Genomic DNA, 61,213 nt, shown 5'->3' with positions numbered 1-61,213 from the left:
TTTTCACAAACTGAAAAAAAGCAAGCCAAAAACCAAGTCCCAAATCTGGAAATAGTTTATGTGTATCATAATTTTAAGAGGATCAGGAGTCCTATTAAATTCAGTGAAACAGATCATGTTTCCAGCAATATATTGTGTGATAATCAGGAAAAGACAACTGGAGGTCAGCAGAATTTACCTGGAACAGTTTACTCTGTTAGCAGGTTTTATCTTGCATGAATAAGAAAATTTTTAGAACTCTTAAGAGAAATAAATTACTGTGCTCCCTTCACCAGTAGCTTGCAGTTTGTACTGACTGAAATTCTGATTTATTCTTTTGAGCAAGAGTGAAAATATAGGAAATGATTCCTCAGAGTTTTGAAGGAGCTTTCTCTGAGTTTTGAAACACAAGTGGCAGAGCTTACAAAGAAATAAATCCAGTGTCTGCTACCCTCACTCAGCTGTTGTTATTTACGATTTAAATACTCTGGAAGAGAACTGTCATCTTTACAAAGTTGTAACAGAATTGGGAAACTGGGGCAGGATGAAATTGGACAACCAAAATGTAAATACCTGCCACCAGCCTTTAGGGAATTGCCAAGAGATTCTATTTACCTTGGAATGCCTATGAGACATAATTTTAATAGGATTGCAACAGATACGTTTGAAAGAGAGGGTGAAAAAATATTAGATCAAGGATAGTGAAAAAAATATATTTTTTAAAAATTTATTATCCAAGAGGCTGGAATCATCTGTGCCACTGAACTACATTTAAAAGAAATTAAATTAAGACAAAGGGTCATTTTCCTCTGGTGGTGTTTCCAAAGCTTTACACTGGATTCCCCAATCCAACTGCCTTTTTATTATCTCTGAAGAATAAAGATTAACAGACCTACAAAAAGATTATGATGCTTCTGATAAGAACTGCTTACAATCAATCCTTTGTCTGTCTAAAATTCCAAGCACATGCTTGTGTGTTAAATTAGGTATTTGGCTTAAAACGGATATAACTGTTTCTATTTACATGGTGATTGCCAACTATTTACTTGTTCTAACAGGTATTAGTGTTAATACACTGAATTATACGTTTTAGTATTATGAGATATAAATTATATTATGCGTGTTAACTCTGTTAAATATTCTCAATGTTTAACGGGTGTAATTTGAAGTGGTAAATAGTACTGCAGTATTTGGATTTGAATTTGTTTCCCACTGAATGCTCAATTTGACTTAACCTAGAAGTAAACAGATTGCATTTGGTTCTACCTGAGGCTAACCAGTGTTCGTGTCTTGAATTAGTTAAACATAAAGGTCTTTAATATTCAAGATTAAGGGAGCTTTTGGGGATATTCTTGCTCTCTACAACTCCTGACAGGTGGGGTCGAGATCAGCTTCAGGATGAGAGTCTGAAGATGCACCAGGGGAGGTAAATCGGACATTAGAAGAATTTCTTCCAGGAAGGATGATTAGCCATTGGAATGGGCTGTCCAGGGAAGCCGTGCAGTCCTGACCACTGGAGGTGTTAAAGACCGGCTGGGCACTCAGCGCCACGGCCGGGCTGGCACGGTGTGTTCGGCCATGGGCTGGACCCGATGATGCCAGCGGTCTTTTCCATCCGGATCGACTCTGGGATGCTGCGGCGGCCTGGCCGCCGTGAGGGAGAGGGAGCACCACAGTCCCTCAGCGCTCCGGTACCGAGCCCGCCGAGGAGGCGCCGGAGCAGCCGCGGGCCCGCCGGAGCCATTTCCCGCAGGCAGCGCGTCCCCAGCGCCCGCCTCAGGCGGCCAAAATGGCGGCGGCGGCTGAGGGGCGGGAAAAAGGGGCGGGCAGAGAACGGAGCGCTCCGCCATCCTCCTCCTTCTCCTTCTCCAGCGCCGGCTCGGCCCCGTGCCCTGCCGGCCCCTGCCCCGCTCCGAGCCCGGGCCACAGGTAGGTGCAATCCCCGCCGAGGCTCCTTGCCGCGGGTTTGCCCCCCGGCCCTTCCCCTCCGGAGACTGCAGAGGTGGTTTTGGTAGTCGCTTGGTGATGGGTGTTTTTATTTAGAAGAGGTGAGGGGAGGTTCGTGGGTGGGTGGGAAGCGTGCAGGCCCAGGTGGGAGCCCCTCTGATCAGGAGCAGAGGTGCCTCGGAGGAGGCGGCCGGCGACCCTTCCCAAAAGCGATGCCAGGATGCTCATCCCCTAACTGGATGGGGTGCGTTGTCCTAAAACGCTGTGACCCTGGTCTAGCTGGGGAATGAAGTCAACACTGCTGAGCAAGGGCTCCCAGCCTGTTCCTGGCTGGAAGCTGGCCTGCAGCACCGTGGGGTCTTTAGCCATGGATGTTCGTCCAGGAAATCTTTAACCAGCTGTGCGGGCACACAGCTGGGCAGGGGTGCATCTGGATTTGGTGGGACAGGGGATGCCACAGCCTCCCATTCACCTCCCACCTGTTCCTCCAGCTTGGCTAGCAAGTGGTTTGTAACCCTTCCTTATCCTCTCTGAAAGCACCTGTAAGATCACCGAGGTAAGGATTTTTAAGCCCTATGTGTTTCAGCTGCTTAGGTGGCAGACAGCTGTACACATACTCTTGTTATCTGCTATAAATAAAAGCAAACCGAATTCAGCTGATCCTACATCAGGCCATATGAAGGTTGGTGTTCATTTAGACGAAAATTCGTGTCCTCCTGACTGAATTTTTGGCAAGGTTTGCTTTGTTTCCCTTTGTAACAAACGAGGTTACTGCAGGGAAAACTTGTGAAGTGACTTGATGGTGTTAGAGCCCATTTTCCATCCTTGCTTTGATAGTATCCAAGTGGCACAGATCCCCCCGGTGATGACAGACTGTTGTGCTAGGGGTTGTTTGGGTATCCAAGCAAGTTGTCAAAGTGGGGCCAGACCTGTATGTCAGGAATGTGTATTGGAAGCCAGGTCCTGTAAACACTCACAAATGTGTGGAGCCTTGTTGCTAGGGCTTTGCACTGCAATAAGACATGGATGAGTCCCTCTTTGAAGTCCTGATGTGCTACCTGACTAGTTGGAAGCCAGGAGAACAGCAGAGGGAAGAGTTTCTGTAGTTAGTGAACTTCAGCAAATAAATTCACCTCTTTTTATGGCTCATTTTGGCGCAGAGCCAAGTGGAACTATATTGTTTATGTACATAGATTCTTGTGTCTCACACAAAGATGCCTATTGTTTACACAGAAACTGTAAGAGGAATGTTTTGTTAACATTTGGTTAGCAATATAAACTGACAAACACAAATGCAGATTAGAACTTGAAACAAAAATAGCGCTTCTCAGAGCAGAAAAACACAGCTGCCCAAAAATTGTTTTTCAAGGAAAACTCTGCACCTATTGGTTCTATGTTTTCTTTTTAAACTCAGGCTTCTGTCATTTCCATGCCTATAAATCTTCTACCGCATGTAACTATCCCAGCAACTTTAGTTCCACGCCCATGTACGCTCTAAACAGTGCTTATTTTTCTAAAGAAGATTGGCTGAATTGTGATATTTTATAATTACATTTGAAATTTGTTTTTAGTTGGGTGTGTCACAGTTACATTTTCAAATTCCTGAGCTGTCTGGGATGAATTCCCCTCTCCATTGTCAACATGTGTCTTTTCCATTAGTTCCAGTGGAACTGACTGCTGCCTTCTCCTTATTTTTAAGAAATATTTAGTGGCTTGAAATAGTATGACCAAAAAACCTGTGTTTTCAATATTTTATTAAAAGAAAAAAAAATCCACAGCTTACATAAAGAGTAGTTACAGAGCCTGTGGGTTTCTCCTTTCCATGGAGGAGTGTATTGACTTAGTGAATGCAGAATGCAAATTTTCAGTCACAATAATGCATAAAATCTCATTTGCACTGTTTCCAACTTCATTCCATAGTGACCAGCATCTATCAACACTCCAGTGACTGATACCTGTTTAAATAAATGGGGTGAATTGTTCTCAGAAGGGCTCAGAAATGTTTGGTATTGTAGAAAAAAGGGGATCACAGTAGTTTGAGGACTCTGTGGCAGCCAAATGTTTAATTTTTAATGTCTCACCAGGGATGGCAATGGGTATTCATCAGATTGTATGGGTCCAGTGGAAGAAAGGCAGAATTTCAGTCCTTCCACATCTCCTAATGCACACCATCTCTTTTTTAGGATTATTATTAATGACATTGGCACTGCTTTTTTGTGCTGTTTTTTTCACCCTATTACTTAGCTTGAGTATTTCTGCTTGTCACTCATAGATTCTTGCTTTCATGATTAGTTTTATATATTTGAAAATCATAGTTACCACCTTGTATTCATTGTTTCTACACTGCCTGATCCTCTAAATGAGTATTCAAACCTATTTCTATTTGATGGGTGATTGTAAATGTCTACAGGTATCTTTTTTTCCTTTCTTTCAGCTTTTTCCATTGGCACAAAGAAGAATATATGCTGATTCTGCTACAACTCACAAGTATTGTGTTTGTTTGTTTGTTTGTTTGTTTTATGTTTTAGGAAGCAGAAAGTGGACTCTTTATTTTACGTTATAGTGAGATCCTGTCCTGTGGCTGGGCTGTGTAGGGAGGACAGTAACAGTGCTGATGTGGAAAACAATTTGTAATACTTCTACTTACATTCTTTATCATATTTATGTAGAAAAAGCTTTATTCCATAAAGCTTTGATTTTTCACAGGGCCCTCTGTGTACTTGTGTCCCTGCACTTGTGTGGCTGTTCACTGAAATCACAGACACAAGATACAGAGATCCTTAACGGGATTTGGTACTGGAGGTCTGAGGCAAGGTGAGATTGGAATCAGGTTGGGTGGGAAGAATGTCAGTTTTAGGAAGATATTCTGATGGGGAGATGGTTTTATCATCTCCCAAGAATAGGTTATATATTTTTATTTGCAGCCTTCATATGAAAGAGTGTGTTCACATTTTAAAATAGATGTTTGCTTAATAGTTGTATTCTGGGAAATTCTAAACAGCAACATGTCAAAATTCCACTGTACTTGGTAAATAAAAAGACGACACAGGAATTCCCTGGGTTCTGAGTTCCAGAATCAGTAATGTGTCCGTGTATTCCTTTCTGCTCTCTCACAGGAAAGATGATCCCCAGCCAGCATTCCTGAGCCACGAGGATGGGGCCAGATGTACCCCTGCTCAATGACTACAAACAGGAGTTCTTCTTGAAGCGCTTCCCTCAGACTGTGCTGGGAGGTCCCCGGTTCAAATTAGGCTACTGTGCCCCTCCTTACATCTATGTGAACCAGATCATCCTTTTCCTGACACCATGGCTTTGGGGAGGAGTGGGAACACTCCTGTACCAGTTGGGAGTGATGAAGGACTTCTGCACTGCTGCGCTGTCAGGAGGACTCATGTTTGTTACTGCACTTGCTCTTCAAATGACAAACCTCTATGCAAAGCAGAAAACAGTGACAGTGGAAAGAATGCAAATTCAGAATACCCTGACAGATGAAGATGAGTTTGAATTTTCCAGCTGTGTAGGTTCAGAGACAGTAAAATTTATTATTCCTGGCAAGAAGTACATAATCAACACCGTATTCCATTCCCTTCTGGCAGGGGTGTTGTGTGGGCTGGGAACTTGGTATTTGCTGCCAAACAGAATAACCTTGTTATATAGCAACATTGGAGGAACTGTTGTGATCTTTGTGCTTGGATGGGTGACCATATGCATAGGAGAGTATTCATTAATCGTAAACACAGCCACCGAAACAGCCACTTTCCAAGCACTGGATACTTATGAAATCACTGCTCTGATGAGACCTTTCTACATTTTTGTCTTCATTGCAGTGGATCTTGCACACAGGTAAACGTAATAACGCATTTAGCCACTTTAAGTGATGGTTACTCTGTGTATTTTTGATGGGAAAGGTTAAATTATTCATTCAAGGAAAATTTATCTTGAGATTCTAATCAACTATAGTAACTTCAAAGAAAGAAGATTGATGCATATATGCTAAAAACTGAGGTTCTATGCTGTGTATGAAAAGGTTCTTAAATTTTTATAGCATTCCATGTAAACTAGGAAGAGCAGTTTGTAAGTAAGAGATAGGTAAAACTTCTACCACGTCATTTTTCATATTTTTGTATTGAAGCATTTGCATCTATATCCTTTAAAGGATGTGTTTTGAAAACACATGTTCCTGACCTGGAATCATATATCTAAACACTGCAAGCTTCAGGATTACTGGATTTGTGTCCAGATTTCATCCTGGAATACTTTCTAATTTAAGCTCTGTAAAGTGATAGCAGAGGCTTTTATACAACAGGCAAGAACAAACAAACCAACCAACCAAACCCCACCTCTGAATTTGGTTTTAATGACTAGATATGCAAATGGGAATATTGCTGTGGCTCTGTTATACAGATTTTGAACTTGGATTTTTAAATGTTTTTGCAATACAAAAGAGCTGTGTCAGTCTACAAATTTGAAGAGTCACATTTTTGTTTTTCAGAAGAGTGTCTTAGCTGGGATATTTGTAGTATCAGGCTCCTAAAACAAGATGCTTTTAGATTTGCTCTCTGCATCCTTTTCTCCCTATCAGGTGATATTTATAGCACTTTGTCACATGTACATATTTATGGTTGGGGTGCTTCAGATACATGAAAAAAACAATGTTTGAATTTTGCACTGTGAGATGTCTTTGTTAATGATTTACCCTAACTGCCACTTCAGGTGAGGTATAAGAATTAGGCATATGATCTTGGACTCCAAATTCAGAACTATTCTATTTCCTAGGAGAAGGTTAAGACATTGTCAAAATTCCTGATAAAATTCCTCTGAGGCTTGCTTACTTTTTAATAAGTAGAGGGAAACCAAGTATCTTGGCAGTCTACCACCTTTAACTGGTGAACTACATATGGGTTAGAATTTATGCTAAATTTCTCATACTGATCTTTGTGTTTCTGCAGGAAGATATTGACACTTTTATGTAGAAATAAACTCTCTCTAGGAATACACAATCTTATCTGTAGGTGTACAGGCAACATGCCAGTTCTTCCAGTGTTAAAGCTTAGAGCTTGGGCCTTGAAATTGCATAAAAATTTGCTTTTGTGTTTCTGAAAAAAATACTTTACAATTTTTTTGTTTAACACTTGAGGCCTTGGAGCCTGTGGACCTTTCTTTTTTGCACAAGTGGGTTTTCAGTGTGTTATCACAACAGTAACAAAAATAATCAGGATAATTGCATCACTGTATTCTTCTGAAGGCTTCAAATCTTTTAAATTAAAATTTTGTCTGTGCTCTGGTGTTCAAATTAATGTGTTATTGTCCCAAGCATAAATATATGTGCTTAATTTTCCTTTTAACAGATACTCATTAGGTTTTATAGCGTGAACGTGTAATGTTTTTACTTTGGGATTTGCTGTAGTAATTAAACAGGAAGTCATCCTGTTTAATTTTTCCCTTCACAGAAGTCAAATCCATTTCTTCTTTTATCCAGGTTTGCTGTCAACGCGCCCATTCTAGAACAGACAAACCAGATTTTGCACATCCTGTTTCTTTTTCTGCCATTCTTATGGGCAATGGGAATTCTGCCCCCGCTTGATGCACTTTTTCTCTGGGGAATGGAACAACTGTTGGAGTTTGGACTAGGAGGTTCACCTATGTCAAGTAACACAAAGTAAATGTTTATACAACTGTAAAATATATCAGTATTGTTTATAACCTTTTTCTTTTCAAGCAAATCTTCTTTATTTTCTCCTTCACAGGTTGTTAGTAATGTTTCTCATTTCTGCTGGAACAGCAATAGCATCGTATTTCATTCCCAGCCCCCTCGGTGTGATTCTCTTCATGACTGGATTTGGGTTCATACTGAGTCTTAACCTAAGCGAGATTGCGTTTGCCTTCAAACACACCATGATCAGCCATTTAGCCTCCAACAAATCCAAAAATACGCACAGAGGTCTTAGAATACAATTGGGGTGGCGGGAATTTATTTTCTATGTGACTGTGTTGACATTTGCTCTCACAGAAGTGAGCCTGCTCCATCAATTTGCAGGCTCCTCATCGCTTTCCCAAGCCAGTCCCCAGGCCATAGCAAGTTATATTCTGATCCTATTATTTGCAATTATGTGGATTCTTAGAGAGATTCAGAGAGTGTACTTGTTTGGAGTCTTCCGAAACCCCTTTTACCCAAAGGATGTCAGGACTGTGGCTGTGTTCATGGAGAAGCAAAGAAGGCTAATGAAAGTTGGTGTTGTCAGGAGGATTTTACTAACACTAGGTAGGAATACACCACTGTCTGTTGTTTGTTAGATTATGCTTGTAGGGAGATTGAAACTCTAGAATTGCTGTATGTGCAAGATTCTGTGAATGAACCAAGGGAGACCAAGTGGCTGGAAGTACTTGATGTCTTATTAAATTGTGCCTTGAGGTCAAAGTTACTGGTCCAGCATATTTGAAAGTGATTAAATTTGAAAGTGATCTTATTTATTTTTTTTATAGGGGTGATCCTAAAAAAATGAGCCTTTTAAAAGTCCAGCTGAAAAAGCAGGGCCTTTTAAAGGATTTTAGTTACAACTGCAGTACCCACTTTTGAAAAGATGTGCTTGGAAACAAAATGAGTCAAAAGTCTTCAAGCTGACTAAATATTTGGTTCTTAGAGCTTGCTAGTAAAGGGAAGAGCCTCCTTTCTGGTAGGTTAGAGACAAATGCATCTATTTTGAGGAAATAAAAATATAAATTATTTAAATTAATCAATTATTTAAATTATTTATTTAAATTATTACATTTCATAAAGAAGCATTTGTTTGGGAAGGTAGATTGATGACTGCTATTCCATGTTTAGTTTTACTTATTTGAGTATTCTCTTGGAGAAACAAATAAAGGACAAAAGAACTAATAGCAAGTAAGAACTAAGCATTTATGTAAATGTCTGTTGTCCTGGGCCATTAATGCAAATAAATTGTTCAATATCGTGGGAGTGTAATAGAAAGGAGTTTGTGATGATGAAGGGAAGGTTTCTCTTTTTATGCTAGGATTTCCATCTTGCAGTAAGACTGCTTACCTCTGTTGACTTTTGTTGTTTTTAGAAGGAAATCAATGATTCTTCTATTTCAATTGCAGTGTCTCCGTTTGCTATGATAGCATTCCTGTCACTTGACCATTCGCTACAAAACCTGCACTCTGTGTCTGTTTCCATTGGATTCACAAGGATATTTAGGATGGTAATTTGAATTTAAATACGTTAGCCTTAGAAATGCTCTTCTACGTGATTTGAGAACCTAGGTGACCTGGAAGAAATATTCCAGGTCATGAAAGCAGAAATAAATAGTTATATTTTTTTAATGTATTCTAACATATCTCTATTTTAGGTCTGGCAGAATACAGAAAATGCCTTACTAGACATGGTGGTTGTGTCAGCAGCGCAAATGTTGGTATTTAATCCAGACCTCTGGTGGAACAGGAGCCTTGACACAGGAATCAAACTCTTGCTGGTAATGGTCATAATGTAAAATTAAGCAGATAGTTGTCACCTGAAGTCTGTTTCCTTGCCCTCTCCTACTGGAGAATTAGAGAGCCTAGGGCTAGGCAGATAGAAGCTAAAATGCTAAAATATATTCTACCACCAATAGTTACTGTCTTCAAATTACTGTAGCTGTGCTGTGCTACAGGCTACAAACCTCGTGCTTCCTGCCCGTGTGCCAGGTTGGTCTCCTGCGGGATCGGCTGTTCCAGTTCCTCTCCAAGCTGCACTTCGCCATCGCCATCCTCCTGACGTCGTGGACAGAGAAGAAGCAGCGCCGCAGATCCAGCGCCACCCTGATCACGCTCAATGTCGCCTTCTTCCCCGTCCTGCTGGCTCTGGTGGCCATCTCGGCGCTGCTTTCCTCACCCCTGCTGCCGCTCTTCACCCTGCCTGTGTTCCTGGTGGGCTTCCCCCGGCCGCTGCGGAGCTGGCCGGGCCCCGTGGGCGGCAGCGCCTGCGTGTGCTCCGACACCGTGTACTACCAGCAGCTGGTGCCCAGCCTGGCCGCAGCGCTGCAGTCCGCGCTGGCGGCCGGCGGCCTGGGTATGTATGGACAGCGCTCTAAAATATTGCAGCCAAATACTTCAGGAAACATGGTTTTGCTGGAGAACAGGAGAATCTGTGCTTGAAAACCACGTTTCACAGTGTGGGTTTAATCTGATACTCAGATTGCTCGGGGAAAAAGGGGTTGCTTTTGTCCTTGTACAACCAGTGATAGGACAAAGGGGAACAGCCACAAGTTGCACCAGGGTAGGTTCAGGTTGGATATTGGGAAATAGTTTTTCATGGAACGGAGGGTTAAGCATTGGAATGGGTTCCCCAGGGAAGTGGTGGAGTCATCATCCCTGGGAACATTCAAGGAACAAGAAGTTGTAGCAGTTTGTGATATGGTTTCACGGACATGGTGATATTGTCAAAAACTGGGCTTGATGATCTAGTAGATCTTTTCCAGCTGATGATTCTGGGATGTCTACTTGTTACAATCCTGTAAAAAAGTAACTGTTTTGTTACCTTTAAGGTGATAGTAAATGGTGATGAAACAGTATCAATACTAATCTTTCTATACTGAACAAAAAGAATGGAATGCATTGATCCCACCTAAGTGGAGACAGTAAATTGGGTTCTTTCAGACATAAAGAAGGACATGTGTCAGACTGCTCTCTGTAGGTCTGTCTCTGCATCAATCCCATTACTCAGCATCCAGAAGGTGACTTTGCTAATTAGGCTGTGTTAATTGGTTATGGTGAATATTGACTGGATGTTTGTGAAATACATGACGTAGCCTAAGTAACAGTAAACAGCTGAGAACAAACCTATTGATAAGATTTAATGTCATATCTTGTGCAGGGAGTCGGGGTAGGATTGTAGCAGCACTTGTGGGTTGACAGCCTGTGAAAGGCATCATGATGGGGTTATCACAGAATTACAGAGACAGAGGTGAAGAAATGCCCAGTCTTTTTCCCAGCTGGAGACAGAGTAACTGTTTTAAAATTGCAAGGTCATTTTCTTGAGAAACAGCCTTTGTGTAACCCAAATAATCAAAAGATTGTAGCCCTTAGACAAGAGGCAAATATTTACATAAGCCTCTTAGAAAATGGCTTATGGCTGGAAAAAGTGGCCTAATATTTGAAGGCAGTGGAAGTTAACCTTAATCATGCTCTTCTGAAAAATATATCCAGGTGCTTTACTAGGAAACATGTGCTGCGCTTTCATCACTGGTTAGAGAGGTACTAAATAAAACTAGTGTAATTTCTCTCTCCTTGCCTCCTTTGGGCTCGATTCTCTGTGGATATAACTTTTCCCTAGTCTCTCAGCCTCCTTTGGGCTGAATTCCTCTGGGATCCTCCCTCGTGGGAAGTCCCATTTATCTCAGTCCTTATTATTAGAAGAAAACTCCCGAGCTCGTTAGAATCTTGTTTCTCGTGTTTATTAACAGGTGATCACAAAACTTGACAGATCTCTCCAGGCTGGTTACAAGGTTAATCTTTGCCATCTGGCACATTTCTTTCTTCTGATGGTACAAACAAGGCCTTGTGGCTCACTTCGTGTCTGATGCACAAAATGGCCCCGAACTACACAGTTCTTTTATCTTTATACCTATTTTTACCCAATTAACAATAGACACGTATATTATTTTTCTTAATGACCCAATGACCCATCACCTCTGTGATGCACTGCGGCATTCTCTATCCAATCACTTACTATTACCCAAAAACCTCTAGGAGAAGAACATGAAGAAGAAAGAAGAAGGGACAAGGGACAACACCCTAAATCCTCCATCTTGTCTCCTATTCTCTAAACTAACTTTTTCACCCAGTGATTTAAAAAACTTTCTAATCTACACACTTACATTTTTAGCTTTTTTCATCTAACTTTAACATTTGTTTTCATGTATCACCATGAAAACATGCTCATGAATTTCATATTATATGAAATTCAGTGTTTTTCTAGATCTTATAACTAAGTATCAGAAACAAGGGTACACACTCTGTATTCCAGACTCCAACAACTAGGAAGTCTTTTTTCTCTAAAGAGGAATACTTCAGTTTGTCTACTGCATTAGTCCACCTATATTTTATACATACCATAGATACATTTATTATTAGAACAGATATCTGTCATATATATGTTATTTATCTCTCATATCTATCTATTTTATATATATACATATTTCAATAGGGTTTTTTTCCCCATTCCCATCATGATTGCAGTGGCATGTATGCCTCAGAATAAATAATTTAAAACACTAGTCTTGAGGGGCAAAAAGTCTCTTCTTTAATGGGAAAATCTGTGAACGAACGTCTTGAAGCAAGAAAAACTGTGGTGTTCTCAGATGAATTCAAAAGGAAGTGGTACCAGTTTATGTGTCACTAATTTAAACCCATAGTTTTTTCTGTGTAAAGGAGTTTTAGTAGCTTTAACAGCTAGCAAGAAAGGAATTAAAATCTTTGTAAAATGTTAGCAAGAAAATGCACTTCATTAGCTCAGTGGGATAGAAAAGGTTACTTAAATTTTAACTACAGCTTAATGGTTGGTTTCACTGATTTCATCTTACAACATTTTAAAACTAAAATTCTCTGCAAGTGAGTGGTCACCAGACATGAATGACAGCAGAAGCAGGTCATAAGCTGCCAGCAAATGTCGTGCTTAAGAATAGAACCGTTGTGTTAGGAGGATTGACATTAGATTATATTTCAAATACAGTATAACCACCAGTTCTTTGGAAATTTGGCATTGCTCTTTTTATGACATAGGTAAAAAAGAGAAAAAGTGGGTTGGTTTTTTGGTGGTTTTTTTGAGTACTTATTTGCTGCTGCTCGGGATCTGATTTTCAAATTACAGTTCAGTTATATTTTTATTTCTCTGATAACAAATAAAAACCCCACAGCAAATTGGGCCGTTGGGAAACTCCTGTGCTGTATCATGATTCTTGAATGTATTCTCAGTAAAAAGGATTTTAGGTCTCCAGAGAACATCAGTGGGAACTGTGTGGTTGGAAATGCAGCCAGAAATGATCTTTAATCATGAAAGTCCTCTCTGCAAAGGGAATTGAAGGTGGAGTTGTTCACACCTGGTCTGGTGTGAATAATGTAGTCCTGCACTTGTGTGAGTTTTCCCAGCTTTCCACAGCTTTTTCAAAGCTGCAATTTCAGCCAGTTTCTTCAAGATTCCAAGGTGCTAGTTAGCCAGTGTTAACTGATTGTGATGTTGATGCAGAAATATTTTGTGTTTGCTGTTGAATCCTTTCATCAGCATGTAAAAAAAAGGTAATAGGTAGTTTTTGTAATTTTTTTTGGTTTTTGTGCCTAGGTCTCTCTCTGCCTGGGTCACATTACTTGTGCCGCTTTCAGGACAGGCTGATGTGGATATTGGTGCTGGAAAAAGGCTTCACATACTGTGGTGTTAACATTAAGGTAATTGCATGCTGAGCATTGAGATGTTGGTGTTTGGAAATCATGGAAACATTTTGCTGTGTAACATTTCAGCAGTATAACTGATTTACATTTAATTTTCTAAGATGCATGTTATACTAATTAGTCTACTCATTTACATGAGTAGCAGATGTGAAATTTTTTATCATTTAGCTTGTGACACACTATCTTTGGTAAGCTAGCTAATAAGATCTGCATCAGGGAAAGATTTATTTAAGACATTGATCAGTACCTAATATTGGAGTGAGTGCTTTGTTATTGCTGTTATCTCTAGATAGATTTGTAGATTCAGTTGTGGAAGTACTGACAATCATCTTGTTCAGAATAGTTCTGTTACAAGTAAACAACTTGCTAGCATTTAAAGTTACATCCTGGTGAAGACTAACAGGAAGCTGTTTTCATGTGTGCTTTAGGGACTAGAGCTGCAGGAAACATCCTGCCATGCTGCTGAAGCTCATAGAGTGGATGAAATTTTTGAAATGGCCTTTGAACATCAGGAGCACACAAGGATTCTGTCTCCCAATCCCAATTTTGGACACATCCTGACTCCCTGTACTGTTGTTCCTGTGCGGCTGTATTCTGATGCCAGGAATGTGTTATCTGGAATAATTGATTCCCATGAGAATCTAAAGCACCTGAAAGATGATTTTGTTAAAGTGCTTGTGTGGATGCTTGTCCAGTATTGTTATAAAAAATCAAAGACATGGGAAAGCCCAGGCAGTGCCAGCAAGAACAAACAAGGATCATTTCCAGAAAATCAGCATAGCAGTGCAGTGAAAGGACCCAGAGCTCTGAGGGAAGAAGACAGCTTTAGCGTTGATACAGCAGAGGACTGGACTGATGATAGTGACATTTTTGATTTTGAACCCAGTAGCAGAACAAGAGACAGAAAAGACCTTGGGCAGTTGGAACTGACACCAAAAGTGCACCTGTCTATTCCAGGGTCTGTAGAAACACAGAGCCAAGATTTCCTACAAGAAATGTCGCCAGAAGATAAATTAAACAGGGCTGTGGTGTTTGGGCTTCCTGCTGTGGACAGAGGGAAACAGCCAGAAGTTTTACCTCGTGTAGAATTTAGTTGCTCTTACTCAGAGCTGCTGAGCATCCCTGAAGACTGGAGAACAGCACCAGTGCCTTCTTCCAAAGTCAGTGAAATGAGGCAGAGGTTTCCAGAGGAATGGTACCACTTTGTTTTGAGCCAACTGGACTTTTTTCATCTGAAAGAGAAGCCTTCCAGTTTACTCACAGACCTTATGAAAGATAAAGCTTTGAAAGACCTGTACATCCACGGGGTGCTGTCGTGTTGCTTTGGTCTGTTTGGCCTGGATAACGCCGTGCCTGCCCCTCGCCACGTGTTCAGGGCGTACACTGGTGGCATTCCCTGGTCTGCTGGCTTGGACTGGCTAACAGGCAAACCAGAGCTCTTCCAGCTGGCATTAAAAGCATTCAGGTAAAAGAAAATAATTCCTGAGATTAGAAAAATTATATAGTGAAGTGTCACTTCAGTAATGTTTGGTAAACTGATATAGTTTAAATTTATTTGTAGGTTTTTCCTACAAAGATACTGCCTGTGAGTCCAGGCAGTGAAGCCTGTGGTAGGGAGTTTTCTTCTTTCTTCTCTTCTCCACAGCAGCTGCCTCCAATCTGCTGTGTTAAGTGGGGAAAAACAACCTATTTTCATTGTCCCCAGATCTCAACACATGTGCTGGATTTAGATATTTGGCACTATCCGTTATCAGGCAGTGGGGAAGTGTTGGAGGTGAATGAGAGATGTTTAAGCTGATGTGGTTTACATGTGGGTGAGCTAAAAGCGTAGCCAGACTGACTGGCAGTGACTCAGCTGACAGAGTTGGTGAGCCTCTCCACCCTCTGTGGCCTGAAGAGCCTTTCTCCCTCCTGTCTGTGCTGCACAACTGACTCTGTGATGTTCTGCATCTTTCAGGTACACTTTTAAACTTATGCTGGACAAAGCCAGCCTGGGCCCAGTAGAGAACTTTGAAGAGCTGGTGAGTTACCTGGAGGAATACGAAAGCGATTGGTACATTGGGCTGGTGTCAGACCTGGAGTGGCAGCAAGCAGTTCTGCAGGAAAAGCCATACCTGTTCTCACTGGGGCATGACCCAAGCATGGTAAGGAGAAAAATTACTAGGTCAAAGTTTGGTTTTCTTTTTCACTGTTCTTTTTTACCCCTTGTAATTGTGTTCTTAAACATGAAGGCTCTGCAAGCTTGTTTTTTATTGAAGAGGAACTGGCACCACTACTATTGAAACTCCACTGCACTCTTCTTCAGATGCAGCAATATTTCCTGCTTATATTCCAGTGGAAGCATTGAACTGAGGGGACTGGTTTATACTTCGCTGTGTTTCAAGTTTTCATAGAGTGTAGCTCAAAGCTTCACTCAGTGCTTTGGAACTGAAATGCTCTTGTCTATTCTCAGAGAATGTACTGGACAACTCCATCTGTTTGTTGTTGTAGGGAATTTACACGGGCCGAGTCCTCACTCTGCAGGAGTTGTTAGTCCAGGTGGGAAAGCTCAACGCTGAAGCTGTGAGAGGTCAGTGGGCCAACCTGTCCTGGGAGCTGCTCTATGCCACCAACGATGACGAGGAGCGCTACAGCATCCAGGCACACCCGGCCCTGCTGCGCAACCTGACCGTGCAGGCGGCCGACCCTCCCCTGGGCTACCCCGTGTACTCCTCGCAGCTCCTGCAGCTGCCTCTCTTCTAGGCTGCCCTTTTTTCAATTATGGCTGTTACTGGTTTGTATTTTCCCTCTGCACGTTGGGAATCAAATGTCCATGCTCCCTCCTGCGCTACAGATCTGGTGTTGCTCTCAGGGTGGCGGTGCCAGGCCAGCACACGTCCTCGGCACAGAGATGGTGCTGGCCAGAACCTTCAGCAGGAAGGAAGTTGGGGGCTGGTTTCTGGCTGCCAGAACACGAAACACCATTGCCTGTGTGGCTGATGAGCCACATGCTGAAATTCTCCAGTTTAGAGAAGAGCAACATAATTCTGATCATTATCATCATTCTCATCACTAACATAATTCTGATCATTAGCTATTTTTGGTGCATTCTGATTTATTTTTACTTTTTTATTTTTTGTTTTTTCCTTGGACAGGTGACTTGCACTGCCAGTCAGGTTACAGCTCCTTGTAATATTGTCAGCCTCTGAGTTGACAACTGAAGTGTACATAGAACTATTTATATAATTTTTTTTTATTCTGGCCTTATTTTATTGGACTGAGTTCAGTTCTAGCATTTGTTATATGACTTTCACTGATCTTCTTTATGTGTAAGTTATCAGCCTTGCTTTAACTAAAGTAAATTGTAAGGGACAATTTTTACTGAAGTACCTGTTTTGGTAAAAAGAATTTATATAAACCAGTGTGCACTCTGACACATTGATAGCTGGGGTGATATTACTGATGAAAGAAGTAAATGTATATAATGAGGGGACAGAGAAAATTTTAAGAACAAATTGTACAATTTCATCTCCTTCTTCCAGTATCCATATATATGATATATATTATGTATATCTATATGTTGTTACTTGCAACCTCTGTCCACCTCCCTAACCAGTCTTCCACAAATGCAGTGAGAGTTTGATGATGGAGGGGTGGTGAAAATCCAGCTGTTTGTGCCAGTAGTAATTTGGTTTTTTTATCCTCACTACAGGCTGGAACAGACTCAGGCAGCCAGTTTGTAATGTTACAGGTCACCTTAAAAACAGGTCCAGTTTCCAGTGGCTCATTTATCCTGTTCACTACCACCAGTCTTAGCACAAAACTGCATTTTCTCAGCAGGTCAGTGGTTACACTGCAGGCAAATGCTGAGCAGGGAGTAAGTAATTGTATTTCCTAATCCTACAGAACCAGTTTAAATCAGAACTACTCCCTAACTGAAGCAGTACTGGTTTGGAACACCCAGCCTTGTCTGATTCCAAGCACATTTATTACTTCTTACCTTTAAGACCTTTTGTCTCAGATGAAATTTGCCACAGAACTAAATACTTGGCTGCTGGCTGTTCCTTTTGATAGTGGTCAGAAATTGTTCTTAAAAACTATGCAAGTGGTTTAGTGGATTTCCAGACAGGTTGGTGCCATGCTGCACCTGGAAATACAGAGCCAAGGAAGAGATGTGGAAGGGACTTACAGAGAGCACCTATTTCAGCTCCCTCTCACGAGGAACTGACCTGGCAAATGTTTACTCTGATTTAAAACTTCCAATGTGAGGAGTGTCATGAACTCCTCAAGCAGTTCACTCCACTTCTTTTCTACTCTTGCAGCAGCTGAAAAGTTGAACTTATTTCCTAAATCTAATTAACCCTCCCTTGCCTCATTGTAAATCTTTTACTTCTTGTCTTCCGTATGGTCTCAGAAAATTTAATTATCTTTTTTGTAGCAGTCCTTACTCAAAGATGGCTGTAATTTCTGCCCTCGTCCTTTGTCTTTTTTAAACTAAATAAACCAGTTGAGAAAAAATTGAAGAGAGCTGTGATCCTTTTTCCTTCCATTCTCTGGGTTCTCTCCATCTGGTCCCCAGCCTTGAGGAGAGCTGCTGATAACTGGGCCCAGTGTTCCAGCAGAGATCCTGATTGGCACCAGATGGAGCAGCACAATTAGCGCCGGGCACAGTTCCTGCTGGAGCACAGGAATGTGGAGCTGGGCTCTGCTGCCCTGCCAGATCCTGTCCCCTGCTGTCACAGGCAGCATGTCCCACACCCCACTCACTGCTCACAGAGCCCCTTGGCACAGCCCAGGGTGGTCACAGCCCTGAGACCCTGAGTCACAGTGACCTCACTTTAGCCTGTCTGCATTCTGCTTTTGGCAGAAACAGGAGTTAAAGCTTCTTGTTCTGTCCCACAAATCTGTGCAGCTGAGTGCCCCTGTTCAGCTGTTGGGTTTCTTTGTGTGCTCTTAAGCCACAGTCTGTTTGGGTTGGAACACTTCTTTGATTTATCTGAAATTCAGGAATTGGAGCACCTTCAACCCTGGCCTTGTCTGTGTTCACCCACTGCTATTGGGATTACTGGTGGCATTCTGGAACTGCACTCAGCAATGGGACTGAGCTTGGGAGCCACTGTTAGCACATGTCACCCCTGAACTGCTGTTTTCTAATCAGGTGTGTGTAGAGCTTTATTTAATTCTTCCCAACACCTCCTTGCTTTAGATTGTGACCTTGATCACACACAGGGAAGTGCAAGGGCAGGAGAGCTGCAAAAGGGGCCAGAGGGTAAATGCTGTTGTGTCAGAAATGAAGGGATTTAGCCCTGAACACACATTTTGCTCAAGGAACACATCCCAAGCACAGACCAGACACCCTTGCCCTCTATACCACACCCTCCTACGTGTGGGGGTCTTTTTAATGAACATGAATTAGGAATGAAAGTGAAGGAAACAGGATTCAGGGGTCTATAATTTTAGGCTGTTAATCAGGTATTTGCCTGTGTCAGAGCAGCAGCCCAGCCTCTCATGTCTCAGTTCTTGTAACCTTCAAAATTCAGCCTGTGGGAGTTTGGCATGAAACAGGTGTGTTTAGAAAGAGATTTTTATTTAGTCAAGTGTGTCATCAGCTCAATAGATCTGTCAAGCTACAGGATGACAAAGACATAACAAAACCAAAAAAAAGCTGTTTGTAGTCACGCAATATGAAAAGTTTCTCAGCCTTAGCACAAGTACAGCAGGATTTTGTGCACGCTCCTCCTTACTTCTTCTTCCTTGAATAAGAGGCATCAGCATCCTGGAGGGAGAGGACATTAAATCAGTATTTCCCCACCCAGCTTTCTGCTGTGTTAAAAACAACACTGTGAGTGAAAGACCTGCTTTGAAACAGCTTGTGACCATGGGCAGTTACAGTGTGAAAGCACAGAGTTTTAAGCTACATCTTCCACCCTTACATTTGTATTTCCTATTCTTGCAGTACTTCAAGATGAGAGGGGTTTTTTGTACCAAAAGAATAAATAGCATCTCTCAGGGAGCACTGCAGGAACGGAGCACTGCCCTGCACATCAGGGCACTGAGCGAGGAGCAGTGCAATCCCAACATTCCCACAGCAGGAGAGAACGGCAGCAGAGTGAAACAAGCAAGCAGGGCAGAGAGGGGCACGCTGCACACTCACAATTCCGCTCTTGAAGTTCTGTATCCTCCTCTTGCCCATCCTGTTCATGAGCCACCAGGCCCAGGTGGGTGCGTACTGCCACAGGTAGCACACGGCCAGGTAGGGGTGGTCGCTGATCCAGGCCTCCTTCACGTCGTTGGCCACGCTCACCAGGGTGAGCCGGGCACAGCGGTCTGTGGGCATCTTGTGGGATTGGTCCCCGCTGTTCTCGATGGACTGAGGGGAGCACAGAGCAGGGAGGGGTTAGAACTGCATCCCTGGGAGTGACAGAGGCAGGGAAAGGGCCATGATCCGTGTGCCAGACACACTCCTCCAGTTTCCCCACAAGAAGAACTCACCAAAGACTGGGGCAGAGGAACCCATCCCTCTGGTTTGCAGTGTGGGAACACTTTCTGCCTTCCTTTGGCTCAAATAAAGCACCCTCTTAATTAATGCCTCTATTGAGGGATCAAAGGTTAAAAAAAATGGATCTCCAAGCTCCAAGCAGGGCTTCCACTTGATGGGAATTATTGAACAAGCTCCCCCTCTGCAGCTCTGAGGAACGAGAACTCCCCAGTTCCCAGCTGTGCCTGCCTCATTCTACACTACAAGTTACTCAAGTAGCCAAGTTAGTAGGCCACGTCACATTCCCTGTTAACTTAAATATTCCTGCTAGTTGTCTCGATCTCAACCAACAGAAAAGCAGCCAGCTGCTTTGGAGCAGGGGCATCAACCTGAGGTCTTGTCCCTGTGTATCATTTTAGTGTTCAACATAAACCAACATAAACCACAGCCATGTGAACTTGTGCACATTTCACTCCAGCAGTAACAGGCCGCTCTAGCAATCTGTCCTATTTCACAAGGCAAAAGCAGTTCTGGTCTAGATTTGCTCCTCCTCCCTGGTCTTCTGCCACACCAAAATCTGAGGAATGTGTTTTGCAACTTTCACCATTGTTCAGAAAGTACATATTTTCTTTCATGCAAGTCAGAAGTTTTCCAACACAAAAATCATTCCAGAGTTCAATTCAACAATGAGAGATCCCCTCCTCCTCACTGGTGGGTCATCCTGAGCTTCAAATTGATTGAATTTGGGGCAGATTACAGTTTGATGCATCACAGTAGCAATTTTTGCCAGCTGCTTTGTCAGACAGCCTTTACTAAAAGCCATTGTGCAGTTGGAAGGTTTTGCTTTTCCTCCTGGAACAATCCCTAACAGGAAAGGAATGCACAGCTCGTGTCAGCTGAGCCGGGGCTGTGCCAGCAGCAGCGTCACCCACCAGGGCACAGCGTGACCAGGGCAAACAAAACCCTACCTGTGCAGCAAGGACAGCACTTCCCAGGCAGAGCTGTGTCCAGAAAACCCTGGCTTCCCCCCAAAAATAACTGCAGCACAGTGGCTGGACAGTACATTTTACTAGATTTGGGTTGTTTGTGTTGGAAGAGACAAGGAATAGCAATTATCAAACTCAATTTTCATTTGATACCACAAGAATTACAAAAGTATACACAATTCTGCACCGCTCAGAGCATTTCTTGGTAAGAAGGCGAGGTCAGTGCTTGCAAGGAGGACAAAACCAGACAAAAGTACCCCATGAAAGGATCATTGGCCCCACAGCAAAAGTTGGGTTTGTCATGACAGAACTGAGTCCTTACCTTTGCAAGATTCTCAGTAAAGACATTCTGGATGATCTGGGACTGTACAGGCCCTGGGCAGATTTGGATAACGCTTATCTCAGGGTAGTCAGTCAGCTCGGTCCGCAGAGAATTAAAGAATCCCTAGAAGACAAAAATATAGTGAAATCTTCCCTTCCCATGTTTTTTGCAAGGTTTAGCTGATGACATCTTTTCATACAAATTTATACTTTAAAGATAACAAGATTCTACTACAAGCAATTCCTACTACTTTCTTTGATTTTTCATGATCAATGGCTAATTTAGCATTTTATCTGCAGTTACAAACTGATACATAAACCAGGGAGGAATCTATCCTCATCTTACCAAACACACAATAATTTCTCTACACTGCAGCCAGATTCTGCTGACCCTGTAATGAGGACAAGTCTTGCTGTTTGGCAGTGGAAATGCCACCAATCCTAAGAACTGCAATATCATGGAAATTACCTTTTGCAGGTCAATTGCTGTTTGGGGTGACAATAGAGTTTACACAGTTTCTGTGAAGTAAGTGGCACAGGTTTATGTAAGAAAAGGAGGAAAATTTTCAGCATAGCAAAGTCAAAAATTCACCCTGACACTTCAGGAGGTTAATTTGCAGCACTGAATCTGCTACAGTTTGAAATTGGCATCCACATAGATACAAATCTTATTTCAGCTCAGGAATACGCTGCCAGTGTATCCAAGTTAAACCAAAATTTTAAAAATTGCGAGTACTTTTCTTTAAGCTAAGAGCATACAAGGTTTTCTGAAACTCTGTAGCAATTCACATTTAGACAGCAACCATAATGAGAAATGTGGCCAATTCAGAAGGGTGCATTCCACCAAAGCTGCTGGCCAAGCTCTGTGGAGGATGATTTAACCAACCCCATTGTGTCTTATTTTTGACCTGGCTACCAACAGTCCCCTGTATTTATTCCAGCATGTAATTTTGTGTCACAGCAGAGATACAGAGTGAGCACAGGCTGATAAACTTCTCCCACTGTAGTAAAATTTTATCACTTTACTGCCATCCAGCTTGGGAGGAGGGTTGGCTGACTCAGAGCTCTTCCCTGAGCTGCAACACAGATTAAACCAGTCAGATATGAGCTGTGGTGACACAGAACCAGCAGCTGGAACAAGCCACCGAGGCTCAGCAAGGAGCAGCACACTCTGACCAGGAACAAGGGCTCCAATTTCCCAGTTGCTGGTGGCTAATTTGCAGTTTGGTTCCCTAAAAACACTGAGTATGAATTTAAAGCAGTGAGTAACTGCAGCCCCCAGATCTGGGGCTGAATCTTCACAGCATGTGAGCAAAGCCTGGAGAGGACTAAGTTCTAACACTGGACACTCATGTGCCCAGAAATCTGCTCCTGCACAGATGGGAATCTGCTCCTGGACACCCAGTTGTTTTGGTTTAAAAAGCCAGGCTCTCCCCTGGCCCCTCCACCCTGGTGTGCACAAACAGGGCTGTGTTTTAGCCACCACTCCAGGCTAATGCTACATCCCAACCTGCCCTTTCCTCATCCCCTTCCTTCCCTGAAGGGCCCCGAGCCCATTCTTTCAGAAAAGCCCCCAAACCCCCAGGCTGTGCAGCCCTGACACAAAGGTGGTGCCCTCAGTCCAGCTGAGGATAAAATCACACATAAAAAGACACAGAGTCCCACTTGCCCAGCACTCCCTGTGCATTTGAGATGAGGAACAGAACTGGCCTCCATTTTGCCTGAAGGGAACACACTCAAGATGCACTTCCAGGAGTTGAGGAGGTGGAAGGACATGTGTCTGGGAATACTGTGACTGGAGGGAAGCCAGACCACGGTTCAGTCAGTTTAAAGCTCCTACACCTGCTCAGCTGCTGGGAGGCTCCTGAGATCCAAGCTGTACCTAAAACTGGGCACTTGAGCAGCCACACAAAGGCCCACAGCAGCAGGCAGCTCTGTGGGCACTGTCAAAGCCAGGATGATTCCATTAAAGGCTGCAAACATGAAATGCAAGTAGCCAGAGACGCCAGCAAGCTCCTGTTCCTGCTCTGCAGCCATTCTGCTGTCCCACATCCTTCCCTCGTGCTGCATCTCCAAGGTTTTACACCAGAGAAGAGGCACAGCCTTCACCATCAACTCAGGAGGGCCAGGACACTCAGCCACCCTAAATCCTGGCTGATACACACTGACAAGGGCCTCTTGAAATACACAATCTTACATAGGCTCAGTCCTCTCTGGAGGCTCTGTGTGCAGCATGCACATGTTTTCTAATTCCAGCACTTAACCTTGATATTCAAAGATAGCTGGTATGAAACTACTTCCTCCCAGAAGAGAAGCTTTAAATTCCTCAGCAAGAAAAATAAGTGCTTTTACTTATTGAAATTCAGTCAGGGACAGACCCAGATTTGGGAGCAGTAAAGGAACTCCAGCACAAGAGGAACAACTGGAGTGTTTCCACCATGCCCAGACTGAAGCCAGCTCTGACATTCGGGCAGAGTGTTCAGGACAGAAACTTCTTTTAGCCACCTCTGGATCTTTCCAGCTTAGTGACCAAATCCTAGAAGTTGCTGAACAAGGCAAGGCTGTAACAAATGCTACCCTCACAGAGATATTTAGAAATTCCTTTAATGACCAGATACTGAACAAAGAAAGGAGCTGTTGCTGCTCAATCCCTGTCGTTCTTAAACAAGTTCCTGATGAAGGAACATTTTGAAGGCCACCATTCCTGATCCACTCCCCATGCCATCAATTAGATGAACTGTGAGTGGGCGAATGGTGCATGATCTCCATGAGCATCATCCCTTCAGGAGGGAAACTGCACCAGGCAGATGCAGACTGCCATGGGCTTGACTCATGCTCTTACAGCACTCCCAGCACTGAAATAAAGGGTAATTTCATCAGTAGAACATTGTTCTGAAGAATTCCAGTTGGCATGAATCAAAGCATGATTGTTCCAAGAGTAGATTCTAATTCCAGGCAGAATTCCTTCCTTCCTCCTACAACTGCCATTTAAAGGAATTAAAAATAAAAACAAACAAAAAAGAAAACCATAAAAAGCAAAAAACCAACCAAACAACAACAAAAAAAACCCCAACAACAAAAAACCCACAAGCAAAAGGGAGGACTTTCTCAAAAAAAGGTGTAACTAAGTTTGCAGCATTAAGTATGTCAGTTGTGATAGACTCCAAGGCATGAATTAAAAAAAAAACAAAACAAAAGCAGAACAAGCCAAAACCCACAACAGGTGAATCCATGTCAGATTGGCTCACCTATTTAATAACTGGTGGCCAAAACACAACCTTCAAGAAGATCTTTTAGAATACAGGTGGATACGTGCTGGGAAACCTGAACAGGAAAAACACCTCTTTTTGCTTTGGCTTATTTTTCCTCTCCCCTCTTCCTGTTTCTTCTTGGTCACCATCAGAAATGGACTACAGGGTTACCTAAGGAGGGCTGACATTCTTATGGAATTCTTATTCTTATCCCATTCTTATGGAATTCCTTTATGTGAACTGCACTGGTGAAGTTTTTTATTTCAAAAAAGCTTTTCCTAGATTTTGGAGGCTTCATGCTCACATCTAGCCATAACTCCAGACCTTGAGAGTCAAAGACTCTCAAGGCAGAGTATTTCCAAAATCAATACTGCAAGACATGTTTCAACACCTGAAATTAGTGCTTGTAGAAATATTGTGAAAGAAACAAGGAAGGAGGTTTGGAATCTGGCCTGGTTATTGAGCAGAGGTAGAAGCTAATAAATATTGAAGCAGTTCCCCCAGCTTATTTTAATTAATTTTAGTAAGCTATCTCTTTAAATCTTTGTCTGTGCTCTCAATCTTAACATGAAGTTCAGAATTCTGAGTATTTTTAAAGCAACACATGAATTCCTTGTGCTCTGCAATTAATTATCTGTGCTTAGTCCAAATGCACCACACCCAAAGATAATTCAACCGAAAGAACATTTAATAAATAAAGGAGCATGAAGGGAACTCAGGCTTCTGCTCATTGCATTCTTCTAATTTAAATCTACCAGGCTTAACCCAAATGCTGGCCTGTAATGGGCAATTCCAGCATTGCCACTCCAATGAAGAGCAGCAGATCTCTCCCCATCACTAACTGGAATTTTTTTAGCAGAGATCTGTCACCATATTCTACATCTTCATCTTTTCAAGAGGCTTTGCAGTGACAGCTACTTGTTACATTTTTGCCGTTGCTGGTCAAATTTTCAAAAAGATATTGACCCCTTGGCTTCAGCAGTTTGTTCTGCTCATGTGCTGAACTGCAGCAGGGAGTGAGAAGATGCCAGTTTTTAAACCATCACTGAGCACAGCTGAAGTTTGTTTTACTGAGATCAAAATGTACATTAGCAGGAGGCCAAACAGTGGTGAAAGACAAATATGTCCAAACAAATTTACTAGTTAAACAAGTGATTCCTCAATGATACAGGCAGAAACTTTTCTGAGCTCCTCTTTTACATTTTTCTACTCAAGTGACACTGCTTTCAAAAACTTTTTCCAGGCAATGATGAGTGCTAAGTGTTAGACAGAAGATAACTTCCTATGGCACTGTGAGCTGCCAGTTCTTCACACCACAGAAAGACACAACTCATGGGAAGAGTCATTCAGCTGCTCCCAGATGGATCATTGAGGAATTCTCATTTCTCTGAGTAGTCTGCCTTACCACTCACTGTTCTCACTTCACTGTCCTAAAGATTTCCTCAAGTCTTAAAACTCTCACCAGTGACTCTCCCTAAATGAATTGAGAACATCAGGGCTCTATATGCAACTGAATAATCTTCTCATTGAGGTATTCCCTCATCTGAAGACCAAAGGCTGAGGTTTTGTGGTTCACACTGGAATTTAACCACGTAGTGATTAGAACCAACCAAGCTGGAACTTGAATCCTAGTCAGAAAAAAAAACTCTACAGTGGGAGCTATTTCACATTTCAGAGCAAATTAATTCTGAAGGACTTTCAATACCTGAGGATGTTGCATATGCTGTGTGAAATTTCAGCTGACTCGTGTTTCCTGCACAGAGCAAAGCCCTCAGCTACAGCACTGGTACTGCTCCACTTAATTAACTTCTTTAACTTGCAGGCTGTAGCTCACCTGCAGAGCGTGCTTGCTGGCACAGTAGCCGGTGGCAAGAGGAGCTCCCATGATGCCCATCACACTGCTCACAGTGACAATCTTCCCTTTCTTCCTCTGGATCATGTGGTTCAGGACATACTTTGTCAGCGAGATGGTGCCCAGGTAGTTGAGCTCGATGATGGCGTTGTAGACATCCAGGTTTGTGTCCACGAACAAGGAGCGCTGCGAGCGCCCACCATTGTTGACCAAAACATCAATCTCGGGAAAGATACAAAGATAAATTAATATAAAAACAATCTCCTTTAATATTTGTGCTTCTTCAGGCAATTCAGTGAGTGTTTAGTCGTTGGGAAGGTCCAGCAATAATTTGTTGGTTGCTGAAAACCAGAAGCAAGCAACGGAAGGGATAAAAATGCACGTACTCTTGAGCAAGTTTAATACTGAAACTGAAGGAAGATGTAGACGTTGCTGAATTTATCATGCAGTAAAATAAAAGTGAAATATGAACATAAATGCAGGTCTAGGAGACAAAGAAAAAAGAGAAGTTTAACCCCAGAAGCACATCTTACCTTGCCAAAATGCTTGAGCACACTGTTGGTTGCAGCTTCGTGAGAGGATCTGTCAGTCAAGTCGAGACGCAGAACAAGGATATCATTTTCACTCAAGCTGCTAATCTCTAAAAAACAACCATAAAGGGAATGGGGGCTGATAAGATTCCCAGCATCAGAACTGTGGGAAACATAATGTGCTTTTAAACATCACATTTTCACAAAGAAGACATCGAGAAATCATAACATCAAGTTGGAAATAAAACACTTGCTTTGTTTCCATTTTGACCCCCAAAGAGAATCTATTTTTAATCTGTTCCTACCAAGTGTTTTTCTCATTATGTTTTTGGATGTGAAAAGCCTGACTTTATTAAGCAGGCTTTGTAGCAGAATACAGAAGTTTCACTTCTCCAAATAAATTGCAATAGTTAGGAGTAAAATCCAACTTGTAACCTTTCAGGGAGAGATTCAGAAGCACATTGGGAGCCCTGACACTTTGCTTGGATTTCAAGCATGTTTATTCCTGACAACAGGACTCGTACAATTCACACCCAAAACACAACATACACACCTGAGTAGCCATGAGGCAAAGTGTATAGAAGCTGAATTACTGGGGCCTTTTTGGGAGGGGGTAAAAGGCTTTTGGCTAACTGACAGCTTTTAATATATCCATGCCCTGAAATAAAAGTCAGCTGCCATCAAGCTCCAGCCTTTTTGTCGTGCTTTTCCCCCACTGTCTCTTCAGAACAAATGACCTTTTCCATAGAAGGCATTTCTTGAGCAGTGATTTGTTACCCTGGGGTTTTGGGGTAGATGACTCACATAAACAAAATCTTCATCATTTCAAGCCTTTTTTTAAACTACATCTAACAAGATTTTTTACATTATTTATATCAGTTTGTTAGTGCTATTTTTTTTTTCCTAAATTGATTCCTAGCCATATCTAAGTGTGGTTGCTCCCCTTTAAGCAGCTGCCCTCTTCAGAGAGCCTCAGGCTTTGACTTTTTAATTACTACTTCTTGCAAATACAGGGAAAGTTGAACTTTGTCTTAACAGTGATATAGAAATAAAGAGGTTACTTAAACCCACCAGTTGCCTCTGTTCAAAGGTCATTAGTATTTAAGCCACTGGTTAAAATAAACCCAACTGTCTAGTTTAATGCTAGTAGTATTTCCATTTATTGCTCCCTCCAACCCCTCCATGTGCACGTTCTCCTCCATTTCTTCCAGAAATACAGCAGTAAAATGTAGTTTAAGCTGCCCTCTCAGGGACACACCTCTGCCTGGTGCTGCCTGAAGCAGATTTGCACAGCTGAAACCTGTTGGGGTGTGGATGTTTCTGCCATGGGTTAGCAAGACCACAGGGTCAGCCCAGCCATGAAAGCCACACAGGGGAGAAAGGAAAGAGCAGAGGAAGAGACACTGACTGCTGGGAAGGAAGGAAGTGTTCTTTTATAAGATGTAAGAAATGTCTGGCATTAGGAAATTTTAAACCAGAAACTTGTACAGGATTTCCACCCTCCACACCATTCAAACTGTACATCTCCAGCATCTGCCTTAGTTCTTTTCTAGGGCCAGGGATCCTTTCTTCAGGCACCCCTCATATATAGCTTTTATAAAAACCAAACTTTCCTGTTACCCTTTCCTAAACTCCTTCTCCCACTCACTATCCCTATTTTTCTGTCTGATGTTCCAGTTTATACACTGCCAGAATGGTGTTTCTCACTGCTTTTACTAACAAACCCTAATATTCCACTGCCCCTTTTGCCTGCTACCAAAGTGATGTTTTTAAGGGAACAACTATAATATCCAGAAAAAAACACTTGGTCCCAAGTGGGAGACCTTAAAGTTCATTGCTTGGGTCAGATCAACAACTCTCTTCAATACTTGTTAATCTCAGGTAGCAGTTTCTCATAACATGATAAACACTATAGCTCAGAGATTTTCCAGCTCTTCTGCATTTCCCCTTCTGTCTTTTACTTCTCCCTTGTATAAATGTCCTTCAGCAGAGGTTGAGCTTTCAGCAGAGGCTGATCAACGTGACCTCCTGGGGTTCATTTTAACTTCAATTACTGTATAATTCTGGAACTTATAGATTGCCTGTCACTCATTTGGCCTATCCATAATTAAATCATATTTGACCTTTGACAAACCAGGAAACATCCCCCCCTACTTTTTTTTTTCATTTTTAGGGCTTTTGAGAGAAAACAGCCTCCAGCATTTCCTACAACAGAAAGAGGAAGAGTGGTGGGGGAAATAGAGAAGCCTCTTGCAGGAGCCAAGTGAGTTATACAAGTTGTTTTCTCTCCCTCCTGCCCAAGTGCAGTCAAGTGTTGAGTTGGCATATGCATGACTCAACAGGGATTACACTTCCCCCTCTCTCCCTCTGCCCCCCTCAGCTTTTAAGCAGTGCAGAATGCACAAACCTGTAGCACAGGGTGGTGTCACTAAACTTTGAACAAGATATATGTGCTTGTTTCTGACACAGTTCAGCTGCTGCTGTGTTCAACCTTTACAGCAGGCGTGTTGCAGCACATGAGCTCCAATTATGCCCCATAAATCAGCCAAATTCACACTGATGTTGCACACTGCTGCTCAGGCTTCATCCACCCCGTGCTACTCAAACCTTACAGGGCAGTCTTGAACTCAGCTGCCAAGAGCAAACATGCAGGTGGAAGCAGGGACAGGCCACCCAGGAGAGGAACATGGACCCACTGGACAAGCATGCAGAGATGGAATCGGGAAGATCAGCGCCCAGGTGGAGCTGAAATTGGAGTTTCCACCGGAGCTGAGGAATGTGAAAGGCAGCAAAGGCTTCACAGGTACAGCAGCAACAAAAGGGAGGCCAAAGACAGAGTGAGCTCACTGCTGGACAGGGATGGTGAGGAAGAAATGATGAAATGCACAGAAAAACGTGAGGTACTTAATGCCCCAGTCTTCTCTGGCAAGATCTCCTCTCAGGTCTCCCACACTCCTGAGGCTCTGGGGAAAGAAACACTACCAGAGTCAGACAAATTAGGGACAAAATGCACATACAAGTAGGGCAATACATGCATGCGTGATTTACAAGAACTGACCAGCATCACTCCTTTTTGGAATTTTCTTCTAAGAGGAGTAGCTCCCCAGGGACAGCAAGAAAATAAATTATATAAAACCTAACCTCGGTCCTTGGGAAAATTTCGTTGCAATTTCTCCTGAAAGCAATTTCCAAGTAAGTGAAGGACAAGAAGGTGTGTGGGAAAAGCCACCATGGATTTAGCATGGCCATATACTGCCTGACCAGCTCAATTGTTTTTTGTGATCAGCTGTGGCATTTCTCCATGATCAATATGCTTGCATATCTTCATTAAGGACCCAGATGATGGGAAAAAAAACACAGATTTTCATATAATTTTGATTTAACATCAAGTTCAGAGGGGCTGCTGCAGGGCTGGACTGCCATGCAGAGGCACCTTAACAAGCTCTAAGAAGAGTCTGACAAATCTCATTAAGCTCAATCAAAAAAAAAAATGCAGGTTTTCACACCTGGGACAGGATATTCCTCTGCAGTACTGCAGACCAACATCCAGAGGGTCAGATCTCCAAACAAGACCTGGGTCCTGATGGAAGGGCAGCAGCAAGCTGAGTGCAAGCCAACAACATTGCCTCTGGCAATGACAAATGCTAATGGGCTGCACTAATAAAAGCACACTGAGGGAAAGTGATTTTTAAGAGCTCCTACACAGCATTCTAAGACTGCACATAGAGCACTGTGTCTGATTTTGGACCCCCTAGCTCAAAACAAATACTAATAAACTGGAGATGGTGGAGCATAGGACCACTAAGTTGTTTGGGTGGGGGTGGCTGGCACACAGCAGTCAAGGAAAGGGATGGAAACAGGATTTACACAGCCTTGAGAAGCAAAGAATAAGAGTGGAAGTGGGTCCAATTACTATCTTCCACTACTTAGAAGCTGGCTGTAGAAAACATGAACTATCACAGAATCACAGAATGGTTTAAGTTGGAGGGGACTTAAATATCACCTCATTCTAAATCTCTGCCCTGGGCAGGGACACCTTGCACTAGACCAGGTTGCTCAAAGTCTCATCCATCCTGGCCTTGGACGCTTCCAGGGATGGGGCAGCCACCTCTGGGTAACCTGTGCCAGGGCCTCACCTGCCTCAAAAGCAGGAATTTCTTTCAAATATCTAATCCAAACCTGCTTTCTGTCAGTTTAAAGCCATTCCCCCTTGTCCTGTCACTTCCTGCCCTGGTTATATTTCTGTGTTACTGAAGAGTTTCCAATATTCCTACTAATCAGATCTTCAGTTAAAGCAAAGTTCAGTAGCAAATATTTGCAAAGTACAGGGCTACATAAGATTTTCAAGGTTGTGTATGGCACAGCTCAGACATTCACAGGAACACTGAAATTTGTCAGAGGCAGAAATCATCTCAGATAAATAAATCAATGCTCTTGGTTCACATTACTTGAAATAATATATCTGACTATTCCTTAGCATATCACACAAGTATTTCCTGAAAATGCCTATCCAGGACTGCAGCTGCTGCCAGCCTGTCTCGTGTTATCCATTTTGCAATCACAACAAACAGCTGTGGACGCAAATGGTGTTGCAGACTTCTGCTGACCACTGACCATTGCATCACACAGCGCTGGGATTTTGTCCTGACTGCCACTTGACCACACTCATCACACATCCCATGCCTCTTTTTAAATATCAGACTCTTTAAGTGACTGATTTTTGGAGCCCTCAGAAAATAAAACTAAGGAGCTGTGCATTTTTGAAAGTTCCTTGAAAGCTTTTCTGTGTAGGCTGCTGCAACTTTCAGCTTTCTAGACATGTTTAGGTGCCAATCCAAGAAAAACATCTGATTATTCCCTAGCACACATTCCAAGTAGACTGTGGACATTCTGTCAACATTGCTAAGACTGAACTCTTGGTGTGATAACACATTCCACATAAAATACTCCATCCTGAGCTATAGAGGAGAAATAGTCAGAAAACATGCATAACGTTAATCATGTTCAAACCCTCAATCTATCAGTGTGAATTATCTGTCTATTCCTCTTGCTGCCAAGCCAGAAAACAGGAGGAGAAAAGAGAAACAGGAGGAATGAAGCCAGACTACTGAGTCATCACGCATATGAAAGCTAACTGGAAGATGACTGGAATAGTTAAAAATTTCACTTCACATGTTTTCTTCTTGATTAGAGGAGATCCTCTTTGTTCTACATTCTCAGAACAACTTCTCCTGAACATTTTTATTAGTCCATTTCCCAAAGAGCAAAGTCAGTTTTCTCTCTGCCTGTAATGTGCACAAACTTAAAGAAATAATATTTTTAGTAGCAAGCATCTATGCTGTTTATTTCTTTACAGGATAATACCCCCTGAACTGTTTCCTCCATTCTCCATGATATTTATTCCATTTCTTAATCTAGTACCTTACAAGAGCACTTGGAACTGATAATGAGACTTTTAGGTAACAGTGGCTTATGTAGGAAGTTGAAATGCATGGCTAGACAAAGGCTCCTCACTCACTAAAAAAGATACCAGCTCTGTATAAAGTTGACTTTCACCATTAAATTTATTCTTGTGATATGTGGGTTAGTGTTCCTGTGGCAATTCCAGCCCAGGCAGGGTGGAACTGCTTGCATGAAGTGCTAAGTTGTACTTACGAAGGCATTTCTTTTTCACTCTCTGCAGCTCATCCTCCCTTCTGGCAGAGATGGCAAGCAAGGCTCCCAGCTTTGCCAGCTGGTAAGTCAATTCTTCTCCGATGCCACTTGAGGCTCCTGTCACCCAGACAACCTTGCCACGCAGTTCATGTTCTAGCAAAAGAATCAAGACAGCAGTTCACACATTGCCTATGCTAGGATAAGCATCTAACTCACTGCAGGGGTATAATCTGGCACTCTTTCTAAGAAATATGCTCATTTTGGGGGGTGTTACAAAATCCTGAGTTCTTTATTTTTTAGTCACAAGCAGTTGTGAAATTGTTCATGGTTGTTGTGTTGCCTTTTGAACTTTGTTCCAAGGCTAATCTGAATAAACATGGGTTATTTACCTGATGGAAGAAATCTGATTGCATTTCTGCAGGCCATCCACACATTATAATTCCACTAACCTCATCAAAAGCAGCTTCAGAGGAAAACAGGAAAGAGAATTCTTGGAATTGACAGGAAACAGTTACTGTACTACAAATACAAACAAAAGCCTAAGCAAATATTTCCAAATAATGTTTCATCCCAAAAATTGTTCCAGAGTAATGGCTGACTGAGCAAAAGTCTCTGAACAAAGACAGCTACTCACAAAAACTCAAATGGGTGTTCATCCACTCCCTTCTGTATCGGTGCAGGTTAGCTCCTGCACTGGCCAGGGCAGAGTACACAGAGTTCCCAAGGTGTAAATTCACACATGGATTCCCCAGAACCTGCTCTGACACACTTTTTTTAACCTGTAGTAAAATTAAGAGCATCTTGGTCCATTTAGTCCTCTGCTGATAATGCCTCTTCCCACCTATGCAGTCATTCCCATGCCGTGGTACACCTGGGCACTGGGAAAAGCCTTAGGGTATCTGACCATCCAAACCATCAAATACCACAGATGGCTGGAAAATCACTCCATTAATTCCAGAACATGATTTAGGGATGAAAGATCACAGGTATCAGAGCACTTTCCAGAAGGAATTGTTGCCTGACACGTGTCTGTGCTCCTCAAGATCAGCCAGAGTGACTATCAGTCTTGGGGAAAATCTGACTCAGAGCACTGCTGGCAGGAGCTCTTCTCTCTGTTTCTCAGGTTTGTGCATTCCAGCATTAAGCCAGCTGAGAAAGATTTCATGGCATAATTCAAATATCAGAGCCAAATGCAGTTCCTGAGACTTAAAGCCAGCTCTGTTCTGAAAAGGGTCAGAGTAGCATTTTTCAGCTCTCTGAAATTTAACCACTAATTTAATTTAGAAAAAATACTCATTTTTCACCGTGGCTGGGACTGCTTTTACTTCCTGCTCTTTCCAGCAATCATTTCCTGGTTCTCTCTACACCACACTGTGTTTCACCTTCTGCTTTTGGAGTTAATGACACAAATCCCACAGCACTAAAACCCTTAACCCTTCAGACAAAAGCAGTGAGCACTCAAGACTGACTATCAGAGCTCAGCTTGACTTTGTGGGGCTGGCACTAAGTATTATTTATCTTTTCTTAAGCTGACTGCATTCCAGTCAAAAAAAAATCCCTCCTAAACCCAGGCTTTTGTGGCTTGGGGTTGTTTGGAGTTTGTTTCTAAAAACACTAAGGACAGCAACAGGAGTCAGTTCCCAAAGGAGAGATGGATTCTGAGGTTATGAACTAGAGGTGGAAAGAGATGTTGCTGAAGCTGTAGGAATATCCACTGTGCTTATCATGAGAACAAATGGCTGCTGTCTGTAAAGCTTATTTATACCCTTTTCCTACAGTTTTATTTCAACATATTCCAAATGTATTGAATTAAACACAATAAAGATGGGAGTTTGCCTCTCCTATTATATTTTTTTTCTGCAGAAAACCAGGGCAGACAAACACTACACGAACAAAACAACACATGGACGTAATTTCAACCCTGCTTACCACACTCATTCCTCTTGCTACTGAAAACAAATCCACTTCCTCCTACCACCTTTCCCTGTTCCCAACCTGTCTTGGGCAGCTTCACAGCAGTTATTCAGGATCTTGTTCTGTGAACAGAATAATTAACTGAGATAAGGAAAGTTTTCCCACCGATTCCCCAGACCTGATCATTACCAAGCACTGAGCTACTGAGAGTTAACACAATGGGAAACCCCAAATGCTGGTGCAGAACAAGTACCAAAGCATCAGCTTTGCTCCAGAATTCATGTCCTGTTGTTGTTGGAAATAAGGTTAAAGATTAACCATGCTAAATTAAAAAATAAAAGTAGATTATGCCATTACTAACCATTAACTGCCGTGCTACAAGGCATATCAAATGAGAGGCTGAACTGACTAGCACAGCAAGTGACCCAAAAAGTTGTTTTGTGGTTCTGCTTAGAGTTTTTTCCAACATTTTATAGCTCCTATAGCACAAGGTTGCCATGTCTTTTCTTTCAGGAAAAGAATCAGACGTGGGGAAGTTTAAAACAGAACATCTGCTCCAGAGCCCTAAAGAATATTACCATTATTCCTAAATTTAAGAGCAGGGTTTTCATACATAGAGGGCTCCCTCTTAACTTGATAATGCCTGTGAAAACTCAGGGTTTAGGGTGACTTCTGTGCACCCAGCAAAACACAAGACAGAAGGAAAGGCATCCAGCACCTAAAAACCCTTCTCTTCTGACCACAGATATATTCAGAGGATGGGAAGCAATCCAGCACCTGCCAATGAATAAATCCAAAAGTCAAATTCTATACAGAATTGAATCACTGAGTTGGAACCAGTCTTACCTCTATTAAGGCCTTTCTTTTTAGTTAGAGTTTATAGCACAAGAAACACAGGAGATCAGTCCACTTTCTGCTAAATACCTTCATCTCCAGAAACCTCAACACCCATAATAATGTTGTAGAAGTGATAAAACAATATAATGACTGCAAGAGTGATAGCTCTAATAACACCTTTAATTAAAAATTAACGGATTCACACATTATTTACCTAGGCACCCTACATTACATGCATAACATGGGGAGAAGGAAAAGGGAAAAGTTATTTAATGAAACATCTTCTCTATTGTTTGTCCCTTCTGTTTTCCTACCTGGTTTGCTAAATGGTGCCATTTCAGTTTCATATTTTACTTAATTACAAGCACAGAGGCTGGGGGCAAAGAGGAAGCGGCCAAAACACAGCTGACCTCTTATGCTGATGAATTTTTGCCTGACTCTTCTTGTATTACATGTTAAAACAACTCCATCATAAAATGACTACTCTGGTCTTTGTATGTGAATTTTTAGAGACTACTTAAAGGTTTTCCAGGCCTTCAATAATTCTGAAGGCTGCATTCAAATAACACATTGTCTAGCCAAGAGAGCTCCTACCTCTTGATGTATATTGCACATGGATCCCTCAGGACAAAACTTCAATTCTGTTTGTATTAGTCAAGATTTATCTCACTTCTCTGCCCTGATTTTTCCCATGTTCTTTACAAAGTCCATGCACTAAGATTTTTTGCAGTTTTCTTACAGCAAGGGAAGGTTCTGATGGAGTTCATACAAAACTTTGGGCTGAGTATCCGAACAGCTACAGGAGATTGTTCACACTGATTTAAATGCAGTAATTTTTAGAGCTTTATTACTTGTGCTAGTCCATCTAATGGAGAACAGAAAAGAATGCACATTAGCAGGAAGATGCTACTGAGAGCAAGACACAAGCATGTCTCAAGTTTGTCCTACTCTCCTCTCGAGCTGTTCCTAACGCCAAACTTCACCTGCACCACCATCCCCCATGGAATCATGGTCTCAGGCTCAAACCCTCACTCCACCACTCCTGATCCACCTTCATTCGATGCCGTCCCTTCTCCCTACTGAACCCAACAGCCGGTTTCAATTCCCACATGGGATATCCTACAGGCTCTGTCTCTCATCGCACCTTCTGTCCCCAGTCTCCCACCTAAAGCACCACAAATCACCCCAGCAGGCTAAGCTGAGGGATATTCACGAATTTGTGCCTTTTCTGACCAAAAGCCTCTATTAAGCAAACAAAACCTATGATTTCTAAAGATCTTTGTCCAGAAATAGGGAGAATTGCAGTCAGAATAGAAAGTTCAACATGAGCAACAACTGAAAGTGCCTGTCTGACAGTATTTCATGGAACTTTTGTCCCCCAGGTGATCGAGGCAGCACCTTACAGAGATGCAGTGTGTTCCTGGTTCAGGAATACCTCACAGCATCGCGTGTGTTCCTGGTTCAGGGCACAATCCACGAGGAAACCCAGGCAGCCCCAACATTAATAATACTCATGTTTATTTCACCGTAAACACTTTCGATATCCCCGTGAAGGCAGCGTCTGCTTGAAGATGTCAGAACAGGCTGGGGCAGCAGATAAACAGACACAAAGCCACTCGGTCCCGGCACCCTCCTCCCTTCCCGAGCCTCCCTCGCACACCGTCCCTGTGCCCAGCGCTCGCCGCTGCCTCAGCAGCTCCGCGGGGCCCTGCCAGGAGGGGAACCTGTCCAGAAGCTGTGCAAAACAAGCAGTTTTGGGCCAAAGGAGCCGCCCTCGGCGCAGCCCCGCGGGAGCTCGCGGGTGTCGCGGAGAGGTTTTTTGGGAGCTGCTTGGCCGGCACGAGGGGCGCCAGGAGCCGTATCCAGGTAAAGGGGAGGCCGATTACATTTTTGGGGTGTGTTTATGGATAACGCCGCGGGACGGCTGATGCCACCAGCACCCCTGTGCTCCCCGCCACCCCCTTTGCGGAGCTCCCCGCGCCCCCCTCGGCGCCACCGCGCTGCCCTGCCGGGGCTGCCGGCGAGCGGCATTACCTGGCTTCTTCCCCCACCTCTCGGCCCAGAGCAGCGTGAGGTCCCCGTCGGCCCTCAGCCAGCGCAGCAGCTGCACCAGCAGCGCCAGGAGGGCCCCCCCCGCCAGCGCCAGCCACAGCGCGCACCCCCACGCCATCGCCGCCGCGCTGCCACCCACCCGCACGGCGCCCCTTTATCGGGAGCCGCCCCCGCCGGCCACAGCCAGCGCCGGCCTCCTCCCCGCCTCCCTTCCCTTCCCTTCCCCTCCAGCCCCGTCCCCTCCCTTCCCCGGCCGCCCCGCTCCGCTCGGCCGCGCCCCCCCCGCGGCGGGAGGCGCTCCCCGCCCGGCCCCGCGGCGGCCAAGGCTGCGGCGATAAGCGCGGGGTCGGTGGGGCAGAGGCCGAGCGTGCGGCCGGGGGTGAAGGTCGGTGTCTGGGAGCGGAGCGCTTTGTTTCCCCTCCTCGCCGCGCCCCCAGGGCAGCCAGGGCCGGCCGGCCTTTCCCCGCTGCGAAGAGCGCTGCCCACCGCACGTCCCGGGCAGCGGGACCGCGTCCAGGGCTTGGCTTCGGTGTGCAGAGACCGAGCACTGCTCAGAGAACAAAAAGCAGCGCCCGTTTTCTTGGAGAGCCTCGTGGCTGTCCCTACGAGACACCGGCGATTCCTTTCCCTTCTGGAGCTCCCCGAGGGCTTCCAGCCCAGCTGCAGCCGCCTCTGGCCCCTGTGACAGGTCACATCCTTTCCCGGCCAGGTTCCTGCAGGAATGCTGCTCTTGGACGTGCCTCCTGCTTCCCCACCTGTGAATGAGAGCCCAGTTCTCACATGTACCCATTCTGGCCGACGTTTCAGACCTCCAAAATTCCAGGTGGTGGATACCCACAAGTGCTAAAAACACCAGGGACTGCATCATTTCTGGTCATCACATCACTCAGGTACAGTTCTTAACAACAGATTGATTAGTGCTTATGTGCAAAGGTGAAAAACTCTGTTCTCACTGCTTAGATGTACCAAAGGATTTAATGAGACGAGGTACAGATACAAAAAGGAGGATGGAGAGGCACTTTGTAAAAAGTGATAGGACAAGCAGGAATGTCCTTAAGCTAAAGGAGGGTAGGTTTGGAAGAAATTCTTCCCTGTGAAGGTGGTGAGGCCCTGACACAGGTTGCCCAGAGAAGCTGTGGGTGTTCCATCCCTGGAAAACTTCCAAATTAGATTGGATGATGCTTGGAGCAACCTGGGATAGTGGAAGGTGTCCCTGCCCATGGCAGCAGGGCTGGAACAAGATGGTCTTTGAGGTCCTTTTCAACCCAAACTGTTCTATGATTCTATGAAAAGGGTAAGGAGCCAGTAATTCCTGGCACCTCACCAGACACAACACAAATGCATGCAGAGCTTATGTAGGACAGGACATACATCCTGTTCCCAAAATCTCACAGGCTCAGGCCCCTGATCTGTCAGCAGATGCAACACAGGATGGTTCTTTACCACACGCAGCTGCTCGGTCTGTTCCAGCTCCACCAGTGAGCAAAAATTTCATGAATCACCTCCAGAATTGCCATAAAATTTGCATTATAGCTTTTTGAGGCAAAACACAGCCATGGTCTACCTTTGAACCTTTGGGCTTTTACTGATTTTTCAGCAAATCAGTCCAAACCTAATCTATACTACAAGAGAAAGGTGACGAAAAATAAAAATACACCGTCAACATATTTTGTTTCTGTAAATAGCCCCAGTCATCAACCATGTCCAAACTAATAATTTTAAATTAAATGGCTGTGGTATTTCAGAATAGAAACAGTCCTCTGAAGGTTATAAAGGAAGTCACAGAACTATGGCTGTTCATAGTTACACAGTTATAGGTAACAGCTATTCTTTATATTATTAATATATAAATATATTTTTATATATTATATATATATTATTAAAATGTATTCTTTATATATATTGTTTTCTCCTCTTTTACTGAGTTGAGAACTGTTTATCCCGTGTTAGTGCAATGCACAGTGTAGTGGAACCTTAATGTCACAGAAAATATAAATAATATAAATAAATAACAAGTCAATTAAAGTGTTTTCTGGGTCTCATTTCCTCCTTGGGTTAAATGCAGGGGGTGCACACACAATCGTGGAGCTCTGTGCCACAACACACCCAAACAGGCAGTGTAAAGATGGAAAAGGATGTAAACTGCAGCTGCACAGTGTATTCCCAGTGTGGGTTTTCCCAGCTATCCCCAAAGACACAGGAATGCAGCAGCTGGAGCCGAGCACAGAAAAGATGAGTGGGAAAAATTCACAAGCATCTTATGATGAAGTTCCAGCATCTTGTGATTGGTTAGTGGTGAGAATTTAATGTGTTAACTCTGTGCTTCAACCCTTCTTTTACAACAAAACTGAATAAAATATATTTCCCTTGTTAAAAAAAGGTTAAGTCATGGAGTTTTTGTGCATTTGTACACCTGCACAGTCTCCATCAGTGGAGATTTTATGTCCTGCCCTGAGACAGCCATGAAATTCCTGCTTGGTGTCAGCTTGGGAAGGAGAGCACTTGCAAAACATAAAATGTCCTTTACAAGGTAATGTCCTTTCTTGAAGTTTTACAGCTTATAAAAAGTAAGTACACTCATTGTGGTACTGCATCAACTCATCTTGTTGATATCGTCTTAATGATAGGTACGTCCACTTGTGGAATTTTCTATTCAAGCCTATTCTATGATTTTTGAAAGTATCACATCATAATGGAGCCCTTGGATTTGACCAACATCTTAGTTTCCAAGGAAAACCAAGAAAAATTTCTCCTTAACTTAGTTTCCACATGAGAAGTTAATTTTCACTTTCTGAGGAGGCCATCACTGCGAACTGCTTTTAAAAGTCAACCAAAGTCAACCTGAACATCAGCAGCATGAATGACAGCTCTGCTGCACTTTGCCCTGTGGCTGATGCAGATGGCTTTGGAGTTCAGCAAACACATTCTGATATCTGCACAACGTGTTTAACTGCAGCTGGGAAGTGCAAGAGCCAATGCAAAGCTGGAGGCAAGGCTGAGAAAACAAAATCACAAGCAGTTGCTAATGTGGGAGGTCACAGTCTTGCTCCAGACCCTCCGTGAGCCTTGCTGAGGTTCCCGTGCTGTGTCGGGGGCAGCAGATAACAGGTCAATTAAACTCAACACATAATATGATAACAAGCCTTATTCTCAAGAGTTACATGAATTATATTGACACACTTAGTGCAAACAGAAGCAAGATAAGCTGCCTTCTGTCTCTAAAGTAATATGGCAGAAATATAAATTTGATTGGATTGATCTTTCTATATTTTTTTTTTCTCCAGCTGTGCAGTATTGAGGAGACTTAGTGCAGAAGTAGAACTGGGGGATGGAAGGACTGAGAGTTGTCCTGCAGAGAAAGACTTGGGGATACTGATGGGTGAAAAATTGGACATGAGCCAGCAATGTGATCTTGCAGCCCACATTTTCTGTCTCTACTCTGCACTGGTGAGACCTCAGCTGAAGGTATCTGTCCTACTATGGATTTCTGGGACAAAAAAGGTGTGGACGTGTTGGAGGAGTTCACAGGAGGGCCATGAAGATAGTCAGTGGGCTGAGAGACCTTATTGTGGCTGTTTAAAGGGACTTCTAAGAAATACAAAGGTTACAACAGATGTAGTGACAGGACAAGGGGCAACAGTTTTAAACTGAAAGAGGGCAGGGTTAGATTAGATATTAAGAAGAAATTCTTCCTTGTGAGGATGGTGAGGTTGCCCAGAGAATCTGTGGCTGCCCCTGCTTTCGAAGTATTCCAGTCCAGGTTGGACCTACTTGGTCTGGTGGAAGGTGTCCCAGCCTATGGTAAAAGGTTGAAATGAGATGGTCATTCAGGTCCATTCCAACCCAAACCATTCTGTGTTTCTATAAAATGAGTAAATTTGCACAGATTTATGGGTGAAGCGCTTCCTCTTGGAATGTTCACCAGGTGGGCCTCACATGACTTGCTGTCAGCCCTGCTAATAATACTGTGACAGCATGGGTGTGAGTATTTTCCAGAGTGCTGTGATGCAATTTCTTTGATCTGCATTAGAGTGAATAAAGCTCCAGAGCAATTATCTGAGATTATTTCAGTGTCTATGTAAAACATAGATTTGAAAAACGCTCTTACTTCACTCAATTATTTATGAGAGTACAATAACACTAAAATGAACAGCAGTAAGTAGAGCACCCTCTTCCTCTATTTTCTCTTTCACCATGTGCAAAACAGAATACTTTATAAGGAGAAAAGCTCTTTGCTTTGTTTAGGAAAACAAAACTTTAGGGAGAATCTGTCATAAAAGTGAGACCATGTCTCCATCCTATTTGCTTCAGAATGTTACCTGTGCTGTACGGTTTAGTGTTGCCTAAAGAGGAGACAAACAAACACACATCCAGGCAAAGACAGTCCCATGTAAATGTAACAGAGTGCCAAAAATATTTACATACATTTGTAGGATCAGACAATGGATGTATACCTTCCTTCTATTGATTTTATTTTATACCTTGTTTAACCACAAATTACTATTTCAGAAAGTGTCATCTCTTTTGTAACAGTATTTACTGAAAACCTAAAACTCTATCCTAGAAGAGGGTAAGAAGCATCTGTTTGAGCCCTTTAAATGCAGCAATCATTGTGATCTGATGTTGATTCGAGGTACAATTCTGCTGACACTACATCAATTAAATTTTTCCTCTTGCTTACAAACAGCACAAGTTCCTCTGCAGTCTGCATCCAAGTTACCTTCTTGAGTTCAAGTCTCAGAGGTTTTCAGCACTTAAGCCTCTGCATTCCTATCTCCCCTAATTGCCTCTCATTTCAGCTTTTAGCAGCATGTTGTTCCACCTTCATGTTTTTTCACACATAGCGCCTTCTGCCTGCTGCCTTTCTCAGGCAATTTAGAGACTCCCATCTTTTGTTCCTTCAAATCATTCCCTAGCTTTGCTTATGACTTGCATCCATTTCATTTCACTTTGCTTAGTTAAACTTTTGTGTGTGAGGTCCCATCAACTTAAAACTTGAAGTCTAATTCTAATTATCATAGAATCATAAAATGGTTTGGGTTGGAAAGGACCTTTAAAGACCATCCATTTCCAAACCCTCTGCTATGGGCAGGGACACCTTCCACTATCCCAGGTTGCTCCAAGCATCATCCAATCTAATTTGGAAGATTTCCAGGGATGGAACACCCACAGCTACTCTGGGCAACCTGTGCCAGGGTCTCAGCACCCTCAAAGGGAAGAATTTCTTCCTAAATTCTAATCTAACCTCAGTCAGTTTAAAGCCATTCTCCTTTATCCATCACTCTGGGCCCTTGCCCAAAGTTCCTCTGCAGCTCTCTTGGAGCCTCTTTAGGCACTGGAAGGTGCTCTAAGGACTCCCTGAAGCCTTCCCTTCTCCAGACTGAACAATTAAGACAAGATGAAACACTGTGTATTCTATTCATTTGTAAAACAGTAAATATAGCTGTGAGCCACTGTTTTATAGTTTAATACAGCCTGTTCCCAAGTAGATGGTAGATGGTAAACTGGAGACATTGAACTTTTTTTGCCAGAGTAAGCTGCATCTGTACCAGTCAGTGAAACAGGGCTAGGTTGTGGAGTTGTACATTGGCATATGGTCATCCATACTTTCAATCTGTTATTGAGGTTCCTGGTATGGTTTTGCACACAAACACTGTCCTCAGGAATGCGGGGCATGTCTGAGGGACATCAGCTACACACACAAGCCAGGTCAGTCTAGTTGACATCAGTACTAGAAAGCTCAAAGATTGCTTTACTTGCTAGCAAAGATGGAGCAAAGGTGATTACACCAGTCTTTTCAACTGTTTAGTTAAGCAAGGTGTAACTGTGGGTAAGTCATTCTCTCCTCCTCTCCCCTCCTTACACCTTCACTATTAGCTCCCTCAGAAAAAAAAAATTAAAAATATATAGAAAAATTTCTTAACAACAGAGCATCACAGAAAAATACAAAATAGCAATATAAAATACACAGGAGTAAGACAATGCTTATTCAGACAGCCAGGACAAAAATAGGAGCATCTTCAGGCACAGAAGATGATTCCTGGTTGTTGGTCAGTGACTTTTTCTGGCATACCCTGGGCAGGATTTCCTCAGTTTAAGAAGCGAGAGCCATTTTCCACCTTGTACCTGGTGTGACACTTGTGTTTGAAGCAGTGAAACTCTGCAGTGATCCCAGCCACCTGCAGCTCCACTTGGCCTTGCCCTTCTTCCCAGTTTCACATCTATGACTTTTCAATTTTATTATAAACTGCTCGGCTTTGGGTTTTGTTTGCAAAGTGCACTGTGAGGGTTCACTGACACCTGCATTAACTGTATTTGTTTAAAAGAGGCACACTACTTTTAAAGGAACACATTTGCCTCCAGACAAAGAACTCCTGCACATCAAGTCTCCCCCCACCCCAACCTAACTGGATATTTTATTGTGACTGAAGTGATCCAGATGTGTCTTTCACATAAGGGTGAACGCTAGTCAGGTCTGCCTGAGACCTTCACATTCCTCCAGACCACTCTGTTTTGACTTCTCTTCCTGTTTATTGACATTGAAAGCACTTAGAGAAATAATAAAAAGAGAAATCCAGAAAAACTTCAACATTTTTGCAGGAGATGGGCCATCTATATGAAGATAAGGTTTGTTTATTATGATGGGACAGTGATGGAACCCAGAGTCCTTGAGTCATATTGTCCATTTCCTATTCATAACATACTTTTTTTGGTTTACATTAGGGGTGTGATTAAATCACCTGTGTTTATTTAAATAACAGAAATAGAGAACACGTTCAGGTAAATCGAAGAAAATCCCATGTGATGATAATAGCATTTTTTTTTGTGACATTACTTCTACATAATTTTTTATGATTATTCAAGTAAAACATTAGAAGAAGTCAAGATAGAAGTTGTTGATTCTGTTTTGCTTTAAAGGAACAGCTTTTTTGCTTTCTTGCTGCAGAATAAGCCATCTTCTCATGGTGAAGAGGCAGACAGTATCATTGTTGTTTATGTTCTGATCCTTAGACCCCTGTTTTGTGTCTATCAACTTGGGGTGTTTTTTCCAAGGTCACCGAATTCAATGGAAAGATTTGCATTGCATCCTTTCCACATCTGGAATTTTATACACTTATATATCTCTACTTATGTGTGTATATACAATATTTTTTCCATTTAAATCTGCTGTGATGAATCTAGAAGGGTTTCTTTCCATGTGGGCTCTCTCAGTGCACTAGAACTGAAAGGATTACTCAAAGGAAACAGGGAAAACTTTCTCTCTTGCAACATTGAATATTGTGAGTGAGGGGCAGGAGGAGGAAAAGAAGTATTTCCAAAAGGCTGATTCTGCAGCCTTTTGGGCACCTGCAATAGTCAGCAGAAACAAACTCCACCGTGGGGGTGGCCAGGGAACATAAGCTGGGAGCCTGCTTTAAATCCTGCACTGAAAGAATTTTTCTTCCTCCATCTCCTAAGACAGAAGTAACTTAAGGAGTAAGGAGTTGTGGAGGGAATGTCTTCCAAAACCCATGAAAACATACTTAAGGAATCGGCCCTTTAGTAGCTGTTAGCTAATGACAGAACAATTTAATTTCTTAAAATAATTAAAATTTCTTTCCTAATTGCCAATTTTATTTTCCCTTCATAATTAGTACTAGTTTTTGGACAGCCTCTTAATAGTGCAGTTTTCCTAAGACAGTTCCTTTCCTTTCCTTTTCATAAGTGTGTTCTTCTTCGGTTTTAATAGAGAACTAAAATAAAGTGGGGTTTTTTTGGATTTTTTTTACACTGATACTGTTCACAACTCCAGCACAAATCTGGGATGGGGTTTGCTGTCTGGCTTAGGCCCCCTCTGCTGGTCTTCCCAAAGCAAAACACAAAATACCAGGGATTTTTCATTACCAACAAACCTTTTTAAGAGAAAAATCTAGATTTTTCTTTCTTAACCTTTTTCTGTCAGAATATAAATCACAAGGAAGATCAGCTTTGGGGCTGTGAACTCAGCATAGGGACAGTTTTTTAAATGAATTCAAGAAAATAATTGCATAATCAAGCATGTGAACCTGTGGAATTTCTCAGACAAAAAGTCCAAAAGTGAACATGGCCTAAAAAGCTGATCCCAGCCTGATCTGGCTCCTAGCACCCTGTGATTGGCATTTTAATGAAGATATTATGTAAGGAGGTCGAGAAGCATAGGCTGCTGGGGATGGGGTTTTTCTGTGTATCTCAGCTAACGAAATCCAGAGGCAATAGTCCTGCTCAGAGAGCACATATTTGAAGGAGATAAACAGGTAAGGAGGTGAAGTGACTAAATATTAGCACCCATTCCAGCAACACTGTAAAACAGAGATCTAATTATCTGGAAAAATTCCTGGATGTCAGAGAAGTGAATTAAAGCACAGTGGTTTCTTAACCAGGTGAAGGACAGGACATGCTGACATTGGGAGAAGGGAGGTTTGTGCATCTGGACTCCAGGAGTTCCTTTCTGCTATCCAAAACTAAGAAAAAGAAGCTCCAAGACTGCTCTAATTAATACTAACACCTAAAAATGTTTCCTGGATTGCCCAGAATCAGGCAGAAAAGGGTGGTAGCAGAGGTGTCAACCCAAAGATGTTTAGGAGAGTCACAAAAGACAACAATGGTTTATTTTGCGTGGGTGGGATTTTTAATGATGTTAAAAAGCATTCACATGTCACAGCAACAGGTGAGATCCTGGCCACAGGTATTTAAATCAAAGCTCTGTAAGCAGCCTTCTGTTACCTGCCCTGGGTAAGTAAATTCTTGAAGGTACTGGAGAAAGTGCAGTGGAGGCCAACCAAGGTGGAGAGAGACTTAGAGAACTGTCTTTGCTCAACTGTAAGGGGAGAAGGATGAGGGAAGGTTTTATTGCTGCCTTCAATCAGGCTCTTTTCAGAGATACATAGTGATAAGAGACAAACACCAATTATAACACAGGAAATTCTGATGGGAAACACAAAAACAGGTGACCAGTCAGGGGAGATTTCCATTCTCAAAGATAGTTGGGTTGGATGTTAGGAAAAGGTTCTTTACCCAGGTTGTGGTTGGCACTGGAACAGGCTCCCCAGGGCAGAGGTCACAGCACCAGCCTGACAGAGTACAAGGAGTGTTTGGGCAACGCTCTCAGGCACAGGGTGGGATTCCTTGAGTTGTCCTGTGTGGGGCCAGGATCTGGATTCCATGATCCTTCCAACTCAGGATACTCCATGATTCTATAATTTAGCTGGACAAAAAGCTAAGCAACTTCTCATTGGACCTGCTTTGAGCCAGGCATTGAACTAGGTGACCTCCAGAAGTCCCTTCCAACCAAAATTCTTCCATGATTTTATGCTAAGTGACTACTGGATCATTAATCCAGCTTAACCTGATGGAAGTTACTTTGACAGTTCTAATGCTTTCCTGAGTGAATAAGAAATTTAAACCAAATCCAGACTCGCTGAAGTCAGTAGAAATCTTGAGCTTAACTTGAAAGGCACTGGATCAACTTCAATGCTTTTAGGATTCATGATCAGAAAAGATACTAAACTTTAGTTTTGTAGGTAGTACTAGGAATTGCTTTTTTTTTTAAACTGAATTTCTCAATAGGTTGTCTCTGCAGTGAGATGAGAGCTGCTCTCTTCTGAGTAGTCACAAATCCTGTGCAGAGAGTCACCAGCAGAGCAGGAGTTTGCTCTGAGAGGGTGTAACTCCACTTTTCAGTTTGCACTTCCAGGAAAATTCCCATTTGCCAAGTGTTATTGGTAATGAGCCTCTTGTCTAACGTGGGTTCAGCTCAGGTCAACTGCTGCTTTCACGTTGAGACACTGTCTATAATAATTGAAATTTATGTCACAGAATGGTAAACCTGTGACCTCTGTAGAGTGAGATAAGGGTTCCAATCCTGCTTTCAGCAGACTGCTGTGAATTAACACGGCCACTGCCTTCCCTTTTTCACCTCATCATTTTTCTCTGTAAAACAAGCTTTTTCCTCTTCCTTATCTTGTCTCTTAGAAGAGATCCTATTATTTATCTTCAACATGAAACAGAGTAAAACAACACAAGGGAGTAATTACAACACAATAAATGTCAAGTACTAGTTAATTATTTTGATTATTCCTGTGAAGGTTAAAAACTGAAAAAAAACCATGACTTTTTGTAAAAACGGTGAATGCCTTTACACAAAAAAAGAGAATGGAAACACAGATTTATCTTAATAAATATGGGAGTCATATAATACAAAGAAAGAAAACATGTAAGGAAACAAACATGTTTCAAATCCTTAAAAGAAATCACATTCACAATCCCTCAAGAAGTAGCTGTCCTAATCCCTTGGATTAACTGAAATTTCCTGAGAAGGAAGCATACCTATCTGGTTAGGGTGGAGATTTGGATTATCTCCAAGGACAATCCATATTTTGAGTAATCCTCTGATATGAAGCTGCACCACTTAAATGTTCTCCAGAAGCACATATGTGACCTGCAATATGAGATTTTCCTTTCCTGATATGTTCCTTCTCACCATACTCTGGGCTTGAACTGCACAAGAACTTTCTTTTCATAATGGCCCCTGTTGTTATGCTAATATTTTGTTCTGCACCATCCCAAACTAAACAGAACACCGTAATTGAAGGGTGAGGGTTGTTATAAAATGCTAAAAATCCAAATTGCTTCTTGTTTCGCTTTCCTAAGAAAGTCAACACATGGAACTTGTGATCTCATATCCATTTTTTACCATGTCCCTTATGTTATAAATGCAAAGGCAGATTTGGGTTAAATAAAAACAATTTATTATAAAACAATTTCTATAAAAAAATAAACAATGAGGGAAAACCACAATAAAACAAACAGCGCAGCGCTGGGTGGACAGGGGTCTATACCCAAAGGTATAGGTGTTCCCAAATCCACGAAGGAGGGTAAACTGTCCGGGGTTTTTATAGGGAATTTTAGCCTTGAGGCCAAATTCCAGGCAGGCACTATTCATCAACAGTCCTTGATTGTCGTATGAATTGATTTCCTGGCATTGGAGAATAGAGTCGAATGGACGTCCGGACCGAGTCTCCTCATATGTAAAGAAATTCTGAGTGGCTCTTGTGGTTCAGGCCATCCGGATGGGATGGCTGGATCCGGGTTGGAGCCGATGGATATTTCGGCTGGATTTTTCCTTTTGTTTACTTGATGGCTTCCCCCAACGGTAGCCCGCAAGGCGAGGTGTTCGGGTCCGGTGATGAATATCTCGTCGGTGCCTCTCCGTTTTGGCTTGATGTTTCGTGTCCTGCTTATTCTTCCTCGTTGATGGTCACCGAGCCTGTCCTTGTCAGTTTGAGGAGTTTTTTTTTTTCTGTCAGCTTGATGGGCCGCATCCTGTCTATTCTTTTGTTGATGGGCGCCGGCTAGGATCGTTATCCTTTGAGTGGGAATTCGTGGCTAGATCTGGGAAGGGCTTGTGTGTCATACTGTACTTTATATTTTATAGTATTGTTATATACATTTATTTAGATTTTTACGAATTTTTACAAGTTCATTTCTCACAGTCCCCCGCCTAATAATTCATTACATTAAAAATTCGTGTTTTTTCATCCAATTCTGCAGGGGGGACTATAATTTTTTACTCACATTCATCTTCTTCCCAGTCTGTTAACGAATTCTCACTATATGCTTGTGCCAGGTTATATTTATTTTCAAACTTCTTTATGGGTTTAATTTCATTTTTTTTTTTCTTTTTCTCTCTAATTTCATTAGTTTAGAGAGAGGAGTAGGTCTCCCTTGCGCTTTCTCAGGATCAATTGGAAGTGTGGCAATCTGCATTCCTTGCACAACAGAGTGAATTAGTCTGATGAAGCAAGGAATTAAGCAGGGAAGGAAAATGATTCCGGCAACTGAACAAGTGATGAAAAATACTAGCTTCTTCCACCAAGCCCCTTGCCCGAATATCTGGTCCTACCAGGAGGCTTGTAGGATTGAATTCCATTTTTGGACTGGCACATGAGCTACCTTTTTAATTTCAGCAGCCAATCCTTTTATTGTTTCTCCGTAATCGTCTATTTCCATACAACACTCGGATTCGTTGTATCTGCCACACACTCCTCCCTCCTCGGCTAGCAAATAATCGAGAGCTAGTCTGTTTTGGTACACAAAAGCTCTCATTTGTGAATGTTGTTTGGCTAGGAGTTCTAGGGCTTCTGAAGTGTGGTTGGAAACTATCTCTACCACCGCTTGCAACTTGATAAGTCTGTTGAGGAGATAAATGGGGGTTCTGTAACCCCAGCTGCCATCATTTGCTTAAGTAGCGGCCCGTAATATTGAATGATCCTTTTGGCAGGTCATTCTTCCTCGTTCCACTTCTGGTTGCCTCCCGCTATTGGTAGTTTCCGTTTTAATTCCCTCCTTTGTCTGTTTAATGTCTCAAAGAGAGGGGCTCAATGATTTACTCTCTGTTTTAGGTAGAGTAAAGAAAAAGGACCGAATTATTCCAAGTGTGCAGGATCCTTTCCATTTTCTGGGTAGCTCGCTGTATGCCTTTTTCCACATATCCAATATATACTATTAGGAGCTTCCTAACTCTTGTTCAACTTTGCCGGATCATCTCAATATTCCTTCAATCCTATTAGCTCATGGAAGGGATTGGCCCCAGAGTTTTTGTACCAGTAAAGTTCAATTATTTCCATCTATTCACAGTTATTCCCCCGGGAGCGACTCTAATAGCCCGCGGGTGGTTCAGGTTGCCAGGTTTTTGTTTTGCTTTCCGAATTCACCGTGAGTGTGCTTACACACGGGGTATAGCCTACTAAATCAGTGAATTCTTTTCTCTCTGGTCTTTGTTTTGTTTTTGATATTTTAGAGCCTTCTCATTTTTAGAAGTTACTCTGGGGTTAGTTCCTCTCCCTTCCAAGGCTATCTTTCAGCTGATTTTAAACCGCCACAGATCTAACAGTTAGATAGACACTAATTCTGTGGCTATTTCTTGCATTAGATCTATGAAAAGATTCTGGTTGGGTTTGGCAAACCCCCAATTGCTGTATTGTTTCTCTAATTGCTCATAATGTTCACTAAGAGAGTTAAGCCTCTCCTGTTCTAGTTTTCTTTTTCTGAGCTTCTGCTTCTTGCCTCTTTAACTCTAGGGTTAGTTGTTTTATATTTTGTTTTCAGGGTCCACCCCTTCTTCATCCCTGGAAGAAGCAGAATTACTTGGTTGAATTGCAAACATACCCGGTCTCATCTATTATTTTTTAACAAATCAAGGATTATCGGTTCATTATTAAAAAAAAGCTTTTTCTTCATGTTTTAGTTTCTACCTTTCCCAATATACCTTTCCCTCCCATGGTACACATTTTCAAATTCGCTTTATTGTAACATAAAGGGTTAACCGTATAATATGCTAAAAAGGTGGATTGTCTTTTCCCCCCTATCCAGACCGTTTTGTTACATTGACTGCAGATTGGAATTGGGGAAGGAAATCACTCCCACTTCTCTCCTATACCTGAAATGGGAAGTTTCAGTCTTTCTTTTTATAGGAGTTTTTAGACTGCCGTCCTTAAGACTTGCCGCTGGGTGATAACACCAGACCTCCCCTTTTTAGTTCACATAGATTATACTGAGTGCCATTGGAAATACAAAACCCCCTTTGTTGTTCTGGAGGACAATCGATTATTCGTCCGGCATCTGTGTTGGTCTGGCACCGTTTACACTTCTCTAGGGGAGGATCCCCCAGAGGCACCTCGGGGCTCATTCCCTTGGTCAAGCACATGGCTAGATTCAGGAACATCAGGATTCCCCACCGGTGTATCCCTCTGCCTTGCCCTTCGCCCGTATAAAAATATACGGCGGGGATTACCATCTTCCCGGCAGCAGGGATATTCTTCAGGGGCCCTTGTAGTTCTTATGGCGTATCTCCTTTTAAAGGTAGCCCAACCTGGCGACTTAATCGTGTCTGTCCTGCACGGTACTTTTACTGTCTTTCGGCACTCAATTTCCAAAGCCTCTGCCTTGGAGTCTAGTTTCCCTCTTATCCCCTTTTGAAAAAGTAGGAACCACTCAGGAGAGTCGAGTTCCAACAATCCCGCCCTGGTGGCAAGTATTAAGAGACGGCTAGTCAGCTCCTGTTCTTTAGTCAGACAATTGGTACACAGTCTCTTAGGTTTGTACTCTCCCCAACAGTGGGTTACTCAAATTTGTTTACAACAAGCACATTTAAAATGTATAAATGGAAAACAATCACAGTTTGCGTTGATGTAACTTATCTGGTCTGCAGCTCTACGATTTTAGAACAATCATGTACTAATTTTTCTGAATAGAAACTGAGCAGGATTTTTTGTGCAGTGGTTTTCAATTCTAAAACCGGGGGTGAGCTGATTAAGATGGCTTCATATTTTAGAAAGCCTGGAATCAGTCAGCCACCTTCTCTGCTTTTTGCTGCAATATGTTTTTCACATCGTGGGGAGTGTAAACTACCAGGGGAGGAAAAGTTATTTTCCTTGCTTCTCTTATTAACAGAGCCACTGTTACAATTGCTTGTAAACACGTAGGCCAACCCCGACTGATTGGATCTAAGATCTTTGAAGCCTATAGGCTTTCTTTTGTCTGCCCATTCCTGAGTCAGGACTCCCTGTGTTGTTTGTTTACTCACATTCACAAAACAACTGGAATTCTTTATTCGTATCTGGTAGAGTTAGTACTGGGGCAGTCATAAGAACAGTTTTTAATTTTCTGGAAATTAGACTCATCCTGTTCAGTTCACTTCAGCCTGTCAGTGTTTAATCTTTCATACAAAAACTTCACTTTTTCACTGAAAACCCTCAATCCACTGCCTGCAATATCCCAAGAGCCTTAGAATTTGTCTAATTTGCTTTTTTGTTTTTGGTGCAGGCAATGCAAGGATGTCTGCTACCCTCTCCGGGTCTAATTTTTTTCCTTGAGATATCCAATGTCTGAGGTATTTTATTTTTTTATTTCAGGCTCTGTGAATTGCAGCTTGGATTTTGATACTTTCAAACTTTTCTTTCTTAGAAAGTTTAACAAGGCAATCGTGCTTTTCTTCACACTCTCTTCAGTCGGTCCAGCTATTAGCAAGTCATCTACATACTGTGAAAGCTTTGTCCTGTCCTCAAGAGCAAATTGGGTTAACATTTGTTTTAAAGCTTGTCCGAAAAGGTTCGGAGACTCTACAAACTCCTGGGGGAGGACCGTCCACCTTAGCTGTTGCTTACGGTTTGTATTTGGGTCCTCCCACTGAAATGCAAAATAATCTCTACTCCTTTCATCCAGAGGGCAAGTCTAAAAAGCATCTTTCAAATTAATCACACTATACTACACATCTTCTGGTGTGAGTCTATTTAGTAAAGTATAGGGGTTGGCCACCACCGGGAATCTAGTCCGGGTCCTAGCGTTTACCGCTCGTAGGTCCTGGACCAATCGGAAGCTGTCATCCGTCTCTTTTTTTTTTTTTTTTTTTTTTTACAGCCAGGATGGGGGTGTTGTGTTGAGACATGCAAGGCTCTAAAGTACCCTCGTTTAGGAGGTCATCAATTATTTGTTTCAACTCCCTTCTCTCTTTGAATGCTATACTTCAGGGTTTATTTTCTCTTCATTTTTAGGAGTCAACTTAAATATTTTCACCACTAATTCAGAATTTTTAATCAAGATATTAATTTTTAAAGCAACAATCATGTCCCTTCCCAGTAAATTGTAATCTGCTTCTTCTACTAATAGCAAATTCCCTAAGCAAATTTTATTTTTAGATTCTATTTCCACATCTTTTATTATAGGTACTTCAAAGGGGTCTCCCTTTGCACCGATTACAAAAACTTTTCTCTGCTAGCCACACATCCGTTATGGCAATTTCTGCAGGGTACTTTTCTCTGCCCCAGTATCTACAAGAAAACTTACTTCTTGTCGTTAGGGGCCCACTTTTAATTTTATCAAGGGCTTCTTGGATGTTCTGGTCCCCAAATTAAAGAGCCCCTGACACTCTTAATCCTCTTGAAAAATTTTCTCATCTTTTATTCTTTGTTTACAATTCTGCTGAACGTGTCCTACCTTTTTACAGTAGTAGCATTCTGGGGGCTCTCTCCGTGGGGCCGGGGCTGCCCGGTGAGAATCTCGACCTTTTCCGGGTAGTGATTTAAACTTACCCTGCATCTGTTCTTGTTTCTGGACTTCTTTTACCGCTGTTACTAAAATTCTAGCTTGCGATTTCTGCTTCTCATCTTCTCTTTCATGTACACACTTTTTGAGCTTCCCTTAGGAGCTCTTGAAGACTTTTATCTTGCCACCCCTCAATCTTTTCTAATTTCCTCCTAATATCTTCCCAAGATTTTAGCAACAAATTGTGTTTTTAACAGAACCTCCCCCATAGGAGAGTTCGGGTCGAGTCCCAGAATAAATCTGTAAACTTCGCCGTAACCTCTCGAACCACTCAGTGGGTGGGTCCTCCTTTCCTTGTCACTCTGTGAAAACTTTGCTAATGTTCTGGCCCCTAGGGACCGCTTCTCTTATACCTTGCATAATCATGCTCCTTAAATCCATGATGTTCCTTCTGCCTTCCTCCGTCTGTCCATTCCCGCTCGGGCTTGTGCTAGGCCACTTCTGGATTCCTGGCGTCCCCCTGTGGATTGCGTCTGTCCCAGTCTCTGATCCCGGCTTGTTTAATCATTTCCCTTTCCTCCGGATTAAACAGTGATCTCAGGATTGCCATAAGATCGTCAAAGGTATAAATGCTACTCCCTAAAAATTCATCTAACCTCTCAGCCACTCCGAGAGGGTCATCTAACAACCGCCCCATCTCTTTTTTAAATGCTCTTACATCTCCAGAGTTAAGGGGGACATTCACAAAACCGATCACTCCTGGGGCCGTCGGTACTTCCCTAAGAGGGAGCAACCGGTGCCCCTCTTCACTCTCTCCCCATTCATTATCTATCATTCTTGCTTTTAAACGGGTTTTACTTGCGGGAGGGGAATTGGTGATTGTGTATTGCCTCCCTGTTATTAATTGTGGAATTTCTGCCGCCACCCGTTTGAAGGGAGGAGCCCCCTCCGTTGTATGGGAGGGTCCCGGTAGTGGCGGCTGGATAGGCAGGGACGGATAGGGTGATCCCCAGCCTTGTGCAGGAAAAACCTCCGAGGAGGTTGCTGTGGTTACGGTGTTTACAGGCGGGGAAAGGGGAAGGGCTGCCGGCATTGCTGCTGGCCCTGAGTCTCCCGCTTGAGACACACGTATCTCAGTGGGTTGGGTCTCGGGGGCCCAAGGGTGCTGTGGGCATTACTTGATCTGCAGAGGAAGGTCCCGCTGGTCCTCGATACGGGGGTGGTAAGTGATCGAGGGGTTCCCAGGACTCAGTTTTCGACTCACGTTTTTCTTTTTGCTTTATTGGAAATAGCCCTACTCTGGCATTTTACCCGAGGTTAGCGTATTCCCTCTCCTCAGGATCTGAGGGGACTTTGTTCTCCACATAGGAGAACAACTTGTTACACGTCCATTTTTCAAATGTGCCTAACACTGGCCAAGTGAGGTGACTTCTCAACTCCTGTCCTCCCCAAACCTCCCATACAGTAATGTATTAATTTTCCTTTTGATTTCCCCTTCCTTTGGGGACAATCTTCCCAGTGTTTTAGCATCTACCCCAAGGGACTTTCCAGTGGGATGTCTGGTGATTCCTCCCCCTGATCGGAGGAATCTTTTCCTGTGCTTCTTCCTTGAAGCTTACTCTTTTTCTGCCCATACTTCGCAAATATATTCTTACCTTTCTTCGACTTCTCCGTGAGTCGATATCAGTTTCTGCGTTGTGTACTTAGGAATCAAAATTTGCCGATACTCACCTTTCAGCGAGCTGAGCTGAGGTCTCTTGTAATCGGAACTTTTGATTCTTCCCTGGACCTCTCCCTGGGTCCGTTACTAAGAGGGTTTACCAGCCTCGAGCTCGACAAGACGTCCCTTCCCCTCTTAGTACCTTGCGATCAGTTCCCGAGACACCCTTTGGTCTCAGGTTTTACGAGTGTGTGTCGAGGGAAAAAAAAAAACTTTCACTCTGTATCGCTTCCTTCGCGGCCGGCCAATTCCCTCGGGTGAGGATGGAAACGCGACCTTGAAGTCCGCACTCGCTTCGTGATCAGATCACGTCTCACACACTCGCCCGATCGCCCGCTCAACCAGCAGTACTTACAGCTATTTTCCTGCGTGGGTGTCCCTTGTGCGCACTAGACGTTTTACGAGCAAAGTAAGCCGCGGCTCCCGAAGGCTCCGTGCCTTCCGAGCTCTCCGATCCGGATTTATCCTTTTTATTGTGGTTTTTACCTCCGCCTAAATTTGGTTCGGATATCGGAACGAACTACGGGGGTTCTTCACTCACCAGGCCGCCAAAATCAGCGGGGGGTACCCGTCCCGGGCAGCGAGATTCCCCGCAGTTTCTCCGATCCGAGTCACGGCACCAATCTGTTATAAATGCAAAGGCAGATTTGGGTTAAATAAAAAACAATTTATTATAAAACAATTTCTATAAAAAAATAAACAATGAGGGAAAACCACAATAAAACAAACAGCGCAGCGCTGGGTGGACAGGGGTCTATACCCAAAGGTATAGGTGTTCCCAAATCCACGAAGGAGGGTTAAACTGTCGGGGTTTATATAGGGAATTTAAGCCTTGAGGCCAAATTCCAGGCAGGCACTATTCATCAACAGTCCTTGATTGTTGTATGAATTGATTTCCTGGCGTTGGAGAATAGAGTCGAATGGACGTCCGGACCGAGTCTCCTCAATATGTAAAGAAATTCTGAGGTGGCCCTTGTGGTACAGGCCACCCGGATGGGATGGCTGGATCCGGGTTGGAGCCGATGGATATTTCGGCTGGATTTTTCCTTTTGTTTACTTGATGGCTTCCCCCAACGGTAGCCCGCAAGGCGAGGTGTTCGGGTCCGGTGATGAATATCTCGTCGGTGCCTCTCCGTTTTGGCTTGATGTTTCGTGTCCTGCCTATTCTTCCTCGTTGATGGTCACCGAGCCTGTCCTTGTCAGTTTGAGGAGTTTTTTTTTTTCTGTCAGCTTGATGGGCCGCATCCTGTCTATTCTTTTGTTGATGGGCGCCGGCTAGGATCGTTATCCTTTGAGTGGGAATTCGTGGCTAGATCTGGGAAGGGCTTGTGTGTCATACTGTACTTTATATTTTATAGTATTGTTATATACATTTATTTAGATTTTTACGAATTTTTACAAGTTCATTTCTCACACTTATGCCAGCAAACATGAAACAAAGTCTACTTCTTAGTCACACCACATCAGCACCTATGTAATGAAACTAAATTTAAACTTTGGTTATACTGTCAAATAAAAAAAGGCACATGTGGCAAAAGTCCAGCTCCAGACCAGGATTATCCTGTAAATCCAGGACTCTCCAGAATCCTTGGTAGTGTGGAAAATTTATTTTGCAAAATACTGAGTAATATTTAGATTTTAAATATCTCCATGCCTTGGTTATTTGATTCTGACATGTTGCTTTTAGCTTAATTTAACTGTTTAATTGACACAAAAATAATTCATCTGCTCAGCTGTGTTCCAGCTAACAGTTTATTAAAAGAGACAACTGATTAAACTCACTTATGTGAATGAATGTAGCCAAGCATAATTTGCGTGTGGTTGTATGAATAAGGTGACTACATGCGACTGTTGAAAGAAGAAAAAGACTGGTAAAACAAAAGGGGAAAAAAAGGGAGTTTACAAAACATAAATCTTATCATCTCATCAAAACTAATCCCCCTCACATCTGGAAATTCCAGTCTTTATCAAATTTCAGAGTCTCTTGCCTGGATGTTAATAATTATAAACCCCTTAAGAGCATCATAAGACTCTTGATGACTCAGGATGAAGTATTCTTACGCATCGTCAGTCTCTCATGTAATTTCAGTTGTGATTGCTAAGCTAATTCTTAGGTTAAACAACCGGCAATTGTGGGCAGGCCCATTACAATTGACTGGGTGAGAGCGGTTTTTACAACGCGTTAATGACTGGGGGATTGATCCTGCAACGCTGAGGTCAGTGGCAGCTTTGTCCTCAGCGAGGACCAAGAGCAAACAAAACCAGCAACATCCACGTGCCCACATCCATGTGCCCTCACATTTTAAAAAGAGCGTCTAATGAACGGAACACGAGAAAGCCTGGCTGATAAAATATTCTGGGTGTTCTCTACTTCACAGATTGTCTTGTAGCAAAAGATCTAGTCAAGAGAATCGGGCTTTGAGAAATTGAATAGCAAGGTATAGGCATATCTTGGTGTCCAGTGACACCAATTAAATGAAGTGTGCTCCTCTGTGCTGGAAAGAAGTGTGGAAGGTATTCCTGTTGGAGTCCTGGTGTGTATTAATCCGCCCCAGCCTTTTAAATACTTCAAATCAACTTATGTTGTCTCGGAATGTGGCTTTAAGCTGATTGATGGTTTGTGTGCTGCGGAGAAGCACAGATGGTCCCAAAGAGACCATATGCATTGTACTGCCGAGAAACTGGTGGAGAGCTCAGGGACAGGGGCCAAAATGAACTGGCATAGCCAGGCAAGCCATGCCAGCTCTTCTTCAGACATCAAACGTGGTTATTTTGTCCCTTTTTCCATAACAAGTTCAGGACACACAGGCTTTCTAGCAAGACTTTTCCATTTCAACTCCCAAGACAGCAGAGATTCCAAAGGGAGGGGGGAAAAAAAAATCACAGTTTAAATGTTTTTCATCTTTCCTCTCTTTTTTTATTTTCTTTAAAATTTTTGTTGACTAAATTGACATTCATTTTTTAATTTCCACATGTCACAGGAAAAGCAAATTTTTCCAGCTACTGGGTCTTTGGTGACATTCTGACCAAATAGAAGGAACCATGTGAAATGCGGGTGCTTTGCAGATGAGCTCTGAAACCTCAATAAACTGCATTTCCCTTCCTGAGCTGCCTGTATTTTTGACATCTTTGGGCTTTGGAAGAAAATGAGAGATGCCATGCTTTTCCCATATTTCATATACAAAAAGGAGAAAAATGGAGGCATAACCCCTCCCCAATATTTTAGAATATTAATAATATTTTATATACTAATTTACATTAATGGTAAATATATTATCTTTATTCTCCTTTTTATATTTTATTAATTCATAATATATATTTTATATGCTTTATTTTGTATTTTGCTTACATTTATTACGCTTTGTATTTTTATTGTGCTTATTTTTACAAGCTTTGTATTTTCATTATATTTCTATATTGACTACGTTTTATATTATTTTTCAGCATAAAAGGATTTTGCTTCTGTTGATATTTTAGTCTTTACTGTACTTTGCTTTTGCTGATTTTCTTGAATTATAGGTTACTTCCATCAGCAAATTCTCTCTGGAAAAATAAAACTCATGACTCGCTTTCTCTTACAGCTAAAATAAGAAAACCACATTGTGATGCCCTAATGATTTTGTACCTAATTTTGTAGTTTGAAAATTACCAGCATTTGGTTTTTAAATGAGGTCATAACTGTTATTTTTTAAAGTGACCAGCAGAGCATGGATCTGATCTCAAAGGCAACAAATTATGGCAGGTTGGGAAGCACTTTTCAAGAGTCCAGCAGAAAGGGAATTAAATCAAAAGTTTAATTTCAAGAATGCAGGATATTTGCATGTGAGGACCAAAATGTTTGTGACATCCTTCAGATAAATTCAGTTTGTATGCAGGATACACCCTAGGTGTGTGCTTTTGATGATTTAAACGTCATGTGATTATTAATCATTTTATGGAGTTCCCAATGGCACAGCTGCCTGAGCAGATCCCTATAGGTGTCATCACACCAGGATGCTGCAGGAATAGCACCAGGAAGGTGGAAAGCCTGCAGGCAATCATCCATCTGGCTTTGGGATTCCAAAAATAGGTGGAAAAAATCCCTGGAGAAGGGATGGGGAAGGGCATCAGTACTTCCCAAGCCAAACATGAAGTTATGGCAACATCCCACTATTACCTGTCACACATATCATTAATATGAGGATTTCTGTAGATAATCTCTAAGCATCTCTAAGGTCTAAGGTAATGAATTAATTTTAGCTATCAAAAAATTAAGGATCGAGTCTAAGTAGTCATCTCAGCTTCTTGTGAACTCACGGAAGCTACAGAAGAGAAAAAAGTCACCTTCAAAGGACTCACCCAACCTGCTCCAGACACTGGTGAAAACATGACAGTAATGATCACCTGCCTCCTTCTACCAAACCAAGGCAGCCTGGACAACAGCTTGATTATACATCTAATATTTAGATGAGTATTACCAGCTGATACAAATGCTTTTCCAAACAAACCAAACCCGCAGTTTACCAATTTTTTAGGCTGCAGAATGACTTGAAATGTACTGTTTCCCACCTACATCAGGTATTCATGGCAGAACATAAAAGAGAGGAGGAACAGGGACAGTAAGTAAGGGAAGCTGAAACTAAGGCTTCAGATGAGAGAAGTTCAGGGTTTTTTTTCTCTGAGAAGTCAAGAAATCTAAATGGTGCAATACAGCAGTTCACAGTTAAAAGAGTGATCCTCCACCTCTACTCTGCCTACTCTGCCTACTCCACATGTGAGGCCACATGTGGAGCCCTGTGTTCAATTCTGATCTCCTCAGCTCAAGACAAAGAGCTACTGGAGAGGGTCCAGCAGAGGCCACAAAGCTGACCAGGAGTCTGGAGCATCCCTCCTATGAGGATAGATGAGGGAGCTGGGCCTGTTTAGTCCAGTGGAGGCTGAGAGGGGATCTCATCAATCCATACAAATATCTCAAAGGTGATGCCATGAGGATGGTACCCAATTCTTTTTGGTGATGCCTGGAGACAGGATGAGGAGAAAAGAGCATGAGCTAAAACACAACAAGGTTTACCACCACACGAGCAAGAACTTCTTACGTTTACAGTGGCAGAGCACTGGAACAGGCTGCCCAGGAAGGTTGTGGAGTCTTCTCTCTGGAGACATTCCCAACCCACCTGGACGCATTCCTGTGTCACTGCTCCAGGTGACCCTGCCTTGGCAGGACGTTGGACTGGGTAATCTTCAGAGGTTCTTTCCAACCTGGCTGTTCCACGATTCTGTGATCCTGTGATTCTGTGATATTGGTACTAAATGTCCCTTGTTTGAGGAAAACACAGACAAAACTCTGATACTTCGTGAAGTACCTTATGATAAAAGAAGTTTAATCACTGGTATGAAAGCAGAAAGAGTTAAAAGAGGTGTTGGACAATACAGCATGCAGAAATTACAGCAGGTTTGTACAGAATATGGCCATAATGATGGAAGCTGACTCTGAAGTGCAGTTAAATTGCCATGTGATCCCAGTAGCAACTGCGGTCCCATTTTCTCTTTTTATGGGAAATGATGTCATTTGGAACAGCTTCATCAGGCTAAGAGTGGAATTTTCTAAATTGAGTTTTAATGAATAGACTGGACAAAGTCATCCTCCTGCCTGCAGTAACTGAGTGTGCATTGGTGACAAAAAGCTGTTTATTTAGATACACAGGTTTTTATATTTTCTTTTTTAGAAATAATCTTGGCAATTACCATCCATCTAAAGACTTTAAAAAGCTGTAACAGGAAACAGAATTAAAATTGTCAAAAATAATATTTTCTAAAAATAGGCTGGGGAGCAGCACATCATTTTAAATATGACTATAATGCTAAAAGAATTTTCTTGTTCCCAACAGTGAAATATGATCCTTCTCAATAACTCATAAATGATTTATGATACAGAGTTGAGTTTCACAATGGTTCTTGTTACTGTGGTGCTAATGAGTGTGGTGACTACAGGTCCCAATCATTTGTATCACAACTTCATGTACAGCTAAAGAGAAAATACAGGGTTGTATGCTGGGAGATGTAGTCTCATCAACTACAAATATATTTAGTAGAGTGATATAATACACACAGCTGTTTTATCCTAATTAAAAGTGATGCTTGAATGTCTTGTAAATATTTATTACCATTGTCAGTGCAACAGGCCAAGCATATCTAGGGAACTAAATAAAGTTATGCTTAAAGAAAATATTGTAGTAATTTGAATTAGTCC

The 61,213-nt window shown here is 42.5% G+C and overlaps 2 protein-coding genes across 5 annotated transcripts; one reads left to right on the top strand and one right to left on the bottom strand.

Annotated features, from left to right (window-relative positions):
• Positions 1 to 1,133: 1,133 nt before the first annotated feature.
• Positions 1,134 to 17,900, top strand: PCNX4 (pecanex 4). Of its 4 annotated transcripts, XM_014250015.2 has the most exons (13): positions 1,134 to 1,908; positions 4,361 to 4,413; positions 4,633 to 4,740; positions 5,043 to 5,769; positions 7,406 to 7,585; positions 7,674 to 8,188; positions 9,031 to 9,131; positions 9,279 to 9,401; positions 9,613 to 9,976; positions 13,244 to 13,347; positions 13,779 to 14,815; positions 15,308 to 15,494; positions 15,841 to 17,900. In XM_014250015.2, the coding sequence occupies exons 4-13, from the start codon at positions 5,081 to 5,083 to the stop codon at positions 16,090 to 16,092; spliced, it is 3,552 nt and encodes a 1,183-aa protein (XP_014105490.2). In that variant the 5' UTR covers positions 1,134 to 1,908; positions 4,361 to 4,413; positions 4,633 to 4,740; positions 5,043 to 5,080; the 3' UTR covers positions 16,093 to 17,900. The 4 variants fall into 4 exon arrangements, with proteins under 4 accessions (XP_014105490.2, XP_014105489.2, XP_014105491.2 ...); XM_014250014.2 differs by lacking the exon at positions 4,361 to 4,413; XM_014250016.2 differs by lacking the exon at positions 4,633 to 4,740.
• A 997-nt stretch (positions 17,901 to 18,897) lies between these two features.
• On the bottom strand, positions 18,898 to 37,339 carry DHRS7 (dehydrogenase/reductase 7). Its single transcript, XM_005520040.3, has 7 exons — positions 37,188 to 37,339; positions 32,403 to 32,555; positions 26,751 to 26,857; positions 26,200 to 26,439; positions 21,116 to 21,238; positions 19,484 to 19,699; positions 18,898 to 19,105 (listed from the first exon to the last, which is right to left on the bottom strand). Exons 1-7 carry the CDS (start codon positions 37,321 to 37,323, stop codon positions 19,070 to 19,072), a joined length of 1,011 nt encoding a protein of 336 aa, XP_005520097.1. The 5' UTR covers positions 37,324 to 37,339; the 3' UTR covers positions 18,898 to 19,069.
• Positions 37,340 to 61,213: the final 23,874 nt, after the last annotated feature.

This window comes from Pseudopodoces humilis, chromosome 7 (assembly GCF_049639895.1).
Source record: "Pseudopodoces humilis isolate 2021_Gansu_Grassland_sample_001 chromosome 7, ASM4963989v1, whole genome shotgun sequence".
NCBI lineage: Eukaryota > Metazoa > Chordata > Aves > Passeriformes > Paridae > Pseudopodoces > Pseudopodoces humilis.
Note: the sequence above shows the minus strand (reverse complement) of the source record. Positions and strands in the feature narration are given on the sequence as shown.

Coding starts and splice junctions, on each gene's coding strand:
- DHRS7 (XM_005520040.3), bottom strand. CDS start 37,323: ATGGCGTGGGGGTGCGCGCTGTGGCTGGCGCTGGCGGGGGGGGCCCTC. Junction 26,858..32,402: donor AGTGAAAAAGAAATGCCTTC/GTAAGTACAACT, acceptor GTTGTTTTTTAG/AGATTAGCAGCTTGAGTGAA. Junction 21,239..26,199: donor CCAGCAAGCACGCTCTGCAG/GTGAGCTACAGC, acceptor TTTGTCTTCTAG/GGATTCTTTAATTCTCTGCG.
- PCNX4 (XM_005520039.3), top strand. CDS start 5,081: ATGGGGCCAGATGTACCCCTGCTCAATGACTACAAACAGGAGTTCTTC. Junction 8,189..9,030: donor GAGGATTTTACTAACACTAG/GTAGGAATACAC, acceptor TTTCAATTGCAG/TGTCTCCGTTTGCTATGATA. Junction 14,816..15,307: donor CTGGCATTAAAAGCATTCAG/GTAAAAGAAAAT, acceptor TGCATCTTTCAG/GTACACTTTTAAACTTATGC.